General features: G+C 44.3%; 1 protein-coding gene across 1 annotated transcript; it reads left to right on the plus strand.

The window, feature by feature from the left end:
* The first annotated feature begins 6,167 nt into the window (after positions 1–6,167).
* On the plus strand, positions 6,168–57,228 carry LOC123760429 (hornerin-like). The gene is made up of 3 exons (XM_069338183.1): positions 6,168–6,530; positions 53,148–53,402; positions 53,500–57,228. Exons 1-3 carry the CDS (start codon positions 6,168–6,170, stop codon positions 57,226–57,228), a joined length of 4,347 nt encoding a protein of 1,448 aa, XP_069194284.1.
* Positions 57,229–72,089: the final 14,861 nt, after the last annotated feature.

The following is a 72,089-nucleotide window of genomic DNA, read 5'->3' on the forward strand; positions in this document are numbered from 1 at the left end:
TCATCTTGTGGGTGGTAGTGGTCCTCATATCCATCCTCTGGATGGTAGTGGGCTTCCTGCATACCCATCCTATGGGTAGTAGCTAATAATGGACCCCATACCAATCCATTGGGTTGTAGTGATCCCATACCCATCCTATGGTCGGAAATGGATCCTATAACTATCATGTGAGCGGTAATGGACCCCATAATAATTCTGTGGGTGGTAGTAGACCCCATACACATCCTGCGGGGTGTAGTGGAGCCCATATCTATCCAAAAGGTGGTAGTGGACCCCATACCTGTCCAAAAGTGGGTAGATGGCCCAATGTCTATCCTTTTAGGTGGTATAGTGGATCCCATAAGAATCGTGTGACTTGTTTTGGACCCTATATCTATCCTGTTTGCAGTAGTTTTACTCTATTACTCTCTCATCTATGCTTATCTCAACTATGGTATTTGTGCTTTGGGGTTTACTACCCAAAATCATCTACGTCCTCTAATTACTCAACACAAAGCTGCTATTAGAACAATATCAAACTCTGGCCCCAGACAGCACTTGGTACCCATACTCAAATCTTTGAACATGTTAGATATTATGTCACTGCACATCCTCTCATGTTGACTTTAGCAAAGCTTTTGATGACTTTAGCAAAGCTTTTGATAAAGTGCCACATGAAAGACTGATTAAAAAAAATAGAGGCTCATGGCATTGGGGGTGCTATATTAAGCTGGATTAGGGCATGGCTATTTCAAAGGAAACAGAGTTAGTATAAATGGGGTTCAGTCAGAGTGGGATAATGTTGTTAGTGGAGTGCCTCAAGGCTTTGTCCTGGGACATCTGTTGTTTATAATATATATAAATGATTTAGATTTAAGTCTGAGTAGCAACATTTGCAAATTTGCCGATGATACAAAAATCGGTAGGGAAATTAATTCGGAAGAAGACTCACTATCACTTCAAGTTGACCATAGGGTTTTGAAATGGTCAAAAGATTGGCAGATGCAGTTTAATGCTGATAAATGTAAAGTTCTGAGGCTAGGTAATGATGATAGAGTTACAAGATACGAGCTAGATGGTGTTGAGATTGCAAAGTCGGATTGCGAAAGGGATCTGGGAGTTATGATTAGTAAGAATTTAAAACAAAAGGATGAATGAATGAATGTTCGTAATAAGGCAAATAGGACACTGGGATTTATTAATCGAAGCGTTAGTAACAAGACACCTGGTGTGGTTCTTCAGCTATATCTTGCTCTGGTTAGGCCCCATTTAGATTATGCAGTTCAGTTTTGGTCGCCTTACTATAGAATGGATATAAATTCACTTGAACGTGTCCAGCGTAGGATGACTAAGTTAATTCCCCAAATTAGAAACCTTTCATAAGAACATAAGAACATAAGAACATAAGAACAAAGGTAACTGCAGAAGGCCTATTGGCCCATACGAGGCAGCTCCTATTCTATAACCACCCAATCCCTCTCATATACTTGTCCAACCCGTGCTTGAAACAATCGAGGGACCCCACCTCCACAATGTTACGCGGCAATTGGTTCCACAAATCAACAACCCTGTTACTGAACCAGTATTTACCCAAGTCTTTCCTAAATCTAAACTTATCCAATTTATATCCATTGTTTCGTGTTCTGTCCTGTGTTGATACTTTTAATACCCTATTAATATCCCCCCGGTTATGTCCATTCATCCACTTGTAAACCTCTATCATGTCACCCCTAACTCTTCGCCTTTCCAGTGAATGCAACTTAAGCTTTGTTAATCTTTCTTCATATGAAAGATTTCTAATTTGGGGAATTAACTTAGTCATCCTACGCTGGACACGTTCAAGTGAATTTATATCCATTCTATAATATGGCGACCAAAACTGAACTGCATAATCTAAATGGGGCCTAACTAGAGCAAGATATAGCTTGAGAACCACACCAGGTGTCTTGTTACTAACGCTGCGATTAATAAATCCAAGTGTCCGATTTGCCTTATTACGAACATTTATGCATTGATCCTTTTGTTTTAAATTCTTACTAATCATAACTCCCAGATCCCTTTCGCAATCCGACTTCGCAATCACAACACCATCTAGCTCGTATCTTGTAACTCTATCATCATTACCTAACCTCAGAACTTTACATTTATCAGCATTAAACTGCATCTGCCAATCCTTTGACCATTTCAAAACCCTATCTAGATCAACTTGAAGTGATAGTGAGTCCTCCTCCGAATTAATTTCCCTACCGATTTTCGTATCATCGGCAAATTTGCAAATGTTGCTACTCAAACCTGAATCTAAATCATTTATATATATTATAAACAACAGAGGTCCCAGGACAGAGCCTTGAGGCACTCCACTTACAACATTTTCCCACTCTGACTTGATTCCATTTATACTAACTCTCTGTTTCCTTTGGTATAGCCATGCCCTAATCCAGTTTAATATAGCACCCCCAATACCATGAGACTCTATTTTTTTAATCAGTCTTTCATGTGGCACTGTATCAAAAGCTCTGCTAAAGTCAAGGTATACAACATCGCAATCCTTACCACTATCAACTGCCTCAACAATGCTAGAATAAAAAGATAACAAATTTGTTAAACATGAACGGCCATTTATAAAACCATGTTGCGACTCAATTATTAATTTATGTTTTTCAAGATGAAGACGAATTTTATTTGCTATTATAGATTCGAGTAACTTTCCCACAATAGACGTTAGGCTAATTGGTCGATAGTTAGACGCAAGTGATCTATCTCCTTTCTTAAAAACTGGTATCACATTAGCAACTTTCCAAAACTCTGGCACTCTGCCTGACTCTATTGATTTATTAAATATGGTTGACAGTGGGTCACAAAGCTCCTCTTTGCATTCTTTAAGCACCCTGGCAAACACTTCATCCGGCCCTGGGGATTTGTTTGGTTTGAGTTTTACTATTTGTTTAAGAACATCCTCCCTGGTAACTGCTAAACTCGTCAACCTGTCCTCGTCCCCACCCACATAGACTTGTTCGGCTGAAGGCATATTGTTAAGTTCCTCTTTAGTAAATACAGATACAAAATATTTATTAAAAATACTACTCATCTCTTCATCACTATCTGTTATTTGACCTGTCTCAGTTTTTAATGGACCTATCCTTTCCCTAGTCTTAGTACGATATAACTGAAAAAACCCTTTAGGATTTGTCTTTGCTTGCCCTGCTATGCGAACTTCATAGTTTCTTTTTGCTTTCCTTATCTCTTTTTTAACATTTCTAACCAGTTGTACGAATTCCTGTTCTAAAGTGACCTCCCCATTTTTAATCCTTTTGTACCAAGCTCTCTTTTTACCTATAAGGTTCTTCAAATTCTTTGTTATCCACTTTGGGTCATTAGTATTCGATCTATTCAATTTGTATGGTATACTACGTTCCTGTGCTTTGTTTAGAATATTCTTAAATAAGTTATATATTGAATCCACATCGAAATCCCCATTTAAGTCACCTATCGCTGGGTTCATGTCTCGCTCCAAGACCGGCCCACACCCCATACCCAAGACTTTCCAATCAATTTGACCCAAAAAATTTCTTAGGCTATTAAAATCAGCTTTTCGAAAATCTGGCACTTTAACAGAATTTTCTCCTACTGGTCTATTCCATTCTATGCTAAATCTGATTTCTTTGTGATCACTGCTCCCTAGCTCACTCCCTATTTCGATGTCATTAATTTGCGTTTCCCTGTTAGTTAACACTAAATCTAAAATATTATTTTCCCGTGTTGGTTCCTTAATGTGTTGCGTAAGAAAGCAATCGTCAATTAATTCTAGAAAATCTTCTGCTTCACTATTCCCTGTTTTGTTCAACCAGTTTATTCCGCTAAAATTAAAGTCACCCATGACATAAATACTGTTAGATCTAGATGCTCTAGATATTTCATCCCATAGATGCTTTGCTTCCATTCTGTCTAAATTTGGTGGCCTATATATTACTCCTATTATAATATTATTAGCTTTTTCGTTTAATTCAATCCAAATAGTTTCTGTGTGTGGCTCTGTTTTGATTCCCTCTTTGAGACTACATTTCAAATTGTCCCTAACATATATGGCTACTCCACCTCCTCGTCTAATATATCTATCTGTGTGAAATAGTTTAAATCCATATATTTGATATTCAGCTAATAGTTCTCTATTTTCTACATTCATCCACGTTTCGGTAAGTGCAATAATATCTATTTTTTCTGTGCAGACAAGAGCATTTAATTCGTTAATTTTATTTCTTAGACTTCTACTGTTAGTGTAATATACCCTAAGTGAATTGTTATTTTGCGGACCTTCTCTTTCCCTGATCGTTTTGCCAATTCCTTTCTCCCACAAACACATACTTTTATTACCTCCTTCCTCCAAATCAATTCCCATACCTCTATCTACTAACAGTTTAAACCCAAACAAACACCTCTAACCACTTCTTCTAACGAGTTCGCAACAGCAACAACCCCAGCTCTCGATAGATGCACCCCATCACGAGCATACATTTCATTTCTTCCATAGAAGTGTTCCCAGTTGTCTATGAAAGATATTGCATTTGATTTGCAATATCTTTCCAGCCGGCAATTGACACCAAGTGCCCTCGATATCCATTCATTTCCCACTCCCTTTCTTGGAAGAATGCCACATATGATCGGGATTCCTCCCTTGCTCCTAACTAACTCTATGGCTGTTTTATACCTCTGAATCAGTTCCTCACTCCTAACTCGACCAACATCATTTCCTCCCACGCTAATGCAAATAATGGGATTGTTCCCATTACCAGCCATAATATCATTCATGTTGTTTATAATATCACCAATGCCAGCTCCGGGATAGCAAACCCTTAACCTGTTCCCCCTATCTCTAGCACAAAACGTTCTATCCAAATACCTTATCTGGGAATCTCCCACAACTAATGTTTGCTTAGGTACTTCCTTTACTTTCTGAGGGGCCTGCGCTTCCTTTCTCTTCGTTGCTTTCCCTTTTGCGCGATCCACAGTCTCTCCACAGCACTCGTCCTCCAAAACGTCAAATGAATTAGAAGTTGCTATGGCGTTTGAAGGCGGCTTTATCAAAGTATGAAGAAAAGATTAACAAAGCTTAAATTGCATTCACTGGAAAGGCGAAGAGTTAGGGGTGACATGATAGAGGTTTACAAGTGGATGAATGGACATAACAAAGGAGATATTAATAGGCAGCTCCTATCTATAACCACCCAATCCCACTCATATATATGTCAAACCCACGCTTGAAACAATCGAGGGACTCCACCACGTTATGTAGTAATTGGTTCCACAAATCACCAACACTGTTACCGAACCAGTATTTACCCAAGTCATTCCTAAATCTAAACTTATCCAATTTATACTCATTGTTTCGTGTTCTGTCTTTTGTTGATACTTTTAATACCCTATTAATACCCCCTTGTTATGTCCATTCATCCACTTATAAACCTCTATCATGTTTTCCCCTAACTCTTCGCCTTACCAGTGAATACAATTTAAGCTTTGTTAATCTTTCTTCATATGCATCACGTGCTGGCATTATCCCTGGTCTTCTTAAACTAGCGGAAAGGCTTGCAGGACCAGACAACCAGCGCTTTGTCAGTGAACTAAACGCATTATACATTGACAATGGCCTGGTCCCCATCAAAGCCACTAGCGTAAATCTCACTGCCTCCTCTACCACTCCGGAGACTACCACCAGGACGACCATGCGGTCAACTTCAACACGGACTCCAGAACCGCCCATGACCCGGGCGACACAAACAGAGGTAATTCCTTCTCCAGCTCCCAACACTCCTACCATCAATATCTCAGCAGCCGTGCTAGCAGACGTGCTGTCTACAAACGATAACAGCACCACCAGCGTTCCTGAAATAGCCACAACCACCAATCAACGACACCTAAGCCTACCTAAGGCTGCGAGGCGAAAGACAAAAACGCCCACAACGGAGGTTACGGACACCTCAGACGAGGAAATCATAGAAGGAGCTCCACTGCCGCATCACAAATATGACACCTACACGGTTCAAGACTTCCTCATGGAGGCCACGTCACCAAAGTCTAACGACAGCACTGCTCAGCCAAAGTCGCAGGCAAAGAAAAAACGGAAAACCTAGAGGGCTACACTAATCCCACCAGCTCCAGTAACATTATTAGTAACATTTATTATAGCAATAATGGAAGGATTAGTGAAGGAATTGATGAATCTAGTTGGAACTCTGAGAGCAGAGATGTATTCCCTACGAGATGAGGTACGACAGCTGAAACACCGGGAAGAAACGCAGGAGGAGACCAATATTAACAAGACCTCATCGTGGAAGGTCGTTAAGGACAAGGGTCTTAAGAAGACCTTGACAAGGCCGCCTACAAACGCCCTAAGGACATTTAATTCATTTGCCGTGTTGGGAGACGAATACTGTGGTGAGCCTGCAGTTCACTCAAAACGGAAATCAACGAAGAGCAACGAAGCAGAGGCCCCTCAAAGTGCTCAGAAAGTTAAGGAGGCAAATAAACGAATTTTTGTTGTGGGAGATTCCCAGGTGAGGTATTTAGACAGAACGTTTTGTGCCAGAGATAAGGGGAACAGGTTAAGGGTCTGCTATCCGGGAGCTGGAATTGGAGATATTGTTGACAACATGACATATTATGACTGGAAATGGGAACAAACCCATTATTTGTATTAGTGCATAGGGTAATGATGTTGGACGAGTTAGGAGTAAGGAACTGATAAAGAAATTTAACAAAGCCATAGATTTAGTTAGGAGCAAGGGAGGAATCCCGATCATATGTGGCAATTCTTCCAAGAGCATTGGGAATGAATGGTTGTCGAGGGCACTTGGTGTCAATTGCCGGCTGGAAAGATATTGCAAATCAAATGAAATATCTTTCATAGACAACTGCGAACACTTCTATGGAAGAAATGAAATGTATGCTCGTGATGGGGTGCATCTATCGAGGGCTGGGGTTGTTTCTGTTGCGAACTCGATGGAACCAGTGGTTAGAGGCATTTGTTTGGGTTTAAACTGTTAGTAGATAGTGGTATGGGAATTGATTTGGAGGAAGGAGGTAATAAAAGTATGTGTTTGTTGGAGAAACAAATTGGCAAAATGATCAGGGAAAGAGAAGGGCCTCAAAATAACAATTCACTTAGGGTATATTACACTAGCAATAGAAGTCTAAGAAACAAAATAAACGAGTTAAATGCTCTTGTCTGTACAGAAAAAAATAGATATTATTGCACTTACCGAAACGTGGATGAATGTAGAAAATCGAGAACTATTAGCTGAATATCAAATAAATGGATTTAAAATATTTCACACAGATAGATATATTAGACGAGGGGGGGGGGAGTAGCCATATATGTTAAGGACAATTTGAAATGTAGTCTCAAAGAGGGAATCAAAACTGAGCCACACACAGAAACTATTTGAATAGAATTAAACGAAAAAGCCAATTAAAATAGGAGTTATATATAGGCCACCAAATTTAGACAGAATGGAAGCAAAGCATCTATGGGATGAAATATCTAGAGCATCTAGATCTAACAGTATTTATGTCATGGGTGACTTTAATTTTAGTGGAATAAACTGGTTGAACAAAACAGGGAATAATGAAGCAGAAGATTTTCTAGAATTAATTGACGATTGCTTTCTTACGCAACACATTAAGGAACCAAAGCGGGAAAATAATATTTTAGATTTAGTGTTAACTAACAGGGAAACACAAATTAAGGACATCGAAATAGGAAATGAGCTAGGGAACAGTGATCATAAAGAAATCAGATTTGGGCATAGAATGAAATAGATCTGTAGGAGAAAATTCTGTTAAAGTACCTGATTTTCGAAAAGCCAATTTCAATAACCTAAGAAATTTATTGGGCCAAATTGATAGGAAAGTCTTGGGTATGGGGTGTGGGCCGGTCTTAGAGCTAGACGTGAACCCAGCGATAGGTGACGTAAAAGGGGTTTTTGATGTGGACTCAAAATATAACCTATTTAAAAATATTCTAAGCGAAGCCTAGGAATGTAGTATACCATATAAATTGAATAGATCGAATACTAATGATCCAAAGTGGATAACAAAGGATCTGAAGAACCTTATAGGTAAAAAGAGAGCGTGGTTCAAAAGGATTAAAAATGGGGAAGTCGGTTTAGAACAGGAATTCGTACAACTGGTTAGAAATACTAAAAAGGAGGTAAAGAAAGCAGAAAGAAACTATGAAGTTCACACAGCAGAGCAAGCAAAGACAAATCCTAAATGGTTTTCCCAGTTATACCGGACAAAGATTAGGGAAAGGATAGGTCCATTAAAAACTGAGACAGGTCAAATAACAGATAGTGATGAAGAGATGAGTAGTATTTTTAAAAAATATTTTGTATCTGTATTTACTAAAGAGGAACTTAACAATATGCCTTCAGCCGAACAAGTCTATGTGGGTGGGGATGAGGACAGGTTGAGGAGTTTAACAGTTACCAGGGAGGATGTTCTTAAACAAATAGTAAAACTCAAACCAAACAAATCCCCAGGGCCAGATTAAGCACTTTGCCAGGGTGCTTAAAGAATGCAAAGAGGAGCTTTGCGACCCACTGTCTACCATATTTAATAAATCAATAGAGTCAGGCAGAGTGCAAGAGTTATGGAAAGTTGCTAATGTGATACCAGTTTTTAGATTGGAGATAGATCACTTGCGTCCAACTATCGACCAATTAGCCTAATGTCTATTGTGGGAAAGTTACTCGAATCTATATTTGCAAATAAAATTAGTCTTCATCTTGAAAAACATAAATTAATAATTGAGTCGCAACATGGTTTTATAAACGGCCGTTCATGTTTAACAAATTTGTTATCTTTTTATTCTAGCATAGTTGAGGCAGTTGATAGTGGTAAGGATTGCGATGTTGTGTACCTTGACTATAGCAAAGCTTTTGATACAGTGCCACATGAAAGATTGATTAAAAAGTTAGAGGCTCATGGTATTGGGGGTGCTATACTAAGCTGGATTAGAGCATGGCTATACCAAAGGAAACAGAGTATAAATGGAGTCAAGTCAGAGTGGGTAAATGTTGGAAGTAGAGTGCCTCAAGGCTCTGTCCTGGGACCTCTGTTGTTTATAATATATATAAATGTTTAGATTCAGGTTTGAGTAGCAACATTTGCAGATGATACAAAAATCGGAAATTAACACAGAAGAAGACTCACTATCACTTCAAGTTGATCTAAATAGGGTTTTGAAATGGTCAAAAGCTTGGCAGATGCAGTTTAATGCTGATAAATGTAAAGTTCTGAGGCAAGGTAATGATGATAGAGTTACAAGATACGAGCTAGATGGTGTTGAAATTGCGAAGTCGGATTGCGAAAGGGATCTGGGAGTTATGATTAGTAAGAATGTAAAACAAAAGGATCAATGCATAAATGTTCGTAATAAGGCGAATAAGACACTGGGATTTATTAATCGAAGCGTTAGTAACAAGACACCTGGTGTTGCTCTTCAGCTATATCTTGCTCTGGTTAGGCCCCATTTAGATTATGCAGTTCAGTTTTGGTTGCCGTACTATAGAATGGATATAAATTCACTTGAACCTGTCCAGCGTTGGATGACTAAGTTAATTCCCCAAATTAGTCTTCGTGGTGTAGTGGTAAGACACTCGCCTGGCGTTCCGCGAGCGCTATGTCATGGGTTCATATCCTGGCCGGGGTGGATTTACTGGGCGCAATTCCTTAACTGTAGCCTCTGTTTAACGCAACAGTAAAATGTGCACTTGGATGAAAAAACGATTCTTCGCGGCAGGGGATCGTATTCCAGGGACCTGCCCGAAACGCTATGCGTACTAGTGGCTGTACAAGAATGTAACAACTCTTCTATATATCTCTAAAAAAAAAAAAAGTCTTTCATATGAAGAAAGATTAACAAAGCTTAAATATCATACCCTGGAAAGGCGGAGAATTAGGGGTGACGTGATAGATTAAAATTAAAGCGTATTAAAAGTATCACCACAGAGGTATCAACACAGATGGTCCAGAGGTACAGCCTGTGCACACTGGACCATCACTACTCCATATGCAAGGCAACAGTCCATCACTGCTTGCTCTGTGATGGCAATCACCCCGTAATTTCCTACCGCTGCCCCCGCAGACAGGAAATCATCAAGGCCCAGGTTGAAGCCAAAAGAAACAACTCGTCTACCTCCTCGACCAGAGCCCCAAGCGTTCAACTCACCACCTTAGCTCTCACTAAACGACCAGAAGACTTTCCGGTCCTACCAACATGTGGCTCCTCCCAGCAGGCGACACAACCTTCTCATTGACCAGCGATAGGTGACCTAAATGGGGATTTCGATGTGGATTCAATATATAACTTATTTAAGAATATTCTAAACAAAGCACAGGAACGTAGTATACCATACAAATTGAATAGATCGAATACTAATGACCCAAAGTGGATAACAAAGAATTTGAAGAACCTTATAGGTAAAAAGAGAGCTTGGTACAAAAGGATTAAAAATGGGGAGGTCACTTTAGAACAAGAATTCGTACAACTGGTTAGAAATGTTAAAAAAGAGATTAGGAAAGCAAAAAGAAACTATGAAGTTCGCATAGCAGGGCAAGCAAAGACAAATCCTAAAGGGTTTTTTCAGTTATATCGTACCAAGACTAGGGAAAGGATAGGTCCATTAAAAACTGAGACAGGTCAAATAACAGATAGTGATGAAGAGATGAGTAGTATTTTTAATAAATATTTTGTATCTGTATTTACTGAAGAGGAACTTAACAATATGCCTTCTGCCGAACAAGTCTATGTGGGTGGGGACGAGGACAGGTTGACGAGTTTAGCAGTTACCAGGGAGGATGTTCTTAAACAAATAGTAAAACTCAAACCAAACAAATCCCCAGGGCCGGATGAAGTGTTTGCCAGGGTGCTTAAAGAATGCAAAGAGGAGCTTTGTGACCCACTGTCAACCATATTTAATAAATCAATAGAGACAGGCAGAGTGCCAGAGTTTTGGAAAGTTGCTAATGTGATACCAGTTTTTAAGAAAGGAGATAGATCACTTGCGTCTAACTATCGACCAATTAGCCTAACGTCTATTGTGGGAAAGTTACTCGAATCTATAATAGCAAATAAAATTCGTCTTCATCTTGAAAAACATAAATTAATAATTGAGTCGCAACATGGTTTTATAAATGGCCGTTCATGTTTAACAAATTTGTTATCTTTTTATTCTAGGATTGTTGAGGCAGTTGATAGTGGTAAGGATTGCGATGTTGTATACCTTGACTTTAGCAAAGCTTTTGATACAGTGCCACATTAAAGACTGATTAAAAAGATAGAGTCTCATGGTATTGGGGGTGCTATACTAAGCTGGATTAGGGCATGGCTATACCAAAGGAAACAGAGAGTTAGTATAAATGGAATCAAGTCAGAGTGGGAAAATGTTGTAAGTGGAGTGCCTCAAGGCTCTGTCCTGGGACCTCTGTTGTTTATAATATATATAAATGATTTAGATTCAGGTTTGAGTAGCAACATTTGCAAATTTGCCGATGATACGAAAATCGGTAGGGAAATTAATTCGGAGGAGGACTCACTATCACTTCAAGTTGATCTAGATAGGGTTTTGAAATGGTCAAAGGATTGGCAGATGCAGTTTAATGCTGATAAATGTAAAGTTCTGAGGTTAGGTAATGATGATAGAGTTACAAGATACGAGCTAGATGGTGTTGTGATTGCGAAGTCGGATTGCGAAAGGGATCTGGGAGTTATGATTAGTAAGAATTTAAAACAAAAGGATCAATGCATAAATGTTCGTAATAAGGCAAATCGGACACTTGGATTTATTAATCGCAGCGTTAGTAACAAGACACCTGGTGTGGTTCTCAAGCTATATCTTGCTCTAGTTAGGCCCCATTTAGATTATGCAGTTCAGTTTTGGTCGCCATATTATAGAATGGATATAAATTCACTTGAACGTGTCCAGCGTAGGATGACTAAGTTAATTCCCCAAATTAGAAATCTTTCATATGAAGAAAGATTAACTAAGCTTAAGTTGCATTCACTGGAAAGGCGAAGAGTTAGGGGTGACATGATAGAGGTTTACAAGTGGATGAATGGACATAACCGGGGGGATATTAATAGGGTATTAAAAGTATCAACACAGGACAGAACACGAAACAATGGATATAAATTGGATAAGTTTAGATTTAGGAAAGACTTGGGTAAATACTGGTTCAGTAACAGGGTTGTTGATTTGTGGAACCAATTGCCGCGTAACATTGTGGAGGTGGGGTCCCTAGATTGTTTCAAGCACGGGTTGGACAAGTATGTGAGTGGGATCGGGTGGTTATAGAATAGGAGCTGCCTCGTATGGGCCAATAGGCCTTCTGCAGTTACCTTTGTTCTTATGTTCTTATGTTCTTAAGTAACAGGGTTGTTGATTTGTGGAACCAATTGCCGCGTAACATTGTGGAGGTGGGGTCCCTCGATTGTTTCAAGCACGGGTTGGACAAGTATATGAGTGGGATTGGGTGGTTATAGAATAGGAGCTGCCTCGTATGGGCCAACAGGCCTTCTGCAGTTGCCTTTGTTCTTATGTTCTTATTGTGGACCCAAGGTCCCACAGACTTCTTCACAGCCCCCTGCATCACGTGCTGGCATTATCCCTGGTCTTCTTAAACTAGCGGAAAGGCTTGCAGGACCAGACAACCAGCACTTTGTCAGTGAACTAAACGCATTATACATAGACAATGGCCTGGCCCCCATCATAGCCACTAGCGTAAATCTCACTGCCTCCTCTACCACTCCGGAGACTACCACCAGGACGACCAGGTGGTCAACTTCAACACCGACTCCAGAACCGCCCATGACCCGGGCGACACAAACAGAGGTAATTCCTTCTCCAGCTCCCAACACTCCTACCATCACTATCTCAGCAGCCGCGCTAGCTGTTGTTGTTGTTAAAGATTTAGCTACTTCAGGACGAAGTGTCCATGTAGCACGGGCTATGGTGAGCCCGTAATTGAGTTTGGTTATACATGATAACCTTTTTCCTGTGATATTTGGGTCTAAGTTTAAAATGGAGGAGAGGACTTCTCCTTTTTCCCTGCTTATTTATCGCTTCTGTTTTAGTGCACTGGTTTTAATCTTGTTTTATTAACATTATCTTGGTGGCGGATGTAGATGCAGAATGCTCACTAATGAGTCCCATTCCTCAACAGCTTTTCTAATCATTGTAGTTGCGGTGGAATGTGCATCTAATGCAGCTGCTGTCGTTGGATTAATGTAGAGTTTGATGCGCAGGGGTTCAGTAGCTTCACATTCCAGTAAGTAGTGCAACAGCGGCGCCTCTGCTTCAGTTTCACAGATGTGACACTCTTTAACTATTGGGTTCATTACCTCCCAGCAGCACTTGTAACCAAGTCTGAGTCTGTGTATGGCTACTGCAATGTCTCTGGATATCTTATTGCCAGGCTTGAAAGAGGAGTAACCAGTGGCTTGTTCGTACCATATCGCAGTGGATCTTCCTTCTGCTACTTTGGCTCTGTGGCGACTTTTGATAGTTGAGAATATTTTCTTCTTGATTTGCTTCTTTATCTGTGAGAAACTTGGAGGTATTTGAACCTGTACAACAGGAAGAGCAGTGGCAGTTTTTGCCAGTGAGTCTGCCTTTTCATTACCATCTATGCCAATGTGACTTGGTATCCAATTTAGAGTGATTGACAGCCCTCGATTATGGGCATCTTTTCCTATATGTTGAATTTCTGGGAGATGTATATTATCTCTGTACTGACTGGATAACAATGCCTGGAGCGAAGATTTAGAGTCTGTATGAATGATGACATCATGTAAATTATTCTCAATTGTATAGTTTATTGCCTCCTTCAGGGCATATAATTCGGTTTGCAATGTTGAACACCCACTATTCATGCTCCAGTAAGCTTCATGGTTGGTAGTGTAAACTGCTGCCCCAGCAGAACCTTTTTCTTGATCAACTGATCCGTCTGTGAAGATGTGAGTCGTTGTGGGTCTAGAGATAGTTTCCATTTGTTGCTCTATTACTTCCTTGAGCCTCTGCGGGTCACATGCTGATATTTTAACTGGTAATCTTTCAATGATTATCATTAGATTCGATTCTTCCCATGGAGGAGGCTGTCGAAAGTGTTGATATGGTCTATCTTCCCCTTTGTTTTTAATGGTCCATTTCATGTCCATTTTCTCTAAAATCTTGACCACATTATCCATCCATGAGCTTGTTCTATACTGTAGGTTTTTCTGAAAGGATCTCTGTATGCTGTCTTTGATTGACAGCCTGGCGGTTGTTCCAGTAAGTTTTCCTATTATGGTGGCTATCCTTTGTTTCATTCTGTTTTCTAATGCTGGTAAATTGGTTTCCATTCTAAGGTTCTCTCTACGCGTCCATATAGGTGCTCCCAGCATTGTTCTCAGAGCATCATTTTGAGACACTTCCAGTTTCTCCCATTGGTTATCACTGAGGGATGTAAGAGCAGGAGCAGCATAGTCGATGAGTGACCTAACTGCTTGAACGTAGTACATTTTGAGTTCCGGGGAGCCGGTCGGCCGAGCGGACAGCACGCTGGACTTGTGATCCTGTGGTCCTGGGTTCGATCCCAGGCGCCGGCGAGAAACAATGGGCAGAGTTTCTTTCACCCTATGCCCCTGTTACCTAGCAGTAAAATAGGTACCTGGGTGTTAGTCAGCTGTCACGGGCTGCTTCCTGGGGGTGGAGGTCTGGTCGAGGACCGGGCCGCGGGGACACTTAAAAAAAAAAACCGAAATCATCTCAAGATAACCTACATCCACTGGTAGAGATGCACCCTCTCTAAGACTGGTCAGAGAGCGCAAAGCTGAGTTTCTGGCTTTACAGCGTTGCCGAAGATATTCAATTTCTTGAGTGAATTTCAACTGGTTGTCTATTATGACTCCTAGGAATTGAAAAGAGGTAACCCACTCAATTTCTTGTCCTTGTATTGCCAGTCTGATGTCTTGAGTTCTCATTTTAACGGCCATTGCTTTTGTTTATTGCTGTTTATTTTCACTGCTATGCGTTCCGCTTCCTTGCTGATAATATCTAGGCATTTTTGTGCATGGTTCCTTGCACCTTTGCCATTGATGATGACCACAAAGTCGTCTGCATAGTTAAGAAGTTTGGTTTTTGGTAGCTTGAGCTTCATGAATTGTTCCATGAGACAGTTGAAGAGGAAGGGGCTTAGTATTCCTCCCTGCGGAGTTCCATTTTCCAGCCTCTTTGAGGTCGATGTTTTTCCTTAGAATTTGACTTTATCTTCTCGGTTAAGCAGGCTTCCTTTGGCAAAAGCAAGAGCGTGTCCTTTGATTTCCTTATCCACAAGGCAGCACAGTGTAGCTGGAGCACTAGCTAACTCGAAGGCTTTTTCAAGCTCGCGCTAGCAGACGTGCTGTTTACAAACGATAACAGCACCACCAGCGCTCCTGAAATAAGAACATAAGAACATAAGAACAAAGGTAACTGCAGAAGGCCTATTGGCCCATTCGAGGCAGCTCCTATTCTATAACCACCCAATCCCACTCATATACTTGTCCAACCCGCGCTTGAAACAATCGAGGGACCCCACCTCCACCACGTTACGCGGCAATTGGTTCCACAAATCAACAACCCTGTTACTGAACCAGTATTTACCCAAGTCTTTCCTAAATCTAAACTTATCCAATTTATACCCATTATTTCGTGTTCTGTCCTGTGTTGATACTTTTAATACCCTATTAATATCCCCCTTGTTATGTCCATTCACCCACTTGTAAACCTCTATCATGTCGCCCCTAACTCTTCGCCTTTCCAGTGAATGCAACTTAAGCTTTGTTAATCTTTCTTCATATGAAAGATTTCTAATTTGGGGAATTAACTTAGTCATCCTACGCTGGACACGTTCAAGTGAACATAAGAACATAAGAACAAAGGTAACTGCAGAAGGCCTATTGGCCCATACGAGGCTGCTCCTATTCTATAACCACCCAATCCCTCTCATATACTTGTCCAACCCGTGCTTGAAACAATCGAGGGACCCCACCTCCACAATGTTACGCGGCAATTGGTTCCACAAATCAACAACCCTGTTACTGAACCAGTATTTACCCAAGTCTTTCCTAAATCTAAACTTATCCAATTTATATCCATTGTTTCGTGTTCTGTCCTGTGTTGATACTTTTAATACCCTATTAATATCCCCCCGGTTATGTCCATTCATCCACTTGTAAACCTCTATCATGTCACCCCTAACTCTTCGCCTTTCCAGTGAATGCAACTTAAGCTTTGTTAATCTTTCTTCATATGAAAGATTTCTAATTTGGGGAATTAACTTAGTCATCCTACGCTGGACACGTTCAAGTGAATTTATATCCATTCTATAATATGGCGACCAAAACTGAACTGCATAATCTAAATGGGGCCTAACTAGAGCAAGATATAGCTTGAGAACCACACCAGGTGTCTTGTTACTAACGCTGCGATTAATAAATCCAAGTGTCCGATTTGCCTTATTACGAACATTTATGCATTGATCCTTTTGTTTTAAATTCTTACTAATCATAACTCCCAGATCCCTTTCGCAATTCGACTTCGCAATCACAACACCATCTAGCTCGTATCTTGTAACTCTATCATCATTACCTAACCTCAGAACTTTACATTTATCAGCATTAAACTGCATCTGCCAATCCTTTGACCATTTCAAAACCCTATCTAGATCAACTTGAAGTGATAGTGAGTCCTCCTCCGAATTAATTTCCCTACCGATTTTCGTATCATCGGCAAATTTGTAAATGTTGCTACTCAAACCTGAATCTAAATCATTTATATATATTATAAACAACAGAGGTCCCAGGACAGAGCCTTGAGGCACTCCACTTACAACATTTTCCCACTCTGACTTGATTCCATTTATACTAACTCTCTGTTTCCTTTGGTATAGCCATGCCCTAATCCAGCTTAATATAGCACCCCCAATACCATGAGACTCTATTTTTTTAATCAGTCTTTCATGTGGCACTGTATCAAAAGCTTTGCTAAAGTCAAGGTATACAACATCGCAATCCTTACCACTATCAACTGCCTCAACAATGCTAGAATAAAAAGATAACAAATTTGTTAAACATGAACGGCCATTTATAAAACCATGTTGAGACTCAATTATTAATTTATGTTTTTCAAGATGAAGACGAATTTTATTTGCTATTATAGATTCGAGTAACTTTCCCACAATAGACGTTAGGCTAATTGGTCGATAGTTAGACGCAAGTGATCTATCTCCTTTCTTAAAAACTGGTATCACATTAGCAACTTTCCAAAACTCTGGCACTCTGCCTGACTCTATTGATTTATTAAATATGGTTGACAGTGGGTCACAAAGCTCCTCTTTGCATTCTTTAAGCACCCTGGCAAACACTTCATCCGGCCCTGGGGATTTGTTTGGTTTGAGTTTTACTATTTGTTTAAGAACATCCTCCCTGGTAACTGCTAAACTCGTCAACCTGTCCTCGTCCCCACCCACATAGACTTGTTCGGCTGAAGGCATATTGTTAAGTTCCTCTTTAGTAAATACAGATACAAAATATTTATTAAAAATACTACTCATCTCTTCATCACTATCTGTTATTTGACCTGTATCAGTTTTTAATGGACCTATCCTTTCCCTAGTCTTAGTACGATATAACTGAAAAAAACCTTTAGGATTTGTCTTTGCTTGCCCTGCTATGCGAACTTCATAGTTTCTTTTTGCTTTCCTTATCTCTTTTTTAACATTTCTAACCAGTTGTACGAATTCCTGTTCTAAAGTGACCTCCCCATTTTTAATCCTTTTGTACCAAGCTCTCTTTTTACCTATAAGGTTCTTCAAATTCTTTGTTATCCACTTTGGGTCATTAGTATTCGATCTATTCAATTTGTATGGTATACTACGTTCCTGTGCTTTGTTTAGAATATTCTTAAATAAGTTATATATTGAATCCACATCGAAATCCCCATTTAAGTCACCTATCGCTGGGTTCATGTCTCGCTCCAAGACCGGCCCACACCCCATACCCAAGACTTTCCAATCAATTTGACCCAAAAAATTTCTTAGGCTATTAAAATCAGCTTTTCGAAAATCTGGCACTTTAACAGAATTTTCTCCTACTGGTCTATTCCATTCTATGCTAAATCTGATTTCTTTGTGATCACTGTTCCCTAGCTCACTCCCTATTTCGATGTCATTAATTTGCGTTTCCCTGTTAGTTAACACTAAATCTAAAATATTATTTTCCCGTGTTGGTTCCTTAATGTGTTGCGTAAGAAAGCAATCGTCAATTAATTCTAGAAAATCTTCTGCTTCACTATTCCCTGTTTTGTTCAACCAGTTTATTCCGCTAAAATTAAAGTCACCCATGACATAAATACTGTAAGATCTAGATGCTCTAGATATTTCATCCCATAGGTGCTTTGCTTCCATTCTGTCTAAATTTGGTGGCCTATATATTACTCCTATTATAATATTATTAGCTTTTTCGTTTAATTCTATCCAAATAGTTTCTGTGTGTGGCTCTGTTTTGATTCCCTCTTTGAGACTACATTTCAAATTGTCCCTAACATATATGGCTACTCCACCTCCTCGTCTAATATATCTATCTGTGTGAAATAGTTTAAATCCGTATATTTGATATTCAGCTAATAGTTTTTTCTGTGCAGACAAGAGCATTTAATTCGTTAATTTTATTTCTTAGACTTCTACTGTTAGTGTAATATACCCTAAGTGAATTGTTATTTTGTGGACCTTCTCTTTCCCTGATCGTTTTGCCAATTCCTTTCTCCCACAAACACATACTTTTATTACCTCCTTCCTCCAAATCAATTCCCATACCTCTATCTACTAACAGTTTAAACCCAAACAAACACCTCTAACCACTTCTTCCAACGAGTTCGCAACAGCAACAACCCCAGCTCTCGATAGATGCACCCCATCACGAGCATACATTTCATTTCTTCCATAGAAGTGTTCCCAGTTGTCTATGAAAGATATTGCATTTGATTTGCAATATCTTTCCAGCCGGCAATTGACACCAAGTGCCCTCGATATCCATTCATTTCCCACTCCCTTTCTTGGAAGAATGCCACATATGATCGGGATTCCTCCCTTGCTCCTAACTAATTCTATGGCTGTTTTATACCTCTGAATCAGTTCCTCACTCCTAACTCGACCAACATCATTTCCTCCCACGCTAATGCAAATAATGGGATTGTTCCCATTACCAGCCATAATATCATTCATGTTGTTTATAATATCACCAATGCCAGCTCCGGGATAGCAAACCCTTAACCTGTTCCCCCTATCTCTAGCACAAAACGCACTATCCAAATACCTTATCTGGGAATCTCCCACAACTAATGTTTGCTTAGGTACCTTTACTTTCTGAGGGGCCTGCGCTTCCTTTCTCTTCGTTGCTACAACCACCAATCAACACCACTAAACTACAACCACCACTACAAATAGCTACAACCACCAATCAACGACACCTAAACCTACCTAAGGCTGCGAGTTGAAAGACAAAAACGCCCACTACGGAGGTTACGGACTCCTCAGACGAGGAAATCATAGTAGGAGCTCCACCGACGCATCACAAATACGACACCTACACGGTTCAAGACTTCCTCATGGAGGCCACGTCACCAAACTCTAACGACAGCACTGCTCAGCCAAAGTCGCAGGCAAAGAAAAAACGGAAAACCTAGAGTCGAAATCTACACTAACCCCACCAGCTCCATAACTGGTATAGCCAGCCCTCCAGGCTGAAAACCATCATGAAGACCCCCATCCGTCGCCTGATCTCTAGTATCAGCCACTGATACAGATAATTGCTCCAAAGAGCCTCCACTTACGGGCTCACCACAGCCCGTGCTACTGGAACCTATTGTTCTGAGTAGCTTAATCTAAAACAACAACATTTCTTCATATGAAAGATTTCTAATTTGGGGAATTAACTTAGTCATCCAACGCTTGACACGTTCAAGTGAATTTATAACCATTCTATAATACGGCGACCAAAACTGAACTGCATAATCTAAATGGGGCCTAACCAGAGCAAGATATAGCTTAAGAACCACACCAGGTGTCTTGTTACTAACGCTTCGATTAATAAATCCCAGTGTCCTATTCGCCTTATTACGAACATTCATGCATTGATCCTTTTACATAAGAACAAAGGTAACTGCAGAAGGCCTATTGGCCCATACGAGGCAGCTCCTATTCTATAACCACCCAATCCCACTCATATACTTGTCCAACCCGTGCTTGAAACAATCGAGGGACCCCACCTCCACAATGTTACGCGGCAATTGGTTCCACAAATCAACAACCCTGTTACTGAACCAGTATTTACCCAAGTCTTTCCTAAATCTAAACTTATCCAATTTATATCCATTGTTTCGTGTTCTGTCCTGTGTTGATACTTTTAATACCCTATTAATATCCCCCCGGTTATGTCCATTCATCCACTTGTAAACCTCTATCATGTCACCCCTAACTCTTCGCCTTTCCAGTGAATGCAACTTAAGCTTTGTTAATCTTTCTTCATATGAAAGATTTCTAATTTGGGGAATTAACTTAGTCATCCTACGCTGGACACGTTCAAGTGAATTTATATCCATTCTATAATATGGCGACCAAAACTGAACTGCATAATCTAAATGGGGCCTAACTAGAGCAAGATATAGCTTGAGAACCACACCAGGTGTCTTGTTACTAACGCTGCGATTAATAAATCCAAGTGTCCGATTTGCCTTATTACGAACATTTATGCATTGATCCTTTTGTTTTAAATTCTTACTAATCATAACTCCCAGATCCCTTTCGCAATCCGACTTCGCAATCACAACACCATCTAGCTCGTATCTTGTAACTCTATCATCATTACCTAACCTCAGAACTTTACATTTATCAGCATTAAACTGCATCTGCCAATCCTTTGGCAGATGTTTGGCAGAATTCAAAGGCAGAATTCAATCCTTTGAATTTGTTTTAAATTCTTACTAATCATAACTCCCAGATCCCTTTCGCAATCCGACTTCGCAATCTCAACACCATCTAGCTCGTATCTTGTAACTATCATCATTACCTAGCCTCAGAACTTTACGTTTATCAGCATTAAACTGCATCTGCCAATCCTTTGACCATTTCAAAACCCTATCTAGATCAACTTGAAGTGATAGTGAGTCCTCCTCCGAATTTCGAGGGACCCCCTCGAAAGTTGATGATGACACCAAATAATCCTCGTAGTTGAGACTGGCAATCCACCATGTACTGGGGTACCAAGTAACTGTACTGCTTCTTCTACACCTGTCAAGGGGCACTAGTTGTAAAGCAGGAATCCTATATATGTGACAGCTATATCAGAGGAAACATTTATTATATTTATAAGATAAGGACAAAGGAGTAATTACCTGGTGTGAGAATATGGTTTCTCAAGATTCTCCCACAGCTGACTTGAATGGCTCATTGCAGTGCACAGTGCACCGAACTACGTGCACAAGGCCCTATCTCTGTTAACCCTGGATAATAAACTGGCATGTTGGGTATCTACAGAATGCCCACATAACCAGAAATACGTTTATAATACGGAGGCCGCCATATGTCCAGGAAGGAAGTTAAGCATACTTTAACATGGTGGAGGTGGTCCCTCGATTGTTTCAAGCACGGTTTGGACATGTATATGAGTGGGATTGGATGGTTATAGATAGGACCTGCCTCGTATGGGCCAATAGGCTTTCTGCAGTTACCTTTGTTCTTATGTTCTTATGAATTAATTTCTCTACCGATTTTCGTATCATCGGCAAATTTGCAAATGTTGCTACTCAAACCTGAATCTAAATCATTTATATATATTATAAACAACAGAGGTCCAAGGACAGAGCATTGAGGCACTCCACTTACAACATTTTCCCACTCTCACTTGACTCCATTTATACTAACTCTCTGTTTCCTTTGGAATAGCCATGCCCTAATCCAGCTTAATATTGCACCCCCAATACCATGAGACTATCTTTTTAATCAGTCTTTCATGTGGCACTGTGACTTTAGCTTTGCTAAAGTCAAGGTACACAACATCACAATCCTTACCACTATCAACTGCCTCAACTATGCTAGAATAAAAAGATAACAAATTTGTTCAACATGAACGGCCATTTATAAAACCATGTTGCGACTCAATTATTAATTTATGTTTTTCAAGATGAAGACGAATTATATTTGCTATTATAGATTCGAGTAACTTTCCCACAATAGACGTTAGGCTAATTGGTCGATAGTTAGACGCAAGTGATCTATCTCCTTTCTTAAAAACTGGTATCACATTAGCAACTTTCCAAAACTCTGGCACTCTGCCTGACTCTATTGATTTATTAAATATGGTTGACAGTGAGTCACAAAGCTCCTCTTTGCATTCTTTAAGCACCCTGGCAAACACTTCATCCGGCCCTGGGGATTTGTTTGGTTTGAGTTTTACTATTTGTTTAAGAACATCCTCCCTGGTAACTGCTAAACTCATCAACCTGTCCTCGTCCCCACCCACATAGACTTGTTCGGCTGAAGGCATATTGTTAAGTTCTTCTTTAGTAAATATAGATACAAAATATTTATTAAAAATACTACTCATCTCTTCATCACTATCTGTTATTTGACCTGTCTCAGTTTTTAATGGACCTATCCTTTCCCTAGTCTTAGTTCGATATAACTGAAAAAACCCTTCAGGATTTGTCTTTGCTTGCCCTGCTATGCGAACTTCATAGTTTCTTTTTGCTTTCCTTATCTCTTTTTTAACATTTCTAACCAGTTGTACGAATTCCTGTTCTAAAGTGAACTCCCCATTTTTCATCCTTTTGTACCAAGCTCTCTTTTTACCTATAAGGTTCTTCAAATTCTTTGTTATCCACTTTGGGTCATTAGTATTCGATCTATTCAATTTGTGTGGTATACTACGTTCCTGTGCTTTGTTTAGAATATTCTTAAATAAGTTATATATTGAATCCACATCGAAATCCCCATTTACGTCACCTATCGCTGGGTTCATGCTCGCTCCAAGACCGGCCCACACCCCATACCCATGTCATTCCAATCAGTTTGACCTAAAAAATTCTTAGGCTATTAAAATCAGCTTTTCGAAAATCTGGCACTTTAACAGAATTTTCTCCTACAGGTCTATTCCATTCTATGCTAAATCTGATTATTAAACCTCTAAATTGTGAGAGGTTGTGTTAGCTGGAGATCTGGAGTGACATTATTATTGCAATAATGGAAGGATTAGTGAATGATTTGGTGAGTTTGGTTGGAGCTCTGAGAGCAGAGATGGATTCCCTGCGGGAGGAGGTACGACGGCTGAGACTTCGAGAGGAAACGAAGGAGGAGACCAGTGTTGACGAGACCTCATCGTGGAGAGTAGTGAAAGACAGGGGTCTTAAGAAGACCTTGACAAGGCCGCCTACAGACGCCCTAACGACGGCAAATTCATTTGCCGTGTTGGAGGACGAGTGCTGTAGTGCGCCTGCAACGAGGAAATCAGCGAGGAGCGGAGGAGCGCAGGCCCCTCAGGTTGCTCAGAAAGTTAGGGCGGTACCGAAGCGAATTTTGGTTGTGGGAGATTCCCAGGTGAGGTATTTAGACAGAACGTTTTGTGCCAGAGATACGGAGAACAGATTAAGGGTTTGCTATCCGGGAGCTGGAATTGGTGATATTGTTGAAAACATGAATGATATTATGACGGGAAATGGGAACAAACCCATTATTAGTATTAGTGCAGGGGGTAATGATGTTGGGCGAGTTAGGAGTGAGGAACTAATACAGAGATTCAGGACAGCCATTGAATTAGTTAGGAGCAAGGGAGGAATCCCGATCATATGTGGCATTCTTCCAAGAATGGGAGTGGGAAATGAATGGATGTCGAGGGCACTTGGTGTCAATTGCCGGCTGGAAAGATATTACAAATCAAAATGAAAAATGGGTTTTGAAATGGTCAAAGGATTGGCAAATGCAGTTTAAAGCTGATAAATGTGAAGTTCTGAGGCTAGGTAATGATGATAGAGTTACAAGATACGAGCTAGATGGTGTTGAGATTGCGAAGTCGGATTGCGAAAGGGATCTGGGAGTTATGATTAGTAAGAATTTAAAACAAAAGGATCAATGCATGAATGTTCGTAATAAGGCGAATAGGACACTGGGATTTATTAATCGAAGCGTTAGTAACAAGACACCTGGTGTGGTTCTTAAGCTATATCTTGCTCTGGTTAGGCCCCATTTAGATTATGCAGTTCAGTTTTGGTCGCCGTATTATAGAACATAAGAACATAAGAACAAAGGCAACTGCAGAAGGCCTGTTGGCCCACACGAGGCAGATCCTATTTATAACCACCCAATCCCACTCATATACTTGTCCAACCCGCGCTTGAAACAATCGAGGGACCCCACCTCCACAATGTTACGCGGCAATTGGTTCCACAAATCAACAACCCTGTTACTGAACCAGTATTTACCCAAGTCTTTCCTAAATCTAAACTTATCCAATTTATACCCATTGTTTCGTGTTCTGTCTTGTGTTGATACTTTCAATACCCCATTAATATCCCTTTTGTTATGTCCATTCACCCACTTGTAAACCTCTATCATGTCGCCCCTAACTCTTCGCCTTTCCAGTGAATGCAACTTAAGCTTTGTTAATCTTTCTTCATATGAAAGATTTCTAATTTGGGGAATTAACTTAGTCATCCTACGCTGGACACGTTCAAGTGAATTTATATCCATTCTATAATATGGCGACCAAAACTGAACTGCATAGTCTAAATGGGAAATAGAATGGATATAAATTCACTTGAACATGTCCAACGTAGGATGACTAAGTTAATTCCCCAAATTAGAAATCTTTCATATGAAGAAAGATTAACAAAGCTTAAGTTGCATTCACTGGAAAGGCGAAGAGTTAGGGGTGACATAATAGAGGTTTACAAGTGGATGAATGGACATAACAGGGGGGATATTAATAGGGTATTAAACATATCAACACAAGACAGAACACGAAACAATGGGTATAAATTGGATAAGTTTAGATTTAGGAAAGACTTGGGTAAATACTGGTTCAGTAACAGGGTTGTTGATTTGTGGAACCAATTGCCGCGTAACGTGGTGGAGGTGGTGTCCTTCGATTGTTTCAAGCTCGGGTTGGACAAGTATATGAGTGGGATTGGGTGGTTATAGAATAGGAGCTGCCTCGTATGGGCCAATAGGCCTTCTGCAGTTACCTTTGTTCTTATGTTCTTATGAATGGTGTTGGGGGTTTCACCTCTCTATTATTCTCTACCCTTACTCTGGGGTGAGCAATAGTTACGCTCAAGGTAACTCACCGTAGCCCTGCGGGTCTTCCCTCGATCCTCACGGCGCCACTGCACGCCAGGAGAGTCTCCCAGTCAATCTTAACGGCCTCTTATTAAGAAAGAGTGAGAACACGACTCGTTCACCTCGACTGTCGTGCGCCCTCCCCAACAATAGGGCTCTACGGTTAAACACAAGATCGCCAACTGGTGTTTAAGGTGGCCAGTAACACCCTCAGTGGACTGGTGTATTCAGTGGTAGCCTTGGCAAGGTCACACTCAAAGATCAGGAATCAGGCAGGTACTTATTGTTATCACTCTATGCTTACAGGTATAGTATAGCCACAAGATCAATGGAGGGGATGATAAAAACACAAAGAGAGTTTTGTATTTTACTTAAAATGTATGAAAGATGTCACAAGGCCACACAATAATCATAAATCAACTGATCCTGACTCGGCCGGTAATTCCCACGGATATTATGTGACCGCTAGAGGGCAACACTCTCCCCTCCTCATCAAGTGTCAAGAACAGCTGATCGCAATGGACTCTCCGCGCGAAATTTGCTTGTTTGCTAGATTCACGCGCGCGGTTTCTTTAAATTCTCCAATATTACTAGAAACTCGCACACTCTATATTGGCACAAATAAACCGAATTACTTAGTTACACTGTACTCGGGCTCAAACAGTCTTTTCTACAATCAATTCTACAATGATTCACTGTAATGGTCTTACACTGTTATTTATCCAACAATATATAATGAAATATTAACACGGGAGTTTTCAGTACTTTCTCTCGTGGGCGATAACGCAATGATTCACTGTACTCGCAAATGATTATTCACTGAATGAACATAGACATATATATGGTATATAAATCAGTCATCAATACATGGAAAATAAATAGTTTCTGGGCACATAGCCTAACCTCCACATACTGGCATAATATTATATATAATTTACCACTATATGTTCATATCAAAAATCTATAGAAAGATATACACAACACAGTAAATTTATCACTGGTTCCTGGTGCCTGTACACACCAATCATCAACATGAATATTACAAGTACTCTTGATAGTACTGTCTAGCACACTGGTGCTTTACCGTGACATAGGTGAGACTTGCTCACGACATATAAAATCTTCGGGCTAGATAATATAGCCAAATAATATAGCTAACTAAAGGGGAATGGGGAGGGAACTAGAACCACCTACTTCACCCTATCCTCCGATGAGAGTCGAGATGTAGCTCCTGGTCCTCGTGTCGGGAACGCCCCCACACTACACGTCGTCGTGTCCTACCAGAGCCTCTCGTCGTCCCACCGTTTAGCGCGTCGTCTCCGTGCCTCCTCACTGCAGGTCCGTCCTCCTTCTTAACTTCTTGGAGGTTGGAGTCGGTCTCCTGGCCGTCGTCTTCTCCCAGCAACGGCTGTCGCCTACGTCTCAGCTACAGTCGTTCGGTTTCCCCAAATAGTCCTCTCTTCCTCAGCTACCCAGTGGCTCTGTCAGCCACTACGCTGTCACGAACTGGTGAATTGCCACAGGCGTCAACATACGTCACTGCACGGCTTCACTGCTACTGGCACAGTACCTGACTGGAGCACTTGTTGCTCAAATAACCGTCAATTCCCTCTTCTGGTTCAACACATGAACTAGGGAAGACTTCTCAGAGTACTGGCGGACTTCAGGCGACGCGTAAATCCACGGTAGTGGGAAACAGCTGTCCGACAGACAGGACCACTCGTCGCACGTCCGACCTCTATGACGTGTCGTGTCTGACTGCTGGCGCCAGCCCGGCGCGCTGGCCGGACCCCCTTCCTTCGTGACGTCACTTTCGCCACGGGAGGTTTTCATTGGCTCCCGGTGCCACACTGCTGTCGGTGACCAATCCGGTGCCACTGACGTCACACGGTTTTGGCGGGAGATCAGAGAGGTAAGCGCCATCTTGGCTCCCTAAAGGGCCTATACCACAGGCCAAAATATCACTATTTCACAAATTTCTCGGCTCTCCGAGAACACTTCACTCTCTCCCATATATCAAATTGTAGCCTGCAACGTAGAGAACGCTTGGGAAAAGCAGACATGACTCTTACTGCAGGCGTGGGAGAATTATAAGGGGGGGGAACTCCGTCACAATGGACATAACAAAGGGGATATTAATAGGGTATTAAAAGTATCAACACAAGACAGAACACAAAACAATGGGAATAAATTGGATAAGTTTAGATTTAGGAAAGACTTGGGTAAATACTGGTTCGGTAACAGGGTTGTTGATTTGTGGAACCAATTACCTCGTAACGTGGTGGAGGTGGGGTCCGTCGATTGTTTCAAGCGCGGGTTGGACATGTATATGAGTGGGATTGAGTGGTTATAGATTGGAGCTGCCTCGTATGGGCCAATAGGCCTTCTGCAGTTACCTTTGTTCTTATGTAAATCAACAACCCTGTTACCGAACCAGTATTTACCCAAGTCTTTCCTAAATCTAAACTTATCCAATTTATACCCATTGTTTCGTGTTCTGTCTTGTGTTGATACTTTTAATACCCCTATTAATATCCCCTTTGTTATGTTATCCCATTCATCTACTTGTAAACCTCTATCATGTCAACCCTACAACTCTTCGCCTTTCCAGTGAATGCAAGTTAAGCTTTGTTAATCTTTCTTCATATGAAAGATTTCTAATATGGGGAACTAACTTAGTCATCCTACGCTGGACACGTTCAAGTGAATTTATATCCATTCTATAGTACAGCGACCAAAACTGAACTGCATAATCTAAATGGGGCCTAACCAGAGCAAGATATAGCTGAAGAACCACACCAGGTGTCTTGTTACTAACGCTTCGATTAATAAATCCCAGTGTCCTATTTGCCTTATTATGGATATTCAGGCATTGATCCTTTTGTTTTAAATTCTTACTAATCATAACTCCCAGATCCCTTTCGCAATCCGACTTCGCAATCTCAACACCATCTAGCTCGTATCTTGTAACTCTATCATTATTACCTAGCCTCAGAACTTTACATTTATCTGCATTAAACTGCATCTGCCAATCTTTTGACCATTCCAAAACCCTATTTAGATCATCTTGAAGTGATAGTGATTTGTGATTTCTTCGTGTTAATTTCCCTACCGATTTTTGTATCGACTGCAAATTTACAGATGTTGTTACTCAAACCTGAATCTAAATCATTTATATATAATATAAACAACAGAGGTCCCAGGACAGAGCCCTGAGGTACTCCACTAACAACATTATCCCACTCTGACTTAACCCCATTTATACTAACTCTATTTCTTTTGGAATAATATACTAAGTTTTGTTTCTTTTAGCTATAAATGAACTTTTAGCTATAAATGAACTTTTAGCTATAAATGAACTTTTAGCTATAAATGAACTTTTAGCTATAAATGAACTTTTAGCTATAAATGAACTTTTAGCTATAAATGAACTAAAACTCCACATACTTCAGAGGCTGAATCTTTAACTCCCACTTCAAGTTGTATTCGTTCTCGACTCATAATCCGGAATCCCGGGCGGGACGAAAATGGTCGGGGATGGGTGACATTTCTTTTACCTAATGCATCTGTTCACCTAATTCACCCCTACCTAACAGTAATTAAGTAACGGGGAGTTAGTCAACTTTTGTGGGATTGGATCCTGGAGAGGGTCAGTAGTTAGACCTTGGGAAGAGGGGTCGATACCAGCCTAATGTATATACATTCACAGGCTGCATGTCCCACGACAAAACGAATTATAATGCAACCCGTCTCCCCCCCCCCCCCCCCCCCACACACCAAGCCCATTCAATCCAGCGGTCGACCCTAAAGGCACATTCATCAATTTTAACATACGGTTTATTCAAAATTGAAATTAATATTGTTTTTTATTAACATACTATGCATATGTTACTCACCTGTGAGTAACCTCACAGGTGAGGTTACGACCCTCACCTGTGGAGGAGATGGGTCGTCCCATCTTCAACCACGTTATTGTGACTTGTCGTCGGCACGAACAACAACACTCTAGTTCGCTCCCGCAACCACTCAAACTGAGGTAAACCAGATCAAGTCCAGGGGACGGATTCACGAAGCAGTTACGCAAGTACTTACGAGCGTGTACATCTTTCCTCAACCTTTGACGGCTTGTTTCCTCTGAACCCCGTCTACCAGCAGCAAGGTGGCCGGGTAGCAGCATTGTCTACCAGCAGTGAGGTGGCCGGGTAGCAGCATTGTCTACCAGCAGTGAGGTGGCCGGGTAGCAGCATTGTCTACCAGCAGTGAGGTGGCCGGGTAGCAGCATTGTCTACCAGCAGTGAGGTGGCCGGGTAGCAGCATTGTCTACCAGCAGTGAGGTGGCCGGGTAGCAGCATTGTCTACCAGCAGTGAGGTGGCCGGGTAGCAGCATTGTCTACCAGCAGCAAGGTGGCCGGGTAGCAGCATTGTCTACCAGCAGCAAGGTGGCCGGGTAGCAGCATTGTCTACCAGCAGTGAGGTGGCCGGGTAGCAGCATTGTCTACCAGCAGTGAGGTGGCCCAGTGGTAGCCCACATTGCTCAAACCAACCTCGTTCCCCAAACCTCTCGCTCCTCTTAACTACCAAGCGAACATATTACCCACAACTAGGCTAATTCCTCTCCAACACCTCACTCAGTTCTACCCAGCTTAAAAAAAAAACACTTGACTACCCGATGAGACGTTGAAGCCCTTGCCAAGACGGGACTCGTTCCAGCATTTCGCTAACTGCACCATCAAACGCACGGTCCTGAGCGCCTAACTGGTGTACCAGCAGTGGAGGAGCATGAAGAGGCACGGCAGACTAGCGTTTAACTTGGGTTAAGCACCTGTCCAGTCCGGCCATTTACGCGTTAGAGTGCTGGCCCGCCGGCGCTCCACGGACGCGCACGCCTCAATAATCTGCGGGGAATAATTTAATGTTTCCTCCTCACCTCTGGTTACAGACGCCTGTCTGACTCGTTAACACGCTAGAACGGTTTATATTTTACACGTTAGCGTAATGAGACATATACTCTAAAATTAGGAAAGATAAAGGAAAATTCTCATTGGTCATGGGGTGTTGTATGCTGGGTCATACTGATGTATGATTTGGCAAATGTCTTGATTTATGGTGGAATAACAGCAGAAGCAACAGGACTAGGAGACAATAGTGCCCTTGGAGGTAATCGCTATATGTCCTGGCCCACTTGTTTCCCACACCAAAAGCGTGAAACAGGCAATTTGGACAAAATGTCCTGAAGAAAATAACAGTGTAAAGATGTTCTCAACTACGTGTTTACCCGAGCTCTTTCAGCACCACGTCTCGTTCAGGAAGTCGTGGTAAACTGAACTAGACAGTATATGGTGAATAAAGAAGTGGAACTAAAGAAGTGGAAGTGAATAAAGTGAAGTGTATAAACATCAGAGGTCCGCGGTTGTTCAACGTCCTCCCAGCAAGCATAAGAAATATTGCCGGAACAACCGTGGACATTTTCAAGAGGAAACTAGATTTATTCCTCCAAGGAGTGCCGGACCAACCGGGCTGTGGTGGGTATGTGGGCCTGCGGGCCGCTCCAAGCAACAGCCTGGTGGACCAAACTCTCACAAGTCGAGCCTGGCCTCGGGCCGGGCTTGGGGAGTAGAACTCCCAGAACCCCATCAACCAGGTATCAACCAGGTAACTTCTCATGCAGAAGAGCGTCAAACTCCAGCATCTTCATTCAAAAATATCTCGGCTGGCAGTGGAAATATACCTATTTTCTGCCTCTCTGTTGTAACGAATGATGTAACAATGGTAGACTGAGGAGTTATAAATTGATTCAAGTTAGCACTAGATATGATTAAGAAGACAAGGGAAAGATTCCAGGTCTTCTTTGTGTTCTTCAAAGGTAAAGGTATGTGATGTTCTGTCCAGTTTAAGTGTTGGTGGTGAAGGATTATCAATGGTGAGTGAGGTATATGGCTAACATAGTTTTGAAATACCATTCATTAACAACCGCGACTCTTTCATTGACATGAAATCTATGCTCAATGAATTTCTGTACTTTCACCTTTTAAATGCTTCAGAACTAACTGGTCACCTGACCGTTCTTGTAATGCTAAAACTGCTCCAAGGGAGCAGATAAGATATCATAACTCTCACCAACTGGCCTTGACCATACAATCGTACGGTCAAGGGTCGTACTTTTCCCTAGTAATACCAGAGCTGACCTCCAGAGGGCTTTAATTCCTTACATTAGCAGTGAACCCATAACTTCCTCCACTACCCTCTCCGTTTTCTAGCAGGTCCTCACTTCTATTCTATAAATAAAATAATTTAGCCTAGCCCACTGCACGTGGAAAACACTTACCTTAATCATTAAGACTTGCTAAACTGTCCTACTTGACTGTTACGTCCTGCTGGTGTGTATTCACCTAGTTGTGTTTGCGGGGGTTGAGCTTTGCTCTTTCGGCCCGCCTCTCAACTGTTTACTAACTACTTTTTTTTTCCCACACCACACACACACCCCCCAGGAAGCAGCCCGTGACAGCTGACTAACTCCCAGGTACCTATTTACTGCTAGGTAACAGGGGCATAGGGTGAAAGAAACTTTGCCCATTTGTTTCTGCCTCGTGCGGGAATCGAACTTGCGCCACAGAATTACGACTCCTGCGCGCTATCCACCAGGCTACGAGGCCCCTATGAGGTGTGTGTGTGTTCCGTGCTTTCTAATCTTCCATTACTCATAGATGTAGTCTTCCTCTCCTATCACCACATAAAACAAATAACTACCTTGTGGAGATGGAAGTTCCAGGGATTGTAGGCCCCGCGGTCCGGTCTCCGACTAGGCCTCCCGGTTGGTCGTCTGGTCAACCAGGTGATAGTCTGGACGCGGCTGCTCGCAGCCTGACGTATGAATCACAGCCTGGTTGATCAGGTATTCTTTGGAGGTGCTTCTTAAGTTCTCTCTTGAACACTGATGGGTCGGCCAGTTATGACCCTTATGTGTAGTGGAAGCGTGTTGAACAGTCTCGGACCTCTGATGTTGATAGTTCTCTCTTGAACACTGTGAGGGGTCCGTCAGTTATGTCCCATATGTGTAGTGGAAGCGTGTTGAACAGTCTCGGGCCTCTGATGTTGATAGTTCTCTCTTGAACACTGTGAGGGGTCGGCCAGTTATGTCCCTTATGTGTAGTGGAAGCGTGTTGAACAGTCTCGGGCCTCTGATGTTGATAGTTCTCTCTTGAACACTGTGAGGGGTCGGCCAGTTATGTCCCTTATGTGTAGTGGAAGCGTGTTGAACAGTCTCGGGCCTCTGATGTTGATCTCTCTCGGAGTACTTGTTGCACCTCTGCTTTTCAACGGGGATATTTTGCACAGTCTGACATGCCTACTGGTTATATGTGATGCAATCTCCGTGTTTAGATTTAGAACCAGTACCTAGATTATCTTCCACGTGTAGATTATTATATATCTCTCCCGCCTGCGCTCTAGCGAAAACAGATTTAGAACTTTTAATCTGCCTCAATAATGTATATAAATTACTGAGCGCATTCTAGCAGTAAAGGATCTTTGCACGCTGTTACGGTCACTATGGACCATTAACCAGGTTCTTGATGGATGAACCTTGTTTGTTGTATCCGACCCCAAGTCGGGGGAATGAACTGTAGCGAGTAGATTATCCCAATAATATACTCGCTCCAAATGCTTTGTTAATATTCCTGTCAACCTTTGGAGATGAATGAGGTGAGGCGTTGCCCGGGCATATAAGCAGCAATAGCAAACATTAACCAGAGTCTACTTTCAAGTGTGGTCTAGAGCAGACACTTGCGAGATACTGTACCGACGCTCAGTGCGCTCAACTCACACACTCACTTACATTGGTGACCCAGTGAGTGAAAAAGAACACCTAGTCACAAACTAGATCTTCGTCATGGATTTATCTACCAGGTTTCCAGCATACAACGCAGATGAGCCAGAATTTTGGTTCATGCAGATGGAGGCTATTTTCGACCTTCACGAAGTTTCGACGATACCCAGCCACGATGGACTACAACATGGACTCTCACTGGACCTCTACTGCTACTGTTTGCTGTGATGGAACACTGCCAACACCCTCGCCACAGCTATGATTTTCATCGCGTCCATCTCTGCATTTTCATCTACTACGGCTTGCTGCTCCACGATCGTTACTCACTCATCTGACAGCCTCATCAATGATTACATCATTGTTGAGGATTACATCAATGTTGAATCTACAGCATGTCCTGCCAACTCTCCGTCGCTGCCAGGGCACTGCTTGTCCTACGCCCACGACAGCTGCTCTGTCATCAGATTCATCTACACGTTCACTGCATTTTGATACTCGGCCGACTCAAGCCCTTTGCGCAGTACAGGACTTACAGCTTGCGTTTCCGACACTTCGTCGCCTTCAGGACAATTCAGCTCTAGATGTGATTACCTCGTTGTCCTAATTACGTGCCTACATTACCTCCTAATGTCCTGGTGCCCGAGCCCATCTGCCCCGGATCTAAATGCTCCACCAGCGACCCGAGGACGCAACAATTATGCACATTCTTCTCTCCTGCTACACCGAGCTTGTCCACACACTGCCTACATCTTTTGGTACCAGACTACAATTTCCACAGTCAACAATGTAGTACTCATCAACCCAAGACGCTACAGCTTCGACACAGAGCAGACAGCAGACTACGACCGCATCGAGCCGCCACGCTCTCGCTCCCCGAGTTTAGACACTCACAATTCTCAATCGAGCTGCCACGCTCTCCCACATAGAGCTCCACGACTCCGGCCTCACTCAGCTCTCTGCTCTGCTCCAGGCTTCGTCTCAACGTCTACGACACTGCTAAATCCAGAGACATCCGCCGACTACGCAGTTCACTTTTCGACCACAGTTACCAGCAGCACCGCCTCCTACGACGACGGACGATCCTGTGCGACCTCCCACCCTACGACCCCAGTTAGATGACATCAGCGAAGAGGAGGAAGTTAACTTTGATGGTTATGTAACGCGAGCAGGGCGTACAATTCGCCGACCAGCTAAGTTCCTTGATCAAGTATTTTTCCTTTCATCCCCTGGGAGGGGGAGTTCTGTAGCGAGTAGATTATCCCAATAATATACTCGCTCCAAATGCTTTGTTAATATTCCTGTCAACCTTTGGAGATGAATGAGGTGAGGCGTTGCCCGGGCATATAAGCAGCAATAGCAAACATTAACCAGAGTCTACTTTCAAGTGTGGTCTAGAGCAGACACTTGCGAGATACTGTACCGACGCTCAGTGCGCTCAACTCACACACTCACTTACAGAACAAAACACTCTTCCCTTCACCATTGTATTTACACTTAATCCTTAAACTATAATAAATATATTATTACTACACTTATGTACATTCACACACTGCCTACACACTGCGCTCACACGCAGTGTTCGCCAGCCCCAACATTTCCTCCACTGCCCAGTACCTTGTCCAACCATACTGGGAAACACTCTCGAGTTCACCTTTCACGTGGGTCAGCCCACTGACACAATACCACGAGGTCCCTATACCCGATGACCGCTCTCCAGCCACTCGCTGGTAGAGGACCTCAGCCACACGCTGTTAAGGGTCACAAAACAACCAATAAAGAGGTAGCGAACTGGTAGAAGTCTCTAGGGACCGGCTAGCAGCACTTCTCAACAGGCACTTCCCTGTCGTTCGTTTCTCTCCTAAGCCAATCCCAGGGTACGACGATCTCTTCCAACACTATGTAACTAGCAGCTAACACACTGCTTCAGATCAGCAGCGGCTTACTTAGTCATCTTCCAGGATCAGGCTGAGAGAACGCAAACTGCCCAAAGTAAAACTACCATCCTCAGTACCACTGCCACCAGACGTCACCTCTGTGGACATAACACGTCATCAGTTAATTGGACAGTACTCTGGGGAAACCAGGAGGTAACACTTACTCACTGGGGAGTTGACATTATGCACGTAGCACGTAGGGGCCTCGTAGCCTGGTGGATAGCGCGCAGGATTCGTAATTCTGTGGCGCGGGTTCGATTCCCGCACGAGGCAGAAACAAATGGGCAAAGTTTCTTTCACCCTGAATGCCCCTGTTACCTAGCAGTAAATAGGTACCTGGGAGTTAGTCAGCTGTCACGGGCTGCTTCCTAGGGTGTGTGTGTGTGTGGTGTGGAAGAAAAAAAAAAAAAAAAAAGTAGTTAGTAAACAGTTGATTGACAGTTGAGAGGCGGGCCGAAAGAGCAAAGCTCAACCCCCGCAAAAAACACAACTAGTAAACACAACCTAGGCGCTGATCTTGATCCGCCACCTCACCAGAGGTCATCCTCAACGACCTCTCTGGCAGGCCAAGGCAGGAAACTGGAGCCATTTGCCGTTGTCACACCACAACCAATAGATGGCGTTGTCTACGTAGCGTCCAATTCCTGGGGAGTTTGAGTGCAGACTCATAGATGGTGCTAGAATTGCCACTCTACTGACGGTGGTGACGAGTCCACCGTAACGTAACACGCTCTCTAAGTCAGCAATTATCTGGCTCTGGATGGGGCTGTTAGTGTGCAACACCCTAGAGAGCACTAGTGTCTTGAAAAATATCATCATTGGTATGGCATCCCTTGTTTGGAAGGTCCTTGTTATCCAACCTGTCATTTTTCTTGCAGTTGTGACAGCTACTTTATTGTGTTCTATAAAGGTAAGGTCTTCTGACATTACTCCTTGATCCTTTACATTGCTTTTTCGTGTTGACCAGACCACACACTAGAAGGTGAAGGGACGACGACGTTTCGGTCCGTCCTGGACCATTGAGAATGATCCAGTGGTCCATTCTCAATGGACCATTGAGAATGGTCCTTCTAGTGTGTGGTCTGGTCAACATACTTTAGCCACGTTACTGTGACTCATCGCCTGCATTGCTTTTTCGATCTTTTTCGATCTGATTGAATTCCGTTTTATATATGGTTTCCGTTTTTAAATTTTTGTTTTTCCCGTAGGTTGCAATGTGCTCCTGGCGGTCCGGGTTCGAGTCACTTCTGGGGTGTGGAGTTTTCAGTCATATATATATATATATATATATATATATATATATATATATATATATATATATATATATATATATATATATATATATATATATATATATATATATATATATATATATATATATTATGTGTATATATATATATATATATATATATATATATATATATATATATATATATATATATATATATATATATATATATATATATATATATATATATATATATATATATATATATATATATATATATAAACTTGTCATAGACTGAAAACTTGTCATAGACTGAAAACTATTGTTGTTGAATATGACCGAAAAGGTAAGATTAATAATTCTAACACGAATCTTCTCAATATTTCTTATGTTTTTCTTCACTGTCGGTGGTAATAAAAATAACAATTCTCCGAAATTCATTTTTTAATTGTCTGACGCCTGAACGCGTTATATGACTTAATTTACACACAAATTCTTCGTACTTATACTCTATTGGATGAGGTGATATGGTACAAAAGTTTTGGGTGAGGTGACAAACACAAGACAGAACACGAAACAATGGGTATAAATTGGATAAGTGAACATATGAATGGAAGTAACTGCAGAAGGCCTATTGGCCCATACTTCCTCTTGCTGCTTCCATATTGGTTCGGGGTCTTGAAGTAGGTAGAATATAGTTGTGCATTAATTGGCTGTTGATTACTGGTGTTGAATTTTTGATGTGTAGTGCCTCGCTGATGTCAAGCCGAGTGCTATCGCCGTACCTATCGATGATTTCTGTGTTGTTTGTTAAGATTTCTCTGGTGATGGTCTGGTTGTGAGAAGAGATTATGTGTTCCCTAATGGTCCCCTGTTGCTTATGCATTGTTAGTCGACTAGAAAGAGACGTTGTTGTCTTGCCTATATACTGAGTTCTTTGGGGCTTACAGTCCCCAAGTGGGCATTTAAAGGCATAGACGACGTTGGTCTCCTTCAAATCGTTCTGTTTGGTGTCTGGGGAGTTTTTCATGAGTAGATTGGCCGTTTTTTTTGTTTTATAATAAATTATCAATTGTATTTTCTGATTTTTGTCTGTAGGTATGACGTTTCTATCAACAATATCTTTCAGGACCCTTTCCTCCATTTTATGAGCCGTCGAAATGAAGTTCCTGTAAAATACTCTAATTGGGGGTACAAGTTTTGTGTTGGCTGACTCTTCAGAAGTTGCTTGGCGTTTTACCTTTCTTTTTATGATGTCTTTAACGAAACCATTAGCGAAGCCGTTGTTGACTAGGACCTGCCTTACCCTACAGAGTTCTTCATCGACTTCTTTCCATCCTGAGCTGTGGCTGAGAGCACGGTCTATGTAAGCGTTGACAACACTCCTCCTGTACCTGTCTGGGCAGTCACTATTGGCATTGAGGCACATTCTTTTGTTTGTTTCTTTGGTGTAGACTGCAGTATGGAAGCCTCCGCTCCTTTCCGTGACTGTTACATCCAGAAAAGGCAGCTTCCCATTGTTCTCCATCTCGTACGTGAAACTCAACACAGAATTCTGCTCAAATGCCTCCTTCAGCTGCTGCAGACATCTGGCATCAGGTACCTGTGTAAAAATGTCGTCAACATACCTGCAGTATTTGGCGGGTTTCAAGCCCATGTCAACTAAGACCCCTTTGCTCGATGGTGCCCATGTAGAAGTTCGCAAACAGGACACCTAGGGAAGAACCCATGGCGACCCCATCTACTTGCTCATACATGTGCCCATCGGGCTCAAGAAGGGTGCCTCTTTAGTACAAGCTTGGAGTAGTTTCCTCAGTATGCTTTCTGGTATGTCAAGAGGAGTGCAGGCCGGGTCACGATACACTCTGTCTGCTATCATCCCGATTGTCTCGTCCACAGGTACGTTGGTAAACAGTGACTCCACATCCAACGAGGCTCTTATCCCCGTGGCCCGTGCTTCGCGCAGTAAGTCGACAAATTCCTTGGGAGACTTTAAGCTGAAAGCACAGGGTACGTAAGGAATCAGCAACCTGTTGAGTCGCTTAGCCAGTCTGTATGTGGGTGGGGGTATCTGGCTGATGATTGTCCGAAGTGAGTTTCCAGGCTTGTGGGTCTTGATATTTCCATAGGCATACCCAGGTTTGTATTTAACAACTTTTGGCAGGTGGAGTCCGGATTTCTTGGCGTTCACAGTTTCGATCAATCTGTTGACCTTCGTTTTCAATTCGGCTGTAGTGTCCTTCGTTACCCTTTGGAATTTAGTTTGGTCAGAGAGTATGAGGTTCATTTTTGCCCGATATTCGTCTTTTTTAAGAATGGCGTATATTGGTGTCTTTTCCCCTCTCCTAATGACTATCTCCTTGTTTTTACGAAGGCTCTTAGTCCCGCGAAGCTTTGAGTTCGCGGGACAGTATGGTGCTTCTGTAGTTACCTCGAAACTTTCCTCCTTCTGCAATAAGTTCTGCTTGCAAGGTGTCTTTAGTGGTGACCTTCTTTTGTTTCTCGAGAAGCAAAATAAGACACCATATATATATATATATATATATATATATATATATATATATATATATATATATATATATATATATATATATATATATATATATATATATATGCGAACAAGCCTGAATGGTCCCCAGGACAATATGCAACTGAAAACTCACACCCCAGAAGTGACTCGAACCCATACTCCCAGGAGCAACGCAACTGGTATGTACAAGACGCCTTAATCCACTTGACCATCACGACCGGACAAAATCCGGTCGTGATGGTCAAGTGGATTAAGGCGTCTTGTACATACCAGTTGCGTTGCTCCTGGGAGTATGGGTTCGAGTCACTTCTGGGGTGTGAGTTTTCAGTTATATATATATATATATATATATATATATATATATATATATATATATATATATATATATATATATATATATATATATATATATATATATATATGTCGTACCTAGTAGCCAGAACGCACTTCTCAGCCTACTATGCAAGGCCCAATTTGCCTAATAAGCCAAGTTTTCATGAATTACTTGTTTTTCGACTACCTAACCTACCTAACCTAACCTAACCTAACTTTTTCGGCTACCTAACCTAACCTAACCTATAAAGATAGGTTAGGTTAGGTTAGGTAGGGTTGGTTAGGTTCGGTCATATATCTACGCCAATTTTAACTCTAATAAAAAAAAATTGACCTCATACATAATGAAATGGGTAGCTTTATCATTTCATAAGAAAAAAAATAGAGAAAATATATTAATTCAGGAAAACTTGGCTTATTAGGCAAATCGGGCCTTGCATAGCAGGCTGAGAAGTGCGTTCTGGCTACTAGGTACGACATATATATATAAGGGAAAGATTATAGAGTTGTTGGGGATCATTCATTATTCTCATATTATGTGTATTACCTTTATATAACTTGTACATTTTCGTTGTCTCAAGTGGTCCACGTGGGGACTTCGTCATTTGCCAAGGTATTTGGGACTATAGTTTTTCACTGATTACTGACTTTACCCGTCCTTAAGGACTTAGTTTTTGAGAGTCCCAGTGTCTTTTAAGTTGCTAAATATCTAGTGACTTGAAGTTGACCAGTACTAAATACTTTTGCGTTGAGGAGTCAAGAGAGACTTTGATAGAATGTCTGCGCCTGCAGTCCTCTTGTAAGATGCTTAGTCTTGATGTCGACTCTCTGTTCACTAATGTTCCGCTCGATGACGTTCTCTTTTTCCTTAGACAGAAAGCGTCTGAGGGACTTCTTCCTCTCCCGCTTCCCACTGACGTTTTCCTCGATCTCATTAGACTCTGTGTTGAATCTAACTCTTTCTCTTTCAACGGTAAGTATTACACTCAAACATTAGGTGTCGCTATGGGTTCCCCTCTCTTCCCTGTTCTTGCTAATTTCTACATGGAATACTTCGAAACTGTTCTTCTTCCTTCTATTGATACTCGTCCCTCTCTCTGGCTTCGCTATGTTGATAACATTTTTGCTTTATGGCCTCATGACCTTAGTCTTTTCCAGCCTTTCCTCTCCTCTCTTAACAATCTGGCCCCTTCTATCCATTTCAAAGTTAAATAGGAACCTAATTCCCTCCTTCCTTTTCTTGACGTTCACGTTCACAGCTCTGTGTCCGGGTTCTCTGTCTTCCGCAAACCCATGTATAGTGGCATGTACATTCCCTTCTTTTCCTACCATCCTCCTGTTAAGAAAAGTGTCCTCGTCTCTCTCTTCCTCCGCGCTCTACGCATCAGCGACCCTCAGTTTCTGGATTCTGAAATTGCCTTTATCTACAAATCATTCTCTCGCCTTGGTTACCCTTCGCATTTCATCAACTGTGCCCACTCTCAAGCTAAACGAAATTTCTTTCATCCTAAACCTGCTTCCAACACTAGTAGCACTGTACTATGCCTTCCCTTCATATCTGAACTTAAAACTTTTACTAATACCTTTCGTCTTCTTGACATAAAGCTCGCATTTCGACAAACTAACACACTTCGTAGCAATCTAGTTCACACTGCTCCTCCTGCTTCTAATGCTGCTGGTGTCTACTCTGTTTCCTGCTCATCTTGTCCTCTCCAATACTTTGGCGAAACTGTCCGTACACTTAATGACAGACTTAAAGAACAAAGAGAAGTGTTAAGTCTGCAGACACTAACAATGCTCTCCTCTGCCATGTGAGGGATTCTAATCATCCTATTGATTGGTCTTCCTCCAAAATAATCTTTCCTGCCTCTACTCTACACAGACGCCATCTTGCTGAGTCGGCTCTAATACACAATGTACCCAACATGAACTTGAGTCCTGGCTTTGTTGCTGTGGACTCTTCCCTTTCACAGTATATACTCAAATGCTCTAATCTTTCTGACAAACGTGACCTAATATAAGCTTACCCTTCCATTTATCTTTCTTTCTTTTTCATTTTCTTTCTCTCTTCTCTCTTTTTTTCTGTTCATTGTCTTCTCTTACGTTCCCCTGCTATCCTCTTCTTATTCCTATGACTATCCCCTTCTCATTCGGTGGTTATAATAGGAGCTGCCTCGTATGGACCAATGGGCCTTCTGCAGTTCTTATTCCTACTACTATCCTCTCTACTACACCTTACCGTTCGTACTTTTTGCCTTGCTCCTCGCCTCTCTCTTGCCTATTTATTGCCTGTATCACCTCGTCATCCAGTGATACATAAAACAATTCAACCCAGTCTAGAGGACAGGAGACATCTCCCGTCCACGAGGCAAACCATAGCCCGTGCTTCTTGCCCCGCTCCTGTGCCAGGTAAGTTACGGGCTCACCATAGCCCGTGCTACTTGGAACTTGTTCCGAGTAGCTTAATCTATAACAACAACAACAACAGCCTAGAGAACATAAAAACATCATCACCAAAAAACTCTCACATCTCAACAAAGCCTACCTACACCCCAGAGAATAGCTGAAGGTTTGCCCTCTGCAACATGGCATCTTCAGGCAACCAAATTAGAAAGGTTAAATATCCCAAAAGGAATCCACAGGGAAATAGCAGTTAGGTTATATAGACTACGTCTATTTTACAGATGCAACTGGGAGATTGGTGAACCCCGACAGAGAGAGTGCATCTTCTGCCAAACTGTCACAGAAAAGCCTTTTCTTCACTATCTTCTGGAATGTAAAGCAACCAACGACCTTAGAAGAGCTTTAAGAGTCCCTGAATCTTGCAGTAACCACCCTGAAGCCATCAACACAGCCACTCTCCTGGTCAACAAAGGTGTCCAGCAGCTGGACACCCTCATAAAGACTGTCAAGCAGTATTCTCCCCCGCAATAACAGCTTGACGATTAAATGCAACCCCAGAATACTGAAAAGAATTACTGAACAAAAAATTGTACCACTTACGGGCTATTCACGCCCGTGCCACCTCTTGGGTTATCTTGAGATCTTGAGATGATTTCGGGGCTTTAGTGTCCCCGCGGCCCGGTCCTCGACCAGGCCTCCACCCCCAGGAAGCAGCCCGTGACAGCTGACTAACACCCAGGTACCTATTTTACTGCTAGGTAACAGGGGCATAGGATAAAAGAAACTCTGCCCATTGTTTCTCGCCGGCGCCCAGGATCGAACCCGGAACCACAGGATCACAAGTCCAGCGTGCTGTCCGCTCGGCCGACCGGCTCCCCACTGGGTGGCTTAATCTTTATCAATCAATCAATCAATCGAATAGCAAACCTGGACGAGAGACATCTCCCGTCACGTAGGGTGCAGTCGCACCTCCACAGATCTCCAGTATCAGCTCTTGATACTGGTAATGACTCAAAAGGGCCACCACTTACGGGCTATTAATGCCCGTGCCACCTTTTGGGTGGCTTAATCTTCATCAATCAATCAATCCCTCATCACAATCGACTTGAGAATGGTCCAGGACGAACCGAAACGTCGTCGTCCCTTCACCTTCTAGTGTGTGGTCTGGTCAAACTACTTCAGCCACGTTAATGTGACTTTGAGATTTTGAGATATATACAAGAGTTGTTACATTCTTGTACAGCCACTAGTACGCGTAGCGTTTCGGGCAAGTCCCTGGAATACGATCCCCTGCCGCGAAGAATCGTTTTTCATCCAAGTACACATTTTACTGTTGAGTTAAACAGAGGCTACAGTTAAGGAATTGCGCCCAGTAAATCCTCCCCGGCCAGGATACGAACCCATGACATAGCGCTCGCGGAACGCCAGGCGAGTGTCTTACCACTACACCACGGAGACTGTGTAGACTCATCGCCTGCAGAGACTTTGATGTTAATAGTCATTAGGGATGTTAAAGTTGAATGAAGTCAAACTGAGTACATCTTAACCACGTTCACTTAGATGCACTTTAACTGCAGGCTTGTGTATCAATGTTCCTGAGTTTTATGTGTACTAAGACTGTGTCTAGTTTAACTTAACAGCATCTAGTTTAAGCCTAGTGTATCAATGTTATTGAGTTTCATGTACCTTAACCTTGACCTGCTAACTAGCAGCATCTAGCCTCAGCGAGAAGTTGCAATACTTATTAACTTTCATGTGTTTGTAAATATCTTGTGTTATGTGTGACAAGCTACCCAAGTAAACTAGCAGTTATTTTACCGTAGATTTTCTATATAGAGAGAGTAATTGATCTTAAAGTTGAATTAGATCTAGGTATCCCCATCTCTGCTGTCAAAACTGTATTGGTCCAAACATTCAGATCTGATAGGAAAGAACTTACTGACTCCCAACGACCTGAAAGTACTAGTATAAAAAGCTATGATTTGTTCAGATCTGAAACCTACATCTATGGACAGCACAAAACGTCCACTAGACTGTGCGACACAGTGGTTGCAAGGATCAGGTTGGGTTACCGTTACCTGTGGCAGGTGGCTGCAGGTGACGGGTCTCCCAATCCTGAGCACTCCAGTTGCAAACTCTGTGAGCAGGAACTACGGCACGATCTCCCGCACTACATCACTGAATGCCCAGTTATTAGACCTTTCAGACCAGTTGGCATGAGGTACCTGGAGCTTTGCAATTACTTTATTCACTCTCGTATTCTTGAAGATATCCTCACAGTATACCCAAAATTTGCCAGTGCAGGCTATTAAACACATGGCTCTGTATGACTAACCATCCTGCGAGATGGGGACTTGTATTACCACTGCTACCTTATTCAATCTTGTGGTGTTGATATCCTCAAAATGCATCCGGAGTCTGCCAGTACAGACCGCTTATCACATGCCTCTGTATGACTAACCATCCTGTGTGATGGGGATTTTTTTAGCATCACCTAGTTAGCTTTTTTGACACACTGTACTCCACTTCATATAGTCTAGGGTAGCTGCACTAATGCAGATGTACCTAATATGTTACCTGGTTGATACCTGGTTGATGGGGTTCTGGGAGTTCTTCTACTCCCCAAGCCCGGCCCGAGGCCAGGCTTGACTTGTGAGAGTTTGGTCCACCAGGCTGTTGCTTGGAGCGGCCCGCAGGCCCACATACCCACCACAGCCCGGTTGGTCCGGCACTCCTTGGAGGAATAAATCTAGTTTCCTCTTGAAAATGTCCACGGTTGTTCAGGCAATATTTCTTATGCTTGCTGGGAGGACGTTGAACAACCGCGGACCTCTGATGTTTATACAGTGTTCTCTGATTGTGCCTATGGCACCTCTGCTTTTCACTGGTTCTATTCTACATTTTCTTCCATATCGTTCGCTCCAGTACGTTGTTATTTTACTGTGTAGATTTGGTACTTGGCCCTCCAGTATCTTCCAGGTGTATATTATTTGATATCTCTTTCGTCTTCTTTCTAGTGAGTACATTTGGAGGGCTTTGAGACGATCCCAATAATTTAGGTGCTTTATTGCGTCTATGCGTGCCGTATATGTTCTCTGTATTCCCTCTATTTCAGCAATCTCTCCTGCTCTGAAGGGGGAAGTGAGTACTGAGCAGTACTCAAGACGGGACAACACAAGTGACTTGAAGAGTACAACCATTGTGATGGGATCCCTGGATTTGAAAGTTCTCGTAATCCATCCTATCATTTTTCTGGCTGTCGCAATATTTGCTTGGTTATGCTCCTTAAACGTTAGGTCGTCAGACATTATTATTCCCAAATCCTTTACATTCCTACTATGGGTACATTTGATTGTGTTTTGTACTCTGTATTATGTTAAAGGTCCTCATTTTTACCGTACCTGAGTACCTGGAATTTATCACTGTTAAACATCATGTTATTTTCTGATGCCCAGTCGAAAACTTTATTAATATCATCTTGAAGTTTTTCAATGTCCTCAGCCGAGGTAATTTTCATACTGATTTTTGTGTCATCTGCAAAGGATGATACGAAGCTGTGACTTGTATTTTTGTCTATATCTGATATGAGAGTAAGGAAAAGCAGCGGTGCAAGGACTGTACCCTGAGGTACAGAGCTTTTCACTGCACTTGGACTAGATTTTATATGGTTGACCGTTACTCGCTGAGTCCTGTTTGACAGAAAACTGAGTATCCAGCGTCCTACTTTACCGGTTATTCCCATTGACTTCATTTTGTGTGCTATCACGCCATGGTCACATTTATCGAAAGCCTTTGCGAAGTCCGTGTATATCACATCAGCATTCTGTTTTTCTTCTAATGCCTCAGTGACTTTGTCGTAGTGCTCAAGTAGCTGTGAGAGGCACGATTTTCCCGCTCGAAATCCATGCTGGCCTGGGTTGTGAAGGTCATTGGTCTCCATGAAATTGGTGACCCGACTCCTAATTACTCTCTCAAATACTTTTATGATGTGCGACTGGTCTATAATTTTTTGCCAATGCTTTGCTCCCTCCCTTATGTAGAGGGGCTGTCTGCTACTTTAAGTGCATCTGGTATCTCCCCCGTGTCCAAGCTCTTCCTCCACACTATACTGAGTGCCTGTGCTACCGGCACTTTGCATTTCTTTATAAATATTGAATTCCATGAGTCTGGACCTGGGGCCGAGTGCATGGGCATGTTTTCAATTTCTTTTTCAAAATTCAGTGCGCTCGTGTTTATATCAGTTATATTTACAGGGGTTTGAATATCCCGCATAAAGAAATTGTCTGGATCTTCCACCTTCATGTTGTTTATTGGAGTGCTAAACATGTCCTCATACTGCTTTTTTAGGATTTCACTAATTTCTTTGTCATCCTCCGTGTATGAACCTTCACTTGTACGAATAGGTCCAATACTGGCAGTGGTTTTTGCTTTTGATTTCGCATATGAGAAGAAATATTTTGGATTTTTCTTTATTTCCTGAATTGCTTTCTGTTCTAACTGCCTTTCTTCAGTTTCATATGAGTGTTTCAATTTCCGCTCGATTTCTTCAATCTCCCTATTTAAATTATTCCTTCTTTGACGGGAAATTCGTGTCTGCATCAGCAGTTCCGTTATTTTTTTCCTGCGTTTATAGTGTCGTCTGCGTTCTCTTTCTACGTTAGATCTCTTTCTGGCTTTCCTCAAAGGAACATGTTTCAGACAGACTTGATACGCTTCTAAAGTCAGTTTTTCTATTCCTTCTGTAGGACTTGTATTACTTAGAACAGTTCCCCATGGAATGTTTGTAAGTTCCCTGTTTATTATCTCCCAGTCTATCTTTTTATTATTAAAATTGAATTTACTGAATAGCCCCTCTCGCTTTATCAACGTTTTAGGACTATTCTGAGTATTGATGGTCGTTTGCACTTCAATGAGTTTGTGATCTGAGTATGTGGTATCTGATATCGTAATGTCTCTGATAATGTCTTCATTGCTCGTAAAGACCAGATCTAGAATATTTTCATTTCTCGTTGGCTCCGATATCTGCTGATTGAGTGAAAATTTGTCACAGAATCTAAGTAGTTCTCTAATCTGTGGTTGGTTAGGTCCTGATAGATTTCCTGGTATAATATTATTGTTTGCTATTTTCCACCTGTTAATACAAAAAAAAATGATCTTGTCTCTGATATTCCTCTTTATCTGTACCTCACCATTTAAGTATCATACACACCTGTCACCAAGAAAGATAATGAGAATCTTGCTCTTCTCAAAGCTGTCACACTTGAAACAATTGCCTCCTCCTTCGAAAATTTGAGATCTCAAGAGCACTGTGTCTACACCGACGGCTCAGTCCAATCCTCTACTGGACGGAGTGCAGCAGCATGTAAGTTTTATAGAATTAATATTTGCACAAAGACTGTCAGTGTCAGGTTAAACAACTGGCTGACCTCCACACAAGCAGAACTAGCAGCATTACAACTAGCTACCAGTGCATTAAAAAACATTGGAGGAGGAATAATATTTTGTGATTCAAAGTCTGCTCTTCAAGCAATCGAAAACTCTCTTGGAAGATCGACAGCAAGAACCTCATACTCCCAATTATAAATGACCTAATTGCTGCACAGAGTAAAGGGTCTCGAATTTCCTTTGTATGGATACCTTCATTCATAAATATAACCCATCATAATGAGACAGACATTGCAGTCAAATAAGCGTGTAACAAGGCTTAAGTTGAATTAGATCTAGGTATCCCCATCTCTGCTGTCAAAATTGTATTGGTCCAAATACTCAGATCTGATAGGAAAGAAATTACTGACTCCCAACGACCTGAAAGTACTAGTATAAAAAGCTATGATTTATTCAGATCTGAAACCTATATCTATGGGCAGCACAAAACGTCCACTAGACTGTGCGACACAGTGGTTGCAAGGATCAGGTTGGGTTACCTTTACCTGTGGCAGGTGGCTGCAGGTGACGGGTCTCCCAATCCTGAGCACTCCAGTTGCAAACTCTGTGAGTAGGAACTACGGCATGATCTCCCGCACTACATCACTGAATGCCCAGTTATTAGACCTTTCAGACCAGTTGGCATGAGGTACCTGGAGCTTTACAATTACTTTATTCACTCTCGTATTTTTGAAGATATCCTCACAGTGCACCCAAAATTTGCCAGTGCAGGATACTAAATATATGGCCCTGTATGACTAACCATCCTGCGAGATGGGGACTTTTGTTACCACTGCTACCTTATTCAATCTTGTGTTGATGATATCCTCAAAATGCTTCCGGAGTCTGCCAGTGCAGACCGCTTATCACATGCCTCTGTATGACTAACCATCCTGTGTGATGGGGAATTTATAGCATCACGTAGTTAGCTTTTTTGACACACTGTACTCCACTTCATATAGTCTAGGGTAGCTGCACTATTGCAGATGTACCTAATGTATTAATAAAAAAAATTGATCAGGTTGGGTTACCGTTACCTGTGGCAGGTGGCTACAGGTGACGGATCTCCCAATCCTGAGCACTCCAGGTGCAAATTCTGTGAGCAAGAACTGGGGCATGAGCTTGTACACTACATCACCGAATGCCCAGTTATCAGATCATTCAGACCAGTTGGCATGAGGTACCTGAAGCTTTGCAATTACTTTATTCACACTCGTGTTCTTGAAGATATCCCCATATTGCACCCAAAATTTGCCAGTGCAGGCTACTAAACATATGGCCCTGTATGACTAACCATCCTGCGAGATGAGGACTTTTAGTACCACTGCTGCCTTATTCACTCTTGTGTTCATGATATTTTCAAAATGCTCCCAGAGTTTGCCAGTGCAGATTACTGTTCACATGCTTTTGCATGACTAAACATCCTGTGTGATGAGGATATTAGCCAACGTAGCTAACTTTTTGACACACTGTACTCCCCTTCATATAGTCTAGGGTAGCTACACAAATGCAGATGTACCTAAATGTGTTAATAAAACAAAATGATTGAAGATGAGAATCTTTAAGTACTAGAGAGAATCATGCAAGTCAACATGACCTTTTGCCTTAGAGTCATGAGAGATCCTTCATCTCCTGCATTGCTCAGAGACAAATTATTCAGTGCTGTTAACACCCTATTGACTTGTGCCGACATACCGACTCACTCCTTTTACGATAAATGGCTGAGAAAAAATGCCTATAATCTCATTAAGCTCATCATTCCTTTAAAGTGCATCTACCTGTCCCTGATATTCCTCTTTATCTGTACCTCACCATTCAAGTATCATACACACCTGTCACCAAGAAAGATAATGAGAATCTTGTTCTTCTCAAAGCTGTCACACTTGAAACAATTGCCTCCTCCATCGAAAATTTAAGATCTCACGAGCACTGTGTCTACACCGACGGCTCAGTCCAATCTTCTACTGGACGGACTGCAGCAGCATGTAGGTTTTGTAGAAATAATATTTGCACACAGATTGTCAGTGTCAGGTTAAACAACTGGCTGACTTCCACACAAGCAGAACTAGCAGCATTACACCTAGCTACCAGTACATTAAAAAACATTGGAGGAGGAATAATATTTTGTGATTCAAAGTCTGCTCTTCAAGTAATCGAAAACTTCTCTTGGAAGATCAACAGCAAGAACCTCATACTACCAGTTATAAATGACCTAATTCCTGCACAGATTAAAAGGTTTCAAATCTCCTTTGTATGTATACTATCACATATAAATATAACCCATCATAATGAGACAGACATTGCAGCCAAATTAGCGTGTAACAAGATGAAGTTGAATTAGATCTAGGTATCCCCATCTCTGCTGTCAAAACTATATTGTTCCAAACACTCAGGTCTGATAGGAGAGAAATTACTAACTCCCATCGACCTGAAATCACCCGTAAAAAAACTATGATTTGTTCAGATCTGAACCCTATATTTATGGGCAGCACAAAACGTCCACCTGACTGTGCGACACAGTGGTTGCCAGGATCAGGTTGGGTAACCGTTACCTGTGGCAGGTGGCTACAGGTGACGGATCTCCCAATCTTGTGCTAATCAACTTATAACATGCCTCTATATGGCAAACCATCCTGTGTGATGGGGATTTTAGCATCACGTAGCTAGTTTTGTGACACTTTTTTTTTTATTAACATATTAGGTACATCTGCATTAGTGCAGCTACCCTAGACTATATGAAGTGGAGTACAGTGTGTAAAAAAAGCTAACTAGGTGATGCTAAGAAATCCCCATCACACAGGATGGTTAGTCATACAGAGGCATGTGACAAGCGGTCTGCACTGGCAGACTCCGGATGCTTTTTGAGGATATCATTAACACAAGATTGAATAAGGTAGCAGTGGTAATACAAGTCCCCATCTCGCAGGATGGCTAGTCATACAGAGCCATGTGTTTAATAGCCTGCACTGGCAAATTTTGGGTATACTGTGAGGATATCTTCAAGAATTCGAGAGTGAATAAAGTAATTGCAAAGCTCCAGGTACCTCATGCCAACTGGTCTGAAAGGTCTAATAACTGGGCATTCAGTGATGTAGTGCGGGAGATCGTGCCGTAGTTCCTGCTCACAGAGTTTGCAACTGGAGTGCTCAGGATTGGGAGACCCGTCATCTGCAGCCACCTGCCACAGGTAACGGTAACCCAACCTGATCCTTGCAACCACTGTGTCGCACAGTCTAGTGGACGTTTTGTGCTGTACATAGATGTAGGTTTCAGATCTGAACAAATCATAGCTTTTTATACTAGTACTTTCAGGTCGTTGGGAGTCAGTAAGTTCTTTCCTATCAGATCTGAATGTTTGGACCAATACAGTTTTGACAGCAGAGATGGGGATACCTAGATCTAATTCAACTTCAAACTTGTTACACGCTAATTTGGCTGCAATGTCTGTCTCATTATGATGGGTTATATTTATGTGTGAAGGTATCCATACAAAGGAGATTCGAGACCCTTTACTCTGTGCATCAGTTAGGTCATTTATAATTGGGAGTATGAGGTTCTTGCTGTCGATCTTCCAAGAGAAGTTTTCGATTGCTTGAAGAGCAGACTTTGAATCGCAGAATATTATTCCTCCTCCAATGTTTTTGTAATGTACTGGTTGCTAAGTGTAATGCTGCTAGTTCTGCTTGTGTGGAGGTCAGCCAGTTGTTTAACCTGACACTGACAGTCTTTGTGCAAATATTATTTCTATAAAACCTACATCTCGCTGCAGTCCGTCCAGTAGAAGATTGGACTGAGCCGTCGGTGTAGACACAGTGCTCGTGAGATCTTAGACTCTCGATGGAGGAGGCAATTGTTTCAAGAGTGACAGCTTTGAGAAGAGCAAGATTCTCATTATCTTTCTTGGTGACAGGTGTGTATGATACTTAAATGGTGGGGTACAGATAAAGAGGAATATCAGAGACAGGTAGATTGCACTTAAAAGGAATGTTTTGTGACACACGCTGTACTCCCCTTCATATAGTCTAGGGTAGCTGCACATATGCACATGTAACTAAATGTGTTAATAAAAATATTAAAAAAATACTTTATTCATTCTCGTGTTCTAAATGATAAGTTTACTCGTGTTCTAAATAATACGTTCACTCGTGTTCTAAATGATATATGTTCACACGTGTTCTAGATGATATGTTCACTTGTGTTCTAGATGATATGTTCACTCGTGTTTTCTAGTTGATATGTTAATTCGTGTTCTAGATGATATGTTCATTTGTGTTCAAGATTATATATGCTCACTCGTTTTCTAATTGATATGTTCACTCGTGTTCTAGAATATAAATGTTCACTCGTGTTCTAGGTAATATATTCACTCGTATTGTCTAGTTGATATGTTAATTCGTGTTCAAGATTATATATGTTCACTCGTTTTCTAATTTATATGTTCATTCGTGTTCTAGATTATATATGTTCACTCGTGTTCTAGATGACATGTTCACTCGTGTTCTAGATCAGCGGTCGTCAACCTTTCAGACCTCACGGACCACTAAATTCATAATTTTAAATCCCGCGGACCATTAAAGTTTCCTACCTAATCCGAGTGGTTTGATTGCAAATGTCTTTCGAGTCTGGAAGGTTTCAAGGCATCATTGGACAAACTCTCACAACACACAAGACAAGGCGGCCGTGGATGATGCAGCTCAGTACCAGGTTCTTGAATAAATCCAAGTTTCAGGTAGTTTTGATTCATATTTTCGTGATATTTGGGTTATTTTCTTCTCTCCGCCTGCAATATATATTTTGACATATACCTGGCGCCACAATCTACGACTGGAGGCATATACACAGGGGCCTGGGATAAGAGGTGAGGAGTGGGAGCATCATAGAGAATATAGGCCAAGCAGAAGAGGCGGACTCCATACAATGTTATCCAACCACTTGGTCAGGACGGTAGAGCAACGATCTCGCTTTATGCAGGTCGGCGTTCAATCCCCCCGATCGTCCAAGTGGTTGGGCACCAATCCCTTCCTCCCGTCCCATCCCAAATCCTTATCCTGATCCCTTCCAAGTGCTATGTAATCATATTGGCTTGGTGCTTTCTCCTCAAAGTTCCCATACCTTTCATACAATGTTTATGTACTGATGTGACTTACCACACATAGGTAAGGCGGGGCCCAAGAGCTGCAGTCTTTAGGGTACAGTTAGGTGAGAACGGCAGTAAGAGAACTTTCGTTAGCTGTGTTTAAGTCTTGGTATGTGACTTGTTGACTCACCGTGTGACTCACTGTGTGACTCACCGTGTGACTCACTGTGTGACTCACTGTGTGACTCACTGTGTGACTCACCGTGACTCACTGTGTGACTCACCGTGACTCACTGTGTGACTCACTGTGTGACTCACTGTGTGACTCACCGTGACTCACTGTGTGACTCACTGTGCCTCACTGTGTGACTCACCGTGTGACTCACCGTGTGACTCACCCGACACCAAAGCCTGCACAGTCTCTGGACCTCACAACAAGGCCGAGGATAATTAGGAGAGCGCATTAATCCGGGTGTAATAAGCATAAGCCTCGTTACATAATTACACATCTTATGCGAGCCTGGTTTATGCGGCGGCGCTCTGTGGCAGCGCTCTGGGTCGGCCCAAGTCACCCACCTGACACTGTTTAGATTTTGTGTTTATGTTCTCTGAATATAGATGGCGTGGAGCATCACTCAGTCTCCCAGGTTACTGCTGGGTCTGGAGAGTTACTAAATGGATTTAGTAAATCCATTTAGTGGACCTTTCATTGTATGAAAGGTATGGGAACTTTGAGGAGAAAGCACCAAGCCAATATGATTACATAGCACTTGGAAGGGATCAGGATAAGGATTTGGGATGGGACGGGAGGAAGGGATTGGTGCCCAACCACTTGGACGATATATATATATATATATATATATATATATATATATATATATATATATATATATATATATATATATATATATATTTACATATTTTTTCCATTGTAATGCCGAGCTGTGTGACAAGATCACTGTTCTCGCTCTCTAAAGTCTTGTGTTGAATGGCGGAGGCGGGTGTGACAGCGGGCGGAGGCAGGTGTGACAGCGGGCGGAGGCAGGTGTGACAGCGGGCGGAGGCAGGTGTCACAGCGGGCGGAGGCGGGTGTCACAGCGGGCGGAGGTGGGTGTCACAGCGGGCGGAGGCAGGTGTCAGAGCGGGCGGAGGCAGGTGTCAGAGCGGGCGGAGGCAGGTGTCACAGCGGGCGGAGGCAGGTGTCACAGCGGGCGGAGGCAGGTGTGACAGCGGGCGGAGGCGGGTGTCACAGCGGGCGGAGGCGGGTGTGACAGCGGGCGGAGGCGGGTGTGACAGCGGGCGGAGGCGGGTGTCACAGCGGGCGGAGGCGGGTGTCACAGCGGGCGGAGGCGGGTGTGACAGCGGGCGGAGGCGGGTGTCACAGCGGGCGGAGGCGGGTGTCACAGCGGGCGGAGGCGGGTGTCACAGCGGGCTGAGGCTGGTGTCACAGCGGGCGGAGGCGGGTGTCACAGCGGGCGGAGGCGGGTGTCACAGCGGGCGGAGGCAGTTGTCACAGCGGGCGGAGGCGAGTGTCACAGCGGGCGGAGGCGGGTGTCACAGCGGGCGGAGGCGGGTGTCACAGCGGGCGGAGGCAGGTGTCACAGCGGGCGGAGGCAGGTGTCACAGCGGGCGGAGGCAGGTGTCACAGCGGGCGGAGGCAGGTGTCACAGCGGGCGGAGGCAGGTGTCACAGCGGGCGGAGGCGGGTGTCACAGCGGGCGGAGGCGGGTGTCACAGCAGGCGGAGGCAGTTGTCACAGCGGGCGGAGGCGGGTGTCACAGCGGGCGGAGGCGGGTGTCACAGCGGGCGGAGGCAGGTGTCACAGCGGGCGGAGGCGGGTGTCACAGCGGGCGGAGGCAGGTGTCACAGCGGGCGGAGGCAGTTGTCACGGCGGGTGTCACAGCGGGCGGAGGCGGGTGTCACAGCGGGCGGAGGCAGGTGTCACAGCGGGCGGAGGCAGGTGTCACAGCGGGCGGAGGCAGGTGTCACAGCGGGCGGAGGCAGGTGTCACAGCGGGCGGAGGCGGGTGTCACAGCGGGCGGAGGCGGGTGTCACAGCGGGCGGAGGCGGGTGTCACAGCGGGCGGAGGCAGGTGTCACAGCGGGCGGAGGCAGGTGTCACAGCGGGCGGAGGCAGGTGTCACAGCGGGCGGAGGCGGGTGTCACAGCGGGCTGAGGCGGGTGTCACAGCGGGCGGAGGCGGGTGTCACAGCGGGCGGAGGCGGGTGTCACAGCGGGCGGAGGCGGGTGTCACAGCGGGCGGAGGCGGGTGTCACAGCGGGCGGAGGCGGGTGTCACAGCGGGCGGAGGCGGGTGTCACAGCGGGCGGAGGCAGTTGTCATGGCGGGTGTCACAGCGGGCTGAGGCAGGTGTCACAGCGGGCGGAGGCGGGTGTCACAGCGGGCGGAGGCGGGTGTCACAGCGGGCGAAGGCAGGTGTCACAGCGGGCGGAGGCAAGTGTCACAGCGGGCGGAGGCAGTTGTCACGGCGGGTGTCACAGCGGGCGGAGGCGGGTGTCACAGCGGGCGGAGGCGGGTGTCACAGCGGGCGAAGTCAGGTGTCACAGCGGGCGGAGGCAAGTGTCACAGCGGGCGGAGGCAGTTGTCACGGCGGGTGTCACAGCGGGCGGAGGCGGGTGTCACAGCGGGCGGAGGCAGGTGTCACAGCGGGCGGAGGCGGGTGTCACAGCGGGCGGAGGCAGGTGTCACAGCGGGCGGAGGCAGGTGTCACAGCGGGCGGAGGCAGGTGTCACAGCGGGCGGAGGCAGGTGTCACAGCGGGCGGAGGCAGGTGTCACAGCGGGCGGAGGCAGGTGTCACAGCGGGCGGAGGCGGGTGTCACAGCGGGCGGAGGCAGTTGTCATGGCGGGTGTCACAGCGGGCTGAGGCAGGTGTCACAGCGGGCGGAGGCGGGTGTCACAGCGGGCGAAGGCAGGTGTCACAGCGGGCGGAGGCAAGTGTCACAGCGGGCGGAGGCAGTTGTCACGGCGGGTGTCACAGCGGGCGGAGGCGGGTGTCACAGCGGGCGGAGGCGGGTGTCACAGCGGGCGAAGGCAGGTGTCACAGCGGGCGGAGGCAAGTGTCACAGCGGGCGGAGGCAGTTGTCACGGCGGGTGTCACAGCGGGCGGAGGCGGGTGTCACAGCGGGCGGAGGCAGGTGTCACAGCGGGCGGAGGCGGGTGTCACAGCGGGCGGAGGCAGGTGTCACAGCGGGCGGAGGCAGGTGTCACAGCGGGCGGAGGCAGGTGTCAGAGCGGGCGGAGGCAGGTGTCACAGCGGGCGGAGGCAGGTGTCACAGCGGGCGGAGGCAGGTGTCACAGCGGGCGGAGGCAGGTGTCACAGCGGGCGGAGGCAGGTGTCACAGCGGGCGGAGGCAGGTGTCACAGCGGGCGGAGGCGGGTGTCACAGCAGGCGGAGGCAGTTGTCACAGCGGGCGGAGGCGGGTGTCACAGCGGGCGGAGGCGGGTGTCACAGCGGGCGGAGGCAGGTGTCACAGCGGGCGGAGGCGGGTGTCACAGCGGGCGGAGGCAGGTGTCACAGCGGGCGGAGGCAGTTGTCACGGCGGGTGTCACAGCGGGCGGAGGCGGGTGTCACAGCGGGCGGAGGCAGGTGTCACAGCGGGCGGAGGCAGGTGTCACAGCGGGCGGAGGCAGGTGTCACAGCGGGCGGAGGCAGGTGTCACAGCGGGCGGAGGCGGGTGTCACAGCGGGCGGAGGCGGGTGTCACAGCGGGCGGAGGCGGGTGTCACAGCGGGCGGAGGCAGGTGTCACAGCGGGCGGAGGCAGGTGTCACAGCGGGCGGAGGCAGGTGTCACAGCGGGCGGAGGCGGGTGTCACAGCGGGCTGAGGCGGGTGTCACAGCGGGCGGAGGCGGGTGTCACAGCGGGCGGAGGCGGGTGTCACAGCGGGCGGAGGCGGGTGTCACAGCGGGCGGAGGCGGGTGTCACAGCGGGCGGAGGCGGGTGTCACAGCGGGCGGAGGCGGGTGTCACAGCGGGCGGAGGCAGTTGTCATGGCGGGTGTCACAGCGGGCTGAGGCAGGTGTCACAGCGGGCGGAGGCGGGTGTCACAGCGGGCGGAGGCGGGTGTCACAGCGGGCGAAGGCAGGTGTCACAGCGGGCGGAGGCAAGTGTCACAGCGGGCGGAGGCAGTTGTCACGGCGGGTGTCACAGCGGGCGGAGGCGGGTGTCACAGCGGGCGGAGGCGGGTGTCACAGCGGGCGAAGTCAGGTGTCACAGCGGGCGGAGGCAAGTGTCACAGCGGGCGGAGGCAGTTGTCACGGCGGGTGTCACAGCGGGCGGAGGCGGGTGTCACAGCGGGCGGAGGCAGGTGTCACAGCGGGCGGAGGCGGGTGTCACAGCGGGCGGAGGCAGGTGTCACAGCGGGCGGAGGCAGGTGTCACAGCGGGCGGAGGCAGGTGTCACAGCGGGCGGAGGCAGGTGTCACAGCGGGCGGAGGCAGGTGTCACAGCGGGCGGAGGCAGGTGTCACAGCGGGCGGAGGCGGGTGTCACAGCGGGCGGAGGCAGTTGTCATGGCGGGTGTCACAGCGGGCTGAGGCAGGTGTCACAGCGGGCGGAGGCGGGTGTCACAGCGGGCGAAGGCAGGTGTCACAGCGGGCGGAGGCAAGTGTCACAGCGGGCGGAGGCAGTTGTCACGGCGGGTGTCACAGCGGGCGGAGGCGGGTGTCACAGCGGGCGGAGGCGGGTGTCACAGCGGGCGAAGGCAGGTGTCACAGCGGGCGGAGGCAAGTGTCACAGCGGGCGGAGGCAGTTGTCACGGCGGGTGTCACAGCGGGCGGAGGCGGGTGTCACAGCGGGCGGAGGCAGGTGTCACAGCGGGCGGAGGCGGGTGTCACAGCGGGCGGAGGCAGGTGTCACAGCGGGCGGAGGCAGGTGTCACAGCGGGCGGAGGCAGGTGTCAGAGCGGGCGGAGGCAGGTGTCACAGCGGGCGGAGGCAGGTGTCACAGCGGGCGGAGGCAGGTGTCACAGCGGGCGGAGGCAGGTGTCACAGCGGGCGGAGGCAGGTGTCACAGCGGGCGGAGGCAGGTGTCACAGCGGGCGGAGGCGGGTGTCACAGCGGGCGGAGGCGGGTGTGACAGCGGGCGGAGGCAGGTGTGACAGCGGGCGGAGGCGGGTGTCACAGCGGGCGGAGGCGGGTGTGACAGCGGAGGCTGCTGTTAAACACGTCGCCACCGCCTCCACCAGGCACAGGGACGAGGCGCACTTGAGTGGTGGGAAAATTTAGGGGTACGAAGCTATAATTTAATCGAGAATGTTATAAAATCCTGGAGAGCAACATGCAAGGCTTGTGATGTGGGTGGCCCAGGCGGGTGGGAAGGGTTGGATGGGTTGGCGGGGGAGGACGGGGATGTGGGAGAGGGAGGGATATTGGGTGATGGGGGAGGCTAGGGAGGGGGGGGGTGATAAAGGCGGTGCCTTTGATCTGGCTGCCTGCCACCCCCCTCTTCCATCCCCTATCCCCTCCTCACCGGCAAGCCCTCCCTCCCATCAGGCCAACCCCCCTCCTAGTCTTCTCTCCTTTCTGCTCTTGCCTCTCCTCTTTGCTTCATTCACTCACTCACTGTTCCTATTCTCCCATTTATCACCCGCCTGTGTCTTCTCCTTCCACGTTCTCACACTATATATTTTGTTTGTACGATACCTGCTTTTTGCTAATTAATTAATTTTTATTAATGAAAGACTCGTGTTAGGATATCACTGTCCCAGATGAGTCAGGATAGGACTGTCCCAGATGAGTCAGGATAACACTATCCCATATGACTCAAGATAACACTGTCCCAGACTGTGTTTACATTAAAGGAACGTGCGACAAAGCACAGAGGATTGCAAACCGGGACGAGCTTGCATGCATGAGTGTCAAGGGGAGACTCATGAAATGGATTGAAGACTACCTCACAGGGGGTAAAGCAAGGTCTGCTTTAATGGAGCAGTCTCAAGAACAATGAATATGGAATTCGGTACCCCCCAAGGCGGAGTCTTAAGCCCCCACATTGTTTAACATACATATGAACGCCATGGCAAATATTGAATTTCCGGAAGAAACACAAGTGGGATATGCAGATGATGTCCTAATACAAGCCCCAACCTTGGGAAAAATTAAACAGTCCATTGAACTACTTGGAAGGAAATGTGTTAATCTCGGTTTCATCACAAGCGGGGAGAAAATGAAGAACAAATTAATGGTGAAACACTTGAATGGGTTGACCACTATCGGTACCTTGGCGTCACTGTCGGCTCTAGCAAGGGGAAGAAACAGGAGCTCAACCAACTCATAGGAACATGTAAAAGTCGACTCAGAGCACTGAAAGCCATGACCTGGCCCTCTATTGCCGTGCTTAAAAGTGATGTACACAGCCTATGTGCGCTCCGTCATACCTTGAGGTTACCTTGAGGTGCTTCCGGGGCTTAGTGTCCCCGCGGCCCGGTCGTCGACCAGGCCTCCTGGTTACTGGACTGATCAACCAGGCTGTTGGACGCGGCTGCTCGCAGCCTGACGTATGAGTCACAGCCTGGTTGATCAGGTATCCTTTGGAGGTGCTTATCCAGTTCTCTCTTGAACACTGTGAGGGGTCGGCCAGTTATGCCCCTTATGTGTAGTGGAAGCGTGTTGAACAGTCTCGGGCCTCTGATGTTGATAGTTCTCTCTTGAACACTGTGAGGGGTCGGTTAGTTATGCCCCTTATGTGTAGTGGAAGCGTGTTGAACAGTCTCGGGCCTCTGATGTTGATAGAGTTCTCTCTCAGAGTACCTGTTGCACTTCTGCTTTTCAACGGGGGTATTCTACACATCCTGCCATGCCTCCTGGTCTCATGTGATGTTATTTCTGTGTGCAGGTTTGGGACCAGCCCCTCAATTATTTTCCACGTGTAAATTATTATGTATCTCTCCCGCCTGCGCTGAAGGGAGTACAGATTTAAGCTCTTTAGTCGGTCCCAGTAATTTAGATGTTTTACTGAGTGGATTCTAGCAGTAAAGGATCTCTGCACGCTCTCCAGGTCAGCAATTTCTCCAGCTTTGAAAGGGGCTGTCATTGTGCAGCAGTACTCCACTCTAGAGAGCACAAGCGTTTTGAAAAGTATCATCATCGGTATAACATCTCTAGTGTGAAAAGTTCTTGTTATCCAACCTGTCATTTTTCTTGCAGTTGTGACGGCTACTTTATTGTGTTCTTTAAAGGTAAGGTCTTCAGACATGAGTTTACCCAGATCCTTTACATTGCCTTTTCGTTCTATGTTATGATTTGCCTGAGTTTTGTACGTGGTTTCTGTTTTTATATTTTCAATTTTTCCGTAGCGCATGAGCTGGAACTTATCCTCGTTAAACACCATATTATTTTCTGTAGCCCATAGAAAAACCTGATCTACATCTGATTGGAGGTTTGCCGTGTCCTCTATGTTGCCAACTCTCATGAAAATCCTAGTGTCATCTGCAAAGGATGATACAGTGCTATAGGTTGTGTTCTGGTCTATGTCCGATATGAGGATGAGAAAAAGTACTGGAGCAAGCACAGTACCCTGGGGGACTGAGCTCTTCACGGTTGATGGGCATCACCATCGACATATGGTGCGGCATAGTCATAGACTATGCCGCACCAGTTTTATGCACTTATTCCCAAAGCTATATGAAAAAACATACAAAATGAAGCCATGACAATCAATCTTGGCATCCCAAGAACTGCCAAAAACATTTAATCTACGAGAGGAGTTGGCTCTTCCCATTGTTAAAAGCAGAATTAAGGAAATGAATGCTAAACTTGCAATTACGTTAGCCAGAGATCCCCATTACAATGATATTGCCAAGAAAACCCTGTGTTCTGTGCTACTTACAGGAGGAAACAGGAGAAGCAAAAAATGGCATCATAGATCAGTCTGCTACCTCGAAGAATTTCACCTGGTGTAGCAAGCCCGTGAGCTGCCTGTAGAGAGGTTACCTCCTTGGGAGGATGACCCATGCAGGATTATTATCAATGAGATGACAACGAAAAAGTCCAAGATGATACCACAAGAAATGAGGCACAAGTATCTCGGGGAAATTTATAAAGAATCCGGAAATGAATTAGATCAAATTTACACTGACGGGTCATCTAATTCTGTCAATGGCAGGGCTGGTGCAGCATACACTGTAATTAGGAATAATGCCTTACAACGCGGAAATGAAGAAAATGCGCATATTGAGAGCAATGCCTCTTCAACGCATGCAGAGCTAACTGCCATCGTTATGATTCTAAGATTCCTTGGATGATGCAATTGAATGGGAATTAAATCATGCACTAAAGATGGGCAATTCAACTGCTCCTGGAGAGGATGGTATTACTTCCAATCTACTGAGATTAGTCTCACAAGTACCAGGTAATCCACTATTAGTGTTGTACAGAATGAGTTTACGTGAAGGAGTATTACCTGATGATTGGACAAAGAATGCCATTGTTCCAATCCCCAAACCATACTCAGATAATTATAGACCCATATCTCTAACATCGTGAGTTTGTAAAGTGCTTGAACGCATTGTCCTTAACCGACTCATGTATCGTATACAGAGGCACCTGTCACCCCAACTGTTTGGATTTATGCCTGGGCTCAGTACACAACACTGTTTTTCTGAGTACTTCGCTCATATTGAAGCTTCCCCTCAAACAGTCTTCATCGACCTAGCAGCAGCTTTTGATACATCAAACAGGGAAATCATACTAGAACAGCTTGCTGAGCTGGGAATACAAGGAAAATTACTGAAATGGATAAAGGGCCATTTGTCTAATTGAACAGCATATGTTTTGTTTAATGGTGTTAAAAGCACAGAGAGCAAACATTTTGAACTGGGAACGCCACAAGGAGGGGTCCTCAGCCCCTTGTTGTTCAACGTTCTGATGCATAAACTCATTAAAGATCTTCCAACTAATAATGAAGACACTGTCATTTGTTATGCTGATGATATATGTTTACAGGCTGCCTCTGAGCCTAGAATGCAAGTTCTGCTCGATGCTTTTGCTACTAGAGCTGAGGAATGTGGCCTCCTTATCTCTGTACAGAAAACTCGTGCCCTCATTCCATGTGGTATTCCACCAGCCAATTATCATATAGATGGGCGAGCACTTGAGAACTGCGAGTCTTACAGATACCTTGGTGTCCCCATTAACGACCCTGGGTACCTTTCTTCTCTCAAGAGGAGACTGTGGGAGAGAATAAAGCCCTTGCGGGTTCTTGTTGGTGTCAATCATGGAATTAACGTGAGACTTGCTTGAATGTTTTATGTATCATTTATACACTCTGTGATTGACTACAATGCTCTACATCTCACACTGTATACAGACAAAGAGCTGAAATCTCTTGAAACCTTGCAAAATGAAGCTATGCGTCTCATCTTTGGGGCTCCAAAATCCACGAGAATAGTTAATATGAGAGCAGAGTTAAAATTACCTACCATAAGTGAGAGAATTTTGTCTATTAGCACAGTTTTCGGCGTGAAGGCATTGAGTAGATCTCGGCAACACATGAAGTTTCAAGCTAAACTTTCTAATATTCTACATTCACCCGAGGACTGTAGAAGAAGAGCGAAATCTGATTATGTATATTGGTTCTACAAGGTAGCCAACTCCATCAAAATATTAAATATGTACCCAACTCAATTAACGATTAATCAGCCAATTACTCCATGGGATAACTTGGATCTAGCAGTTGATTTTGTAAATGCACCCAAGAAAAATAGTGTACACTCAACATTATTAAAACAGTTAACACTGAAAAGCATCACTGAAAGTACTCAGAGTATGAGTAACGATGTTTATCAGTGCTATACCGACGGTTCTGTAGAAGAAGGTGGACGATGTACCGGGTGTGCTTGTAATATATTTGAACAATCTTCTCTCGTACATACAGCAATGAAGCGCGTCAATGATTGGGCAAGTACAACTCAAACCGAACTTGCAGGCATATACCTTGCCACTGAATTTTGAAAAGACAAAGGCAGTGGACTTATATACTGTGACTCGCAGAGTGCACTCCAGGCATTGAACGCACATAGTAGTGACACCCAGAAAATTGTCAGTGATATTCGAATGAATGTTTTAGCTGCCAAAGAAAAGAGATTTGAAATTAAATTCCTATGGATACCATCATTTGTTGGCATCTCAAGGCATGACACTGTTGATATGCTTGCAAAGACAGCCTGTAGAAAACCAGTGGTAGAAATTGATATGGGTGTTCATTAGCAGTGACAAAGAGAATACTTAAACAAATATCTAATGAAAATCTCACCGACCTAACAAATTCACAAAGACCTGAAAGTTGTAGCATTAAATATTATGATATCGTGAGGAGACATTCACATATGGGACTAATAGAACAAGAACCCGACAATGTGATGTCATAGTGGTCAGAATACGCCTGGGATATAGACGTATCTGGCAGCTTTCTCAAAACCCAAATGTCGAGTACACAATGTGTCAACTTCGTGAAAGAGAAAACATGCACTCTCTTGAACATTATATTGTAGAATGTCCCATATTGACTGACTTTCGCCCTCCTGGGCTAAGGTATGCTGAACTCTGTAGTTACTATATGAGTACTGGAACACTTGATGATATATTGGACTTGTACTCAATATTGACCATGTAATGTATCAATTATACAATGTATGTATGTGATGTAACTATATAACCTTAGCTTGTGAAAGCACCTTAATCACCTTCAGTGATTAAGTGCTTAATTGCACGCTAGTTTCTCTATCAGTTATCTCACCCTGTCAGAGTAAAAGAGACAAATGTATGTGTATGCATGTGTGCGTGTATATATGTATGTATATATATGTATATGTACGTATATGTGTGTGTGTATGTATATGTATGTGTATAAAGTATATGTGGAAGCTGATCAGAATTCCATTTCACCTTTGTAAATGCACGTTAATGACACTGTAAAAGACACATCCAACACTTTATGTAGGGCATACGTAAATCTGTGCATTTATGTATTTACGTATGTAGCATAGCCTAGCATTTTAAAAGCACTACAATCACCTTCTGTAGTTGATTGTTCAACAAATCCCTGAACTATATGTTTAACAAATCCCTAACCCTGTCCATGGAGGACAGAACAAAATGTATATATGCTGGTTAGCATTGTTAATTAATGTGTGGCCACGTCTGTGGTAGAAAATAATAAAAATAATAATAAAAATTCCTTGAACACTTACAGTGCAGTGAACTACACTGATTCAATGCAGTGCTAAAAAGCCTTAGTAAAAGGCGGGCAGAAAATCTTGAGAGTCGCTGAAATTAAGAGAGTTGAGGGTACCAACCAATCAGGGATGAGTCGTCAAATTCCTGTGGATCCCATGTTGGAATCTGCGAAAATGAACGAGCAGATGTGCTGGCTGCTGAAGGTGACCATATTGAATACTTCATACCCAAGACCCTTCTTGAGAGGGATGACAGGCGCTGCCCAATACTGTCATTATTGTGGTGTGTCCACTCACAGGATGAGTGGCGCTGCCCAATACTGTCATTATGGCGGTGTGTGTCCACTCACAGGATGAGTGGCGCTGCCCAATACTGTCACTATGGCGGTGTGTCCACTCACAGGATGAGTGGCGCTGCCCAATACTGTCATTATTGTGGTGTGTCCACTCACAGGATGAGTGGCGCTGCCCAATACTGTCATTATTTTGGTGTGTCCACTCACAGGATGAGTGGCGCTGCCCAATACTGTCATTATTGTGGTGTGTCCACTCACAGGATGAGTGGCGCTGCCCAATACTGTCACTATGGCGGTGTGTCCACTCACAGGATGAGTGGCGCTGCCCAATACTGTCACTATGGCGGTGTGTCCACTCACAGGATGAGTGGCGCTGCCCAATACTGTCACTATGGCGGTGTGTCCACTCACAGGATGAGTGGCGCTGCCCAATACTGTCACTATGGTGGTGTGTTCACTCACAGGATGAGTGGCGCTGCCCAATACTGACATTATGGTGGTGTGTTCACTCACAGGATGAGTGGCGCTGCCCAATACTGACATTATGGTGGTGTGTTCACTTACAGGATGAGTGATGCTGTCCAATACAGTCATTATTGTGGTGTGTCCACTCACAGGATGATTGGCGCTGCCCAATACTTAAACTATGGCGGTGTGTCCACTCACAGGATGAGTCTCGCTGCCCAATACTGTCACTATGGCGGTGTGTCCACTCACAGGATGACTGACGCTGCCCAATGCTGTCACTATGGCGGTGGGTCCACTCACAGGATGAGTGACGCTGCCCAATACTGTCACTATGGCGGTGTGTCCATTCACAGGATGACTGGCGCTGCCAATACTGTCACTATGGCGGTGTGTCCACTCACAGGATGAGTGACGCTGCCCAATACTGTCACTATGGCGGTGTGTCCATTCACAGGATGACTGGCGCTGCCAATACTGTCACTATGGCGGTGTGTCCACTCACAGGATGAGTGACGCTGCCCAATACTGTCACTATGGCGGTGTGTCCACTCACAGGATGAGTCTCGCTGCCCAATACTGTCACTATGGCGGTGTGTCCACTCACAGGATGACTGGCGCTGCCCAATGCTGTCACTATGGCGGTGGTCCACTCACAGGATGAGTGACGCTGCCCAATACTGTCACTATGGCGGTGTGTCCACTCACAGGATGAGTGGCGCTGCCCAATACTGTCACTATGGCAGTGTGTCCACTCACAAGATGAGTGACGCTGCCCAATACTGTCACTATGGCGGTGTGTCCACTCACAGGATGAGTGACGCTGCCCAATACTGTCACTATGGCGGTGTGTCCACTCACAGGATGAGTGGCGCTGCCCAATACTATCATTATGGCGGTGTGTCCACTCACAGTATGAGTGACGCTGCCCAATACTGTCACTATGGCGGTGTGTCCACTCACAGGATGAGTGGCGCTGCCAAATACTATCACTATGGCGGTGTGTCCACTCACAGGATGAGTGACGCTGCCCAATACTGTCACTATGGCGGTGTGTCCACTCACAGGATGAGTGGCGCTGTCCAATACTGTCACTATGGCGGTGTGTCCACTCACAGGATGACTGGCGCAATACTGTCAATATGGTGACATACCCATAAGAAAAAAGAGGAAGAGATGCAGATTGGAACTGGAACGTCGTTCCCTATATAGGCGAACAAAACGAATCGGTGAACAACTTGAGAGTCGCATCCTATCTCAAGAACGGCGAAGAAGGTTAGGTAGAGAAATAGAAACAATTGAACGTAAGCTACAAGAATCATACAAAACCCAGGAAAGGCAAAGAGAGCAAAAGGCCATCAATGAAATAGAGAGAAAGCCGAAATATTTTTTCTCCTATGCAAAATCAAGATAAAAAAACACATCTAGTATCAGGCCCCTGCGAAAGGGAGATGGAACTTTCACCGATGACAACAAAGAAATGAGCGAGCTACTGAGGAAGCAGTACGACTCTTTTCAGTGAGCCATTAAACGCACTAAAGATTGATAACCCAAATGAATTTTTCATGGATATGATACCAACATCAAATCATATATCAGACGTCACAATATCCCCACTGGATTTTGAAGAAGCCATTGTGGGAACCGACCTGTGAGATTTATATTTATTTAGTTTATATGAATTTATATAGAATTTATATTTACGTTAATTTATATACTTCGATAGCAATTTGTATGATGTTAAGTGGACTGTATTTCTACAATAATCTCACAAATCGATCCATTGCACATTAGGGGGGGTTTATATTGAATTTATATATATGCAGCCAATCAAACTACAGTATTAAACTATATACATAGAAGAGGTTCCTTATCTTATTTGTACAGCAGGCCTTAGTCCACCAGATATAACTAGGGTGTAGACACCAAATTTTCCTCGTGTGAGGTAGCTTCCATCACCCTGGTAACTGATGCACAAAGCATGCTTCCTCGTCTTGACCTGTCAAAAGGGCGCTAGTTATGAAGCCAGAATCCTAATATATGACAGCTATATCAGAGAAAACACTGTACATTGAACCATAAAGACCAACGCTTAATTACCTTGTTTGAGTCGATCATTTGTGATCTAACCGGCTCACCCAATATCTACCTGACATAAATGGTCATAAATGAAAGATAAACGGGTTTCGGAAAGACACCTCCCTTGTATTTGCTGACAGCGTGTTGATGATGAAAGACCACTACTCTGATCTTCGTCACACTTCGTCCAAGAGAATTTATAGGAGCAGTTACTAGCTCCAACGACTCTGGTCTTAAAACAATAACAATGGCTGACCACTCCCTCCTCACTGACGCTACTGGCCTACATTGTCCAGATGACAGTAAGTGATAGAAGGGTCACATTTACTCTACTATAATATTGATAATTAAGTTAATTTATATGAGATGTTCTTATGATGGTAAAGTCCAAAGACTAATGTATTTAAGAATAATTCCCAGCAGAATAGCTGGTGAATTTATAATAGTATGTGGCAGTGATATCCCGTTTTCTATAGACGGAAAGTTCCACCACAAGTTACATTTTCTATGGGTAACTTGTTTATACAATGTAGCAGCAATATTATCTGCCTGCATGTAATATTATTAAATAGTGTCGGATTTTCCGACAGCCATAAACAGTATGCCTATGCACTCTGCACCAGGCCCGGACTCTTGGAACTCCATATTCATAAAGAACTGTAAAAAAAAACACTATCGCAGGCACTCCACATTCTGTGGAGACAAAGCCTAGATACTGGCGTTATTCCTGATATACTAAAAACAGCAGAGATAGCACCACTTCATAAAGGAGGAAATAAGGCAGAGGCAAAAAATTACAGATCGATAGCACTAACATCGCACATTATAAAAAATTTTGAGAGAGTGCTAAGAAGTAAGATCACAAAATACATGGAATCACAGCAACTCCATAACTCCGGACAACATAGTTTCAGAACAGGGCGCGCTTGCCTGTCACAGTTGCTGGACCACTATGATATGGCATTAGATGCTATGGAAGACAAACAAAACGCTGATGTAATTTACACAGATTTCGCAAAAGCTTTTGATAAATGTGATCATGGCGTTATTGCACATAAAATGCGTTCAAAAGGAATTACCGGAAAAATAGGCAGATGGATCTACAATTTCCTTACCAACAGAACCCAATGTGTAATAGTCAACAATATAAAATCCAGCCCATCAACCGTGAAGAGCTCAGTCCCCCAGGGTACTGTGCTTGCTCCAGTACTTTTTCTCATCCTCATATCGGACATAGACAAGAACACAACCTATAGCACTGTATCATCCTTTGCAGATGACACTAGGATCTTCATGAGAGTAGGCAACATAGAGGACACGGCAAACCTCCAGTCAGATGTAGATCAGGTCTTTCTATGGGCTACAGAAAACAATATGGTGTTTAACGAAGATAAGTTCCAGCTCATGCGCTATAGAAGAAATGAAAATATAAAAACGGAAACCACGTACAAAACTCGGGCAAATCATAACATAGAACGAAAAGGCAATGTAAAGGATCTGGGTGTACTCATGTCGGAAGACCTTACCTTTAAAGAACACAATAAAGTAGCCGTCACAACTGCAAGAAAAATGACAGGTTGGATAACAAGAACTTTTCACACTAGAGATGCTATACCGATGATGATACTTTTCAAAACGCTTGTGCTCTCTAGAGTGGAGTACTGCTGCACAATGACAGCCCCTTTCAAAGCTGGAGAAATTGCTGACTTGGAGAGCGTGCAGAGATCCTTTACTACTAGAATCCACTCAGTAAAACATCTAAACTATTGGGACCGACTAAAGAGCCTAAATCTGTACTCCCTTGAGCGCAGGCGGAAGAGATACATAATAATTTACACGTGGAAAATATTAGAGGGGCTGATCCCAAACCTGCACACAGAAATAACATCACATGAGACCAGAAGACATGGCACAATGTGCAGAATACCCCCGTTGAAAAGTGGAGGTGCAACAGGTACTCTGAGAGAGAACTCTATCAACATCAGAGGCCCGAGACTGTTCAACACGCTTCCGCTACACATATGGGGCATAACTGGCCGACCCCTCACAGTGTTCAAGAGAGAACTATCAACATCAGAGGCCCGAGACTTTTCAACACGTTTCCACTACACATAAGGGGCATAACTGGCCGACCCCTCACAGTGTTCAAGAGAGAACTGGATAAGCACCTTTAAAGGATACCTGATCAACCAGGCTGTGAGTCATACGTCAGGCTGTGAGCAACCGCGTCCAACAGCCTGGTTGATCAGTCCGGCAACCAGGAGGCCTGGTCGACGACCGGGCTGCGGGGACGCTAAGCCCCGGAAGCACCTCAAGGTTAGTGATGGTGGTGTGTCCACTCACAGGATAAGTGACGCTGCCCAATACTGTCATTATTATGTTGTGTCCACTCACAGGATGAGTGACGCTGCCCAATACTGTCACTATGGCGGTGTGTCCACTCACAGGATGAGTGACGCTGCCCAATACTGTCACTATGGCGGTGTGTCCACTCACAGGATGAGTGACGCTGCCCAATACTGTCACTATGGCGGTGTGTCCACTCACAGGATGAGTGACGCTGCCCAATACTGTCACTATGGCGGTGTGTCCACTCACAGGATGAGTGACGCTGCCCAATACTGTCACTATGGCGGTGTGTCCACTTGTTACGAATCCGACTCCATCTTCGGAGCATGGAGCAGCGACGTCAATGCCATCTGTGAGTCCGCTCCCGAAACCCCCACAAAATGGACGACGCCATCTGGTGGTGGCAGGACGATACCAGCAAGAGGCGCTAGATTCCTGTCCTAGTCAGCTCGAGAGGTAGCTGGTGCTGACCTCTGGTGAGGTGGCGCCTAGGAAATCAGTGCCATCTATTGAAGGAGGAGTTGTATGTCTATGTCAGAGTTCGTAAGTGGTATTTCCTAGTGTCCCATGTACTGACCGGTGTACTGATGACGTGTCTGTATCCACAGAGGCGACGATGGGCTGCTGTGGTACGAGGACAGTCTTTCCAGGGCAGCCATTATCTCTCTACTCCATTCTGCTTTAACAGAAGCAGTGAGCTGCCGCCGGAGAGGAACTGTGTAGTGTTCTACTTTCTGCCTGTGAAGTGGCAATGACAGAATTCGGCGTATCCCGGGACTGGCTAGAGGAAGAGACGACGACAGTGAGGTGATACGGAGGAGTGTAACCAGTGAGTTACAAGAAGCTCCGGCCAGGGGTTCGCTACCCTTGTATTTGTTCGTGTAGAGGCCCAGCAGCGCGAGGCTGATGTTCTCTGCCAGCACCAGGCTGGAGAGTGATTGTGGGCGTGCACGAGAAGCACCTAGTGAGACTGTGTATAGGCTGGCCCGTGGCTAGGGTAGACTCGTTGGTGTTTTCCAGTACTGGTTGAGGAGGTTACTGTGTGTTGAGGAAACACGGAAGCTGACAAGACTGCATCGTTTGAGCATCGAGGAGCGCTTAGTGTCCTATGAGAGTGACACTTGTGTATATATCAGTGTAGTAATACTTCCTTTATGATTTTATATGAGGTGATGGGAAAGCGATTATATGTGAATATATTGATAATTGATGGTGTCGTATTCAATGCAACTCCCCCGGTCGGTCGGAGCGGACAGCACGCTGGACTGTGATCCTGTGGTCCCGGGTTCGATCCCAGGCGCCGGCGAGAAACAATGGGCAGAGTTTCTTTCACCCTATGCCCCCTGTTACCTAGCAGTAAAATAGGTACCTGGGTGTTAGTCAGCTGTCACGGGCTGCTTCCTGGGGGTGGAGGCCTGGTCGAGGACCGGGCCGCGGGGACACTAAAGCCCCGAAATCATCTCAAGATAACCCCCATTGTGTTTTACTTGCATTACCAAGCTCACTTCTTGAAAGCCACTACTAACTTGGGGCGGGATACCAGAACTTTAGTTCCTCTAGCAAAGAACCCGGTTGCGACCCATTGTGGCCGTAACACCACTCGCAGGATGACTGGCGCAATACTGTCACTATGGCGGTGTGTCCACTCACAGGATGGGAGACGCTGCCTAATACTATCACTATGGCAGAGTGTTCACTCACAGGATGAGTGGCGCTGCCCAATACTGTCACTATGGCGGTGTGTCCATGTTACGTACTCCTAGCTGGATACGTATATAAATTTAAATAAACTTATTTTGTTCCATAATATCATTACCTGTATATGTACACATATTTTTGTAAATTATCGTGTGGTGAGGCAATGTCAGTGGGGACAGGAGCGCGGTTGCTCTTCACACGTCTAATACCTGTTAGATTCAGGAAATTAGAATTGCTGGACCTGTTCAGTTATGGGTGTTCCAGATGTCACCTTAATTTAAATATATTGTGTTAATTTACTGTAATTAAGCAGGTGGCATTGTAACTTATATATTTTGCAAGTAACTATTATATTTAATTTGCATTCTTATGTGTTTTGAGAACAAGTGGTTGTTCAATTAGTTTTAAATATTAAAACATCTGTATTTTCCATCCCTCATCCTGGATGAGACAGAGGGGGAGAGAATTATGGGTACAGACGGTGCGCGAGTAGTCAGCAGCTTCAAGGGACCAGAAGGAATAACATGTGGGAGATAAGTCTGTTTACTTGTTGTTGTGTCATGTAGTAGATCTTTATTCTGGGAGAGACAATATTTTGTTTGCTTTAATAGTGACCCTCTGTTCATATATATATTATTGAGATGTATATTGAATATATATATATATCAAAAAGCATACGCTAATTTCTTCAGTCCTAAGGGAGATATACTTTTAATTCTGTGCCTGTTATCACTCATGGGGTTACACTGGTGACCCGCTTTAGAGAGCAGCAGTTGTAGTATCCCTAGACATAATTAAAGCTTGGCTGTTGTAGTGTCACGAGCCGTAACGAACGATAGGTAACAGTCCACTCACAGGATGAGTGGCGCTGCCCAATACTGTCACTATGGCGGTGTGTCCACTCACAGGATGAGTGGCGCTGCCCAATACTGTCACTATGGCGGTGTGTCCATTCACAGGATGAGTGGCGCTGCCCAATACTGTCACTATGGCGGTGTGTCCACTCACAGGATGAGTGACGCTGCCCAATACTGTCACTATGGCGGTGTGTCCACTCACAGGATGAGTGGCGCTGTCCAATACTGTCACTATGGCGGTGTGTCCACTCACAGGATGAGTGGCGCTGCCCAATACTGTCACTATGGCGGTGTGTCCACTCACAGGATGAGTGGCGCTGCCCAATACTGTCACTATGGCGGTGTGTCCACTCACATGATAAGTGGCTTTGTCCAATACGGTCACTATGGCGGTGTGTCCACTCACAGGATGAGTGGCGCTGCCCAATACTGTCACTATGGAGGTGTGTTCACTCACAGGATGAGTGGCGCTGCTCAATACTGTCACTATGACAGTGTGTCCACTCACAGGATGAGTGGTGCTGCCCGATACTGTCACTACGGCGGTGTGTCCACTCACAGGATGAGTGGCGCTGTCCAATACTGTCACTATGGCGGTGTGTCCACTCACAGGATGAGTGGCGCTGCCCAATACTGTCACTATGGCGGTGTGTCCACTCACAGGATGAGTGACGCTGCCCAATACTGTCACTATGGCGGTGTGTCCCCTCACAGGATGAGTGGCGCTGCCCAATACTGTCACTACGGCGGTGTGTCCACTCACAGGATGAGTGGCGCTGCTCAATACTGTCACTACGGCGGTGTGTCCACTCACAGGATGAGTGACGCTGATCAATACTGTCACTATGACGGTGTGTCCACTCACAGGATGAGTGGCGCTGCCCAATGCTGTCACTAATGCAGTGTGTCCATTCAAAGGATGAGTGGTGCTGCCCAATAGTGTCACTATGGTGGTGTGTCCACTCACAGGATGAGTGGCGATGCCCAATACTGTCACTATGTTGGTGTGTCCACTCACAG

Source organism: Procambarus clarkii, chromosome 39 (genome assembly GCF_040958095.1).
Source record: "Procambarus clarkii isolate CNS0578487 chromosome 39, FALCON_Pclarkii_2.0, whole genome shotgun sequence".
Lineage (NCBI taxonomy): Eukaryota > Metazoa > Arthropoda > Malacostraca > Decapoda > Cambaridae > Procambarus > Procambarus clarkii.

What these genes read in the sequence shown, in the direction of transcription:
- LOC123760429 (XM_069338183.1), top strand. Translation starts at nt 6,168, where the DNA reads ATGGAAGGATTAGTGAAGGAATTGATGAATCTAGTTGGAACTCTGAGA. An exon ending in TTGTTGTGGGAGATTCCCAG is followed by an intron (nt 6,531 to 53,147) that starts GTGAGGTATTTA and finishes CGGGTGTGACAG; the next exon opens with CGGGCGGAGGCAGGTGTGAC. An exon ending in GTCACAGCGGGCGGAGGCGG is followed by an intron (nt 53,403 to 53,499) that starts GTGTGACAGCGG and finishes CGGGTGTGACAG; the next exon opens with CGGGCGGAGGCGGGTGTCAC.